At 41.0% G+C, this 72089-nt stretch overlaps 6 non-coding genes across 6 annotated transcripts; 3 read left to right on the top strand and 3 right to left on the bottom strand.

Moving 5' to 3' along the window:
- Positions 1 to 23370: 23370 nt before the first annotated feature.
- On the top strand, positions 23371 to 23442 carry TRNAC-GCA (transfer RNA cysteine (anticodon GCA)). Its single transcript has one exon. It is a non-coding gene; the product is annotated as a tRNA-Cys (tRNA).
- A 63-nt stretch (positions 23443 to 23505) lies between these two features.
- On the bottom strand, positions 23506 to 23577 carry TRNAG-UCC (transfer RNA glycine (anticodon UCC)). The gene has a single exon. It is a non-coding gene; the product is annotated as a tRNA-Gly (tRNA).
- Positions 23578 to 25044: 1467 nt separating this feature from the next.
- On the top strand, positions 25045 to 25116 carry TRNAP-AGG (transfer RNA proline (anticodon AGG)). The gene has a single exon. It is a non-coding gene; the product is annotated as a tRNA-Pro (tRNA).
- Positions 25117 to 25195: 79 nt separating this feature from the next.
- TRNAP-UGG (transfer RNA proline (anticodon UGG)) lies at positions 25196 to 25267 on the top strand. The gene has a single exon. It is a non-coding gene; the product is annotated as a tRNA-Pro (tRNA).
- Positions 25268 to 43084: 17817 nt separating this feature from the next.
- Positions 43085 to 43156, bottom strand: TRNAH-GUG (transfer RNA histidin (anticodon GUG)). The gene has a single exon. It is a non-coding gene; the product is annotated as a tRNA-His (tRNA).
- A 600-nt stretch (positions 43157 to 43756) lies between these two features.
- TRNAP-CGG (transfer RNA proline (anticodon CGG)) lies at positions 43757 to 43828 on the bottom strand. Its single transcript has one exon. It is a non-coding gene; the product is annotated as a tRNA-Pro (tRNA).
- Between the last annotated feature and the right edge of the window lie 28261 nt (positions 43829 to 72089).

Raw genomic sequence — 72089 nt, forward strand, 5'->3', positions numbered from 1 at the left:
TAGGGTCACCACCTTTATGTATTGGTGTAACCCTTGCCGTCTTGAGTAGTTTCGGGAAGGTGCCAGTTTCTAGTGACTTGTTAAAAAGTAATGAGAGGACATGGGCCGCTCTCTCGTACAATAATGGTGGGACATGAGACAGATTTCCTGAGTTATTTTTAAGTGACTTTATAATCTCGGTGACTTCCATGGGCTCAGTTGGAGCAAGACAGAAGGAATTTGGGAAATTCCCATCTAGGTAGTCCCCGGCATGGGCATTGGAACATGGGATTTTATTGGCGAGATTAGAACCTATGGTTGAGAAGAAGTCGTTTATCTTGTTAGCTGTGTCAGTGGGATGCAGTGGTGTTTCATTAGGTTTAGTTAGGGCAATACTCTGTTTTTTTTCAGTTTGTGGGTCCCTAGAATCTGAGAGTGTTTTCCAGGTCTTTTTTATATCTCTTGTGTCAGTGAATCTACTCGAGTAGTCTAGTTGTTTGGCTTTCTTTATTACTTTGGTGAGGACTGATGAATAGTGTTTAAGAATATCTTTGTGTATTAAGCTCTGTCTATATTGCTTTTCATATTGGTGTTTCTTATCAATAGATTTCAGAATGGTGCTGGTTAGCCATGGGCAACCAAGCCATTTGTTTGTGATGTTTCGTTTTTATAGGACAATGTTTGTCTAAGTAATTTGTTAAGAAAAATGTCTGTCCAGTCATCAATACCATTGGCCTTGGAGAATTCTGTAGGCCAGTCAACAGTCTCTAGGTCAGCTGTGAACTTCCTTATTGAGGCCTCATCATGGAGTCTAAATGAAACTTTGTTGTATTCAAGTGGTTGTTTACTAATGTTTGTCAAGAGGAAGGTAGGGTAGTGGTCTGTAGTGCTATCTGTGATTATCCCTGATTTAAGGGGGGCTAGTATATTGGTCCATATGTGGTCTATTATGGTTGCACTTGTTTCAGTGAGCCTGGTTGGTTTAGTTATTGTTGGTATGAGAAGTGTGTTGTTCATAATGTTGATGAAATCAGTTACAGGCTGATCATCTAGTAGGCCAAGGTTGATGTTTAAGTCTCCAGCTAAGAGAAGGTCGTGCTTATTCATTTGTCTGTTTGTTATTAGTGCCTTTAGTTTCTTACTGAAATTTGGGATGTTTATGTGGGGTATCCGGTAAATGGCACCGATTGTTATAAGCGTCTTAAGGTTTTTTACAGTAAAATTAGCAAAAATGTATTCTCCATATTCATCACTAAAGCAAGTGGTGCTAATACAAGATAATTGGTTAGAGTAATAGATTGCAATACCACCCCAACTTGGTATGGTCTGCAGTTGTGGATTGCTGTGTATCCTGGTAGAGGGTAGATATCTATTGTGTCCTGCTTAAGCCAGGTCTCAGTAAGAATAATGCAGGAGAAGGGTGTCTTTAGTGATTCAAGGAGTGCCAGGAGGTCATCATAGTGTTTGCTTAAGGACCTAATGTTGTAGTTAAGTACTGATAGATTTTTAGCATTGTTTAGGATAGTGCTGGCTTGTGATGCTGTGTAGTAAAGGCAGTTACTTTCCAATAGGTTTTGATTGTGTGTCAGATTATGGAGGTTTAGATCAGGGTCAACGTGATCAATCATCTTCTAGGTTTAAATTATGGCTATTTATATCCTGAGTTGTGTGTTGAGTTTTAGTACTGATATCTGTAGTGGTGGGAAGTTTGGACAAGTGTATAGCTATAGCATTTTGGCCATGTAGAGTATAGTCACTAATACACATAATGGAGTTGGTGTTGTCTATGTGTTGTGCTGGAATGAGCTAAAGTACTACTAGGTATAAACTAATAATATAAAAATACAAATTAAAAATAGCACAAGACTCTCACTTGTAATTGCACTAAGGTCTAATGTAATGACTTTGGTATAGTCTATGTACTGAGCTAGAATGAGCTATAGTACAACTAGGTTTAATCTAATAATATAAAAATACAAATTAAAAATAGCACCAGACTCTCACTAGTAATTACACAATGGTCTAATATAATGAATTTGGTATTGACTATGTATTGAGCTAGAATGAGCTATAGTACAACTGAGAGATACATGATTATATACACCTGGAAAATCCTAGAGGGACCAGCTTCTGCACTAATCTCTTGTGGGGGAACTGTGTCAAAGGCCTTCCTGCAGTCTAGGAAAACGCAATCAACCCACCCCTCTCTCTCGTGTCTTACTTCTGTTACCTTGTCATAAAACTCCAGGAGGTTTGTGACACAGGATTTGCCTTCCATGAACCCGTGCTGGTTTTCATTTATAATCTTGTTCCATTCCAGGTGTTCCACCACTCTCTTCCTGATAATCTTCTCCATGACTTTGCACACAATACATGTCAGAGACACAGGTCTGTAGTTTAGTGCCTCATTTCTGTTTCCTTTCTTAAATATGGGGACTACATTTGCTGTCTTCTATTTCTCAGGTAGTTGCCCAGTTTCAAGGGATGTGTTGAAGATTGTGGTTAGGGGCACACACAGCATCTCTGCTCCTTCTCTAAGGGCCCATGGGGAGATGTTGTCTGGTCCCATCGCCTTTGAGGTATCAAGGTCACTTAGCAGCTTCTGCACCTCCTCCTCGGTTGTTCGTATGTCATCCAACACTTGTTGGTATATTCCCTCTTGATGTTCCCTTCTGTGCTGTCTTCCCACAGCCCTTCCTGTCTCTACTGTAAAAACTTCCTTAAATCTCCTGTTCAGCTCCTCACATACCTCCTGATCATTTCTTGTGAGTTGTCCACCTTCTGTCCTCAATCTGATCACCTGATCTTTGACTGTTGTCTTCCTCCTGATGTGGCTATACAACAGTTTCGGGTCAGTCTTGATTTTCGATGCTACGTCACTTTCATACTGTCGCTGGGCCTCCCTCCTTACCTGTGCATACTCGTTCCTGGCTCTGCGACTGATCTCCCTATTTTCGTGTGTTCTCTGCCTTCTGTACTTTTTCCATTCTCTATTGCACTTTGTTTTTTGCCTCCTTACACCGTCGGGTAAACCAGGGGCTCGTTCTGGTCTTCCCATTGTTTCTGTTGCCCATGGGAATAAACCTTTCCACTGCCTCCTTGCATTTTGTTGTCACATATTCCATCATTTCGTTTACTGGCTTTCCTGCCAGTTCTCTGTCCCACGGAACCTCCTGCAGGAAGTTCAACCCTATGTAGTCCCCTCTTTTATAGTCAGGCTTATCCCATTCAACTCCTGTTACTCTCTCCACTTGCAACTCTATGTATTCAAAGCACAGAACCACGTGGTCACTAGCTCCTAGGGGACTCTCATATGTGATGTCCTCAATGTCTGAACTGCCCAGGGTGAACACAAGGTCCAATCTTGCTGGTTCATCCTCCCCTCTCACTCTGGTAATGTCCTTAACATGTTGGTGCATGAGGTTTTCCAGCACCACGTCCAACATCTTGGCTCTCCATGTTTCGGGACCCCCATGTGGCTCCAGGTTTTCCCAGTCTATCTCCCTGTGGTTGAAATACCCCATAACCAGCAACTTTGCTCTGCTGGAGTGAGCTCTTCTTGCCACCTCAGCAAGTGTGTCCACCATTGCTCTCTTCATATTTCTCTCTTGGCCTCCTGCAGTTCTGTGGTGGATTATACATCACTGCAATGACCACCTTGTGCTACCCAGTCTGAAGTGTACCTACTATGTAGTCTCTTTCTCCAGTCTCATCTATGCCTCCCATTTTCTCTTAATTTTCATCTGTTTTCTACGAGCAGAGCAACCCCTCCTCCCCCCTCTGCCCCTTCTATCTTTCTTCATGATCTGGTATCCTGGTTGGAAGATTGCATTTGTTATTGTCTCCGTGAGTTTTGTTTCTGTAACTGCTATGATGTCTGGGGACTTCTCATTGATTCTTTCTTGCCATTCCTCATGTTTATTCATTAATCCATCTGCATGTGTGTACCAAACCTTCAACTTCAATTCTAATACTGTAACTGTGATGCGGGGGGTGGGAACAGAGGGATCAGTGTGTGATGGTTGGTTTGGATTGTTCAGTTGCCTTGGGGGTGTCGTGGCTGGAGCCCTTCTGCAGGTGTTTCTGGGGGGTGTGCTTGTCCTTCCACTTGTTCCTGGGTTATTCTGCTCTCCTTTTTCGTTTCCTTCCATTTCTCCTTTCGTTTTTGCACTCTCTCTTTCAGCATCCTTTCCTCCTGTGTTCTGTCTCGATCGAGGTACACACTCATGAACTCCTGTTTGCCTCTCAGCCGTGCTTTCTCCTGCAGGATCATGGTTCGGGTTGATTCTGCCTTGAAAATTACTTTGAGAGGCCGATTCCTTTTCTTTGTGAACCACCCGATTCTCCGAAAATTTACCACCTGGGTCATGTCCCCCTCGCCTATCACCATGTGTGTGTGTGTGTGTGTGTGTGTGTGTTTTGTGTTTAAGGGGGCGAGACTCATTTCCTGGCCCTGCCTCCTCAACTACATTGATCAACATCACTGATAGCCTCTTGGACCTTATCATAACTACACTTGAAGCTTTACCTTTGATGAGTTTTGAGAGTTATTCTACTCCTGGAGCCCGGCCCTGGGCCAGGCTTGTCTGGTACTTGCCTGGTCAACCAGACTGGTGCTGCTGGACTGTGTACTCACCTATATGTGGTTGCAGAGGTCGAATCACAGCTCCTGGAGGAAGGGAGGTCCCTTCGCTTCCCAAGCTGCACTCAGAGTTGAGCACCACTCCACCAGCACAACACCTATAAAACTTAGTTCATGGTTAACCCGCCATCTCCTTGTTTACCTCTACCCCACCTCCCTCACATCTACATCAACACCTTAATGTACAACCCTACGTTCTTCACCTCCTTGGAAAAATTCACCTTTGTCATCGAATAAACAAATTAAAAGATCCATCTGTATTCTGGCAAAAACAAGTGCAACTCCCCTCCCCCCAGGCAACTCTACCTGGAGTCTACCTGCAGGGTGTTCCAGGGGTCAACGCCCCTGCAGCCCAATCCTTGACCAGGCCTCCCAGTGGATCAGGGCCTGATCAACCAGGCTGTTAAAGCTGGCCACACGTAGTCCAACGTACGTACCACAGACTGGCTGATCGGGTACTGACTTTAGGTATCTGTCTAGTTCCATCTTGAAGGCGGCCAGGTGGTGTGATCATGTATTCTGAGTGTATCTGCAGCTTGTACCATCCTCACGCTGACGACCACTGCTACTGACATAACCTGAATCAACGGTGGCATCAGTAAGCATGGCAGGGCTACCGTCTCTCTTAGTTATACACCATCACGGTGCCATTCATCACTGTTTATTGGTACCAACTGACACCCATGGCTAACACATGCTTCTATCCAGCAGCAACCCATGGTTCACACATTTTCGAACCTAGAAGGAACCACACGTATATGCTACCTGTTAGCTGGACAACCCATTACCCACACATTTTCCAACCCAGAAGTAACCTATTGCCCACATATACTTCTACCAGGCAGAAACCCATGACCCACACATACTCCTACCCAACAGAAATTCATGTCTCAGACATACGCTACCCATCAGCTGCAAAACCCATGGTCCACACATAATCTTACTCAGAAGTAACCCAGTGCCTACACATACACCTACTTAGAACATAAGAACATAAGAATGTAGGAACACTGCAGAAGGCCTACTGCCCCATACGAGGCAGGTCCTTATCAAAACGACCTCTGTTGATAAATTAGACACATATGCAACTCTTGGGTATCTTTATTTATTTATTTATTTATTTATTTATTTATTTATTTCCAATTTGTGCACACATACAGAGGTACAAAAAAAAATACAGATAAGAGCAGTATGCCAAAGCCACTTATACTATGCATAGCATTACGGGCTGGCTTAAAATTAACTTAAGATTAACTAAGCAATGATTATTATTATTATTATAATCAAAAAGAAGCGCTAAGCCACAAGGACTATACAGCGCTGCTACTAAGCAATGATGAAATCAGTGATAAAACATTAATGTAAACAGATAACTATAAAGCACAAGTGAGTATTACAAAGACAGGTCATATAGTTGCATTCTGTTAGGTAGTGATTCTGTTAGGTAGTGTATTTAAAAATAATAAAGTTAGATTGGGTTTTAGGTTTAACATTTATGTGATATAATTGTGAGAAACATTTAAGATATACAATTTATAATGTTCAGTTATTCAGTATTTATTTGGTTTTGGGTGAGTAAGTAATCTTTGAGAAGAGACTTGAATTTATAAACAGGTTGTGTTTCTTTTATATTTACAGGTAATGAATTCCAGATTTTAGGGCCTTTTATGTGCATTGAGTTTTTGCATAGTGTGAGATGGACACGAGGAACATCAAAGAGTGATCTGTGCCTTGTGTTATGGTCATGTGTTCTGTTGAGGTTGGCAAGGAGATGTTTGAGGGGAGGGTTAATATCAGAGTTAAGTGTTCTATGTATGTAATAGGTGCAGTAATAAGTATGGATGTTTTGTATGGTGAGTAGGTTTAGTGTATTGAATATTGGTGGAGTGTGCTGCCTGTAGTGAGAATTTGTTATCATTCTAACTGCAGCCTTTTGTTGGGTAATTAGTGGTCTGAGATGGTTAATTGTTGTTGAGCCCCATGCACAAATTCCATAGGTGAGATAGGGGTAAATAAGAGAGTGATATAGGGCCAGGAGGGCTGACTGTGGAACATAGTACCGTATCTTCGATAGTATGCCTACAGTCTTGGAAATTTTCTTAGAAATTTGATGTATATGTGTATGAAATTTGAGTCTATTATCAAGGTGGATTCCTAAGAATTTTCCCTCTGTTAGTTTTGTGATAGGTGATCCATTTATCATTATGTTAAGAGGGACATCTGTAGCTCTGTTACCAAACTGAATGAAGTAGGTTTTGTCAATGTTTAGTGTAAGTTTGTTAGTCCTCATCCAGGTAGATATTTTCTGTAATTCGGTATTTACAGTATTGGCTAGCGTGACTGGGCTCGGGTGAGAGAAGACGTATGTAGTGTCATCTGCAAATAGTGTGGGTTTGAGTAATTGCGAAGCATTTGGAAGGTCATTTATGTATAGGAGAAAGAGAAGAGGGCCAAGGACACTTCCCTGTGGGACACCAACTGTGATTGGTTGTGCAGAAGAGTTTGCCCCATTTGCGTACACATATTGGCTTCTGTTGCTGAGGTAAGACTTGAGGTAGTTGAGGGAGTGCCCTCTTATACCATAGTGTGACAATTTTACGTGGAGCAAGTCATGGTCAACTGTATCAAAAGCTTTACTTAAGTCAATGAAGATCCCCAGTGGGACTTCTTTTTTCTCTATTGCAGTGTATATATGTTCTAGCATGTGTATAATAGCATCATTAGTATTTTTATTAGGCCTGAATCCAAATTGGCAGGGGTTGAGTATGTTTTGGGAGATAAGGTAGGAGTAGATTCGTTTATGAATTAATTTTTCGAAGATTTTTGAGAGAGGGTGTAAGTTGGATATTGGCCTATAGTTATTCAACTCTGTTTGGTCTCCTCCTTTGTGGATCGGGGTGACCCTTGCTATTTTGAGTACTGTAGGGAAGGTGGAGGATTCAATGGATTTGTTAAAGAGTGTTGCAATGATTGGTGATAGCACTTGTGACACTTTTTTGTATATAAGGGGTGGTAAGGTATTTAAATCTCCTGCCTTGTTTTTTAGTGCGTTGATAATAAGGGAGACTTCGTATGGGTTAGTCGGAGCTAGGAACAGTGTGTTCGGGTAGTTGCCGGTGAGGTAGTCATTTGGTGGGGTATCTGAGCTTGGGATTTTATTGGCAAGGTTTTGTCCTATAGTGGAGAAGAAATCATTGAGTCTGTTTGCTGTTTCTGTTGGTGGGAGTTGGGGTTCATCTGTTTTTGCTAATTTTATTTCGCTATTTCGTGATATCTTTTTTGTTCCCAGAATTTCTGATAGGGTTTTCCAGGTCTTTTTTATATCACCTCGTAAGTTGGATAATCTGTTCTCATAATACAATTTTTTTGCCCTTCTTATCAGGCTGGTTAGGATTGACGAGTAACGTTTTGATTGGTCTCTGGTTATGTGACCCATTCTGTACTGTTTTTCATATTGGTGTTTTGTATTTATGGATTTGAGAATGCTGGGTGTTAGCCAGGGACTGTTCAGTCTCTTTGCTGTCATCTGTTTAGTTTTTTTAGGGCAGTGCTTGTTATAGAGGTATTGGGTTTTTTTTAGAAAATTATTAATACATTCGTCAATATCTGTATAGGTTTCTAGCTCAGTGTGCCAATCAATGTTTGCTATTGCTGTTGTGAAGTTATTAATGGCTGCCTCATTGTGAAGTCTGAAGGTGACTTTAGTAGTGTCTTGGGGTAGTTTACCAAGAGTTGTTATGAGGAAAGTAGGGTAGTGGTCTGTGGTATTATCTGTAATTATGCCTGATTTTAAAGGGGATATGGTGTTGGTCCAGATGTGGTCAAGTAGGGAAACACTAGTCTCTGTAACTCTTGTAGGTTTTGTTACTGTTGGTAGTAACATACAGTTACTCATTGTGTTTGTGAATTCAGTAACGTGTGGGTCCTGGTCTTGCAGGAGATTTATATTGAAGTCACCTGAGAGTAGTAAGTGATCTTTGTTCATGCGTGCATCAGTTATCATACTTCCTAGATTTTGACTAAATTGGCTAATGTTTGACTGTGGAACTCTGTAGATGTTTATCAATGTGAGAGGTTTTTGTAGGTACTTTGATTTGAATTTAGCTATTATATATTCCCCATGTTCATCCCTTGTGCAAGTATTAGTGATACATTCTAGTTGGTCTGAGTAGTATATGGCTGTGCCACCCCCTTGTTGATCTGGCCTACAGTTGTGTATGGCTGTGTAACCAGGAATGGCATAGACATCTGTACTATCAGGCTTTAGCCAGGTTTCAGTTAGTGTAATGATGGACATATTGGCATGTAAGGAATTTAGTAATGCTATGAGGTCATCGTAATGCTTGCTTAAAGATCTGATATTGTAGTTAAATATAGTTATGTTGTTGTTGGCACTGAGAAGTGCCTTTGATTGTTCTGCAGTGTAGTAATTACAGTTACTGTTTGATTCATTTAAGTCATTAAATAAGAGGTTGGTATCAGGATCAATGCTTGTAATCATAAGATTTGTAGTGAATCTATAGTTTGAATTAAGTATAAAACAAAGTAAATAGTCTTAAGCTAAAAAATAGCACCTGGATTATTTAACAAATGTAAAATAATGAGCTAAGGGACTAATACAAATAAAGTGATGATCAAATAGTGGAGCTTGGGAATATGATAGTAGGTAGTACTATAAAGGTAATTTTTTAAAGTTAGAATTATAGTATAAAATTATAATATAAAAGGGACTAATATAGGTTGTGGTGACCAATAAAGTGGTAATCAAAAAAATGAGCTTTGGAATATAATGGCAAAATTGTGAACTTATTCTACTTTAGCACCTAAGAATAGCACCTTGATTATTTTAACAATTGTGAATATATAAACTAGGATAGTTATATAAAGCTAAAATAAAGGAGAAAATATATAAGGGACTAAAATTAAGTAATGGTAAGCAAAGTTAAATGGACAGATGGTAGGAATTATAATATAAACTTATAATATAAAAATACAATTTGAAATGGTACTTGCAATTGCACTAGTCTGGTATAGGTTGTTGACAAGATCAAGGTTATACCTAGATTTAAATTGACAAAATAAAATTCACAATTAAAGTACCAAAAGAATAATAGTAAAAAAATAACAATGGTAATGTCTTGATTATAATATGATAGTAAGAGGGTAGACAAGTACACAGGTACAAGGGATAATATAAAGGTTGGGGTTGAATATAAAAACTTGAAAATTTGGCAACAAAATGTTATGAGAAGTATAAAATAATGTTTAATGTACAAAATTAAAATTGACTGGTAGTAAATATGGTGTTTAATAAAATTTTAGTAAGTAATAATGATTACAAAAAAGTGAAAAAGTAATGTTTATTTCATTCAATATTGCACTGGTAGTTATACTTGAGGTTATATGGCAGTACAAGGTAATTAAGAGTAATCTAGGATAGTAAATGTGGTATTAAAACAGGTAAAGGTAATTAGACAAGTAATGGTTATTAAATGTCAAAAATGTTAAGAGTAAATTGAAATTTTAGTAAAAATGATATTTATTAATTTTAGTAAGTAATATCAATTGATAGTATTTAAAAAAAAAATATGAGGTAGTAATATGGACAGAGAAAGTATCAATTCAGCTAATGTTTAAGCGAACAATAGTAAATAACAAAATCACATAAGGTGACTTATGCTTACTAGTAAAATCACAAAATGAGGTAGTTGATTATTTAATTACTAAGAGATTGTACAATGAAATTTGAACAATAATGGAGCAAAACGTACACTACACTACGTAGGCTTTTAAGTTGGACATTGTTTAGTTATTCTCTGTAAGATTGGTATCCCTGAGAAATCGTGATAGATCATTCTCGTTCGTGATTGTGTACAGTTGACCTACATTTGTTTTCCTAACTAGAATTTTCCCATCCCGTGTGAAGCATTGGTGTATTGTGTCATTATTCTCTCGCTTAAGTTTTCTGACTCTATACAGGAGGTTTTGACGTTTTTTGGTAAGACACTCGTTTATATATACCTCTTTCTTTACTTTAATAGATGCAATAATTAAGTCTTTTTTTCTGTCATGTGAGTGGAATCTAAGCATAACACTTTTTCTACCATGGGATCCTAGTAACCTGGCTTCTTTTATTTCTGACTCTGGTACAATAACACTTGTTTGGTCCTTTATGATCTGCAGAGTAATTTCTTTACTGTTTGTTTGGTTCATATCACTGGGAAAAAGTGGACTGTTAACTATTACTGCGTCCGATAGTTTATCTTGTTCAGTTTTATCTTCTTGGAGAGCAAAGTAGTCACTGAACTGGTTATCTAAGTTGCTCTTCCATTCTTTTACTGCTTCTTCAACCTTTGTATTAAGAGATATTATTTGTTGGGTATGGCTATCTATGACTGTCTGGATGGTCTTGTCACAGTTAGTCATTCCTGGTGTTGAAAACTTTTGTTCAAGACTGAGGATTTTGTTTTCGAGTTGTGTCATCCTGGTGTCTTGTTTTGCTAGCGTCTCTCGAAGATTCATATTTTCAATAACTAAGTTGGAGATGCATGACTTTAGGGTATCTGGATCGTTGGTCATACCTGAGAGACTACTTGGTAGGTTGAATCCGGGGAAGAGAGGGGAGGATGGGCTGGTGGCAGCCATGTTTGTTGTTATTGTTGTGGTGTGGCCTTGAGCGGTGGTGAGTGGGGTGGTTGCTGGGCCGGCGTCCTCCTGACTACACTTGTTGAATAGTTGATTTTTCGGTGTTTTCTTGCTGGCCTTGGTGCTGTTTCCTCTTAGATTGCGCCTCATAATACTACAGGAATTGTTGTAGTTAAGAAGAAGTTGTAGTATACAAAGCTTAGGGTTACGTTGTTCGGCTGGCAGCGGGGAGTTGCTTACGGTTAGTTTGCAGTCTTCCTTTGATCTCTATTTTTTCGATTTGTAGGTTTCACTGTTGGTAATCTTTGGTCATTCTGGGTGCTACGTTGGGTAGTGCAGTTTTGCTTGTAACTAGATCATAGGAGCATTGGTAGCTCTGGTAGTTGGAGAAAAGTACGGAGCTTGGAAGCTGCTGCCGCTGCCGCTTGGGTATCTTTATTGAGGAAACGTTTCGCCACACAGTGGCTTCATCAGTCCATACGAAGGAGAAACTTGAAGAACAGGAGGAGAATGAGGTAATCAGTCCCTCAACCTTGAGTCGATGTGTTCAGTCCATCAATCTTGAATAGAATACGGCATATCAGCGGAGAAGCAGCTTATAAACCGTATGGCAGGAGAGGTGCAACAGTCATAGGTCGTGTCACATCTGTTCAATGTGGAAGTAGGTCCTCCTGTTCTTCAAGTTTCTCCTTCGTATGGACTGATGAAGCCACTGTGTGGCGAAACGTTTCCTCAATAAAGATACCCAAGAGTTGCATATGTGTCTAATTTATCAACATGTCGGTTCTCTGAACCATTCATCTACAAAAACGACCTCTACCTAAAGCTACCCAAGAAATAACTCCCGTACCCCATGACACCAATCAAACCCAGCCCCTCCCACTCATATATTTGTCCAGTCTCTTCTTAAAGCTACCCAAGGTCCTAGCCTCTATCACCCCACTGGGAAGACTGTTCCACGCAGCGACCCATGGCCCACACAATCTTAGGCAGCCGCAACAAATAGTTCACACACGCTCCGGCCTAGCAGCAACCCATGGCAAGCAATCCCACAGAACTGAGGAGCAGCCCATGGCCCACACACACAACCCAAGGCAACAGCAAACCACAGCCCATAAGCAATCTGACTCCCAAGCAACCCATGGTAGACACTCCTGCTCACCAGCAACCAATACCTCACATTTCTACTCAGCGGTAACCCATGGCCCACACATGCGCCTATCCAGTAGCTCAATAATCCAGGGCTTCGAGTAAATTTTTACTCCCAGAGCCTGGCCCTGATCTAGGCTTGTCTGGTGTTTGCCTGGTCATAGGCTGTTGCTGCTGGCAACCCACGGACCCACATATCTATCACAGCCTTGTTGATCCAATACTTAGAGGTGGTACATGTCCAGTTTCCGCTTGACGACCTCAACACTTGTCCCAGCAGTGTTTCTGATACCTCGTGGAAGAGTGTTAGTCTGGGACCACATATGTTGATACAGTGTTCTCTTACTGTGCCAATGACACCCCTCCCTTTTATTGGGTTTATTCTACTTTTCTCATATCTCTCACTCCAGTATGTTTTGTCAATGTGCAGATTCGGGACCAGACCCCTCAAGCACCTCCATGCATCTCTCTCTCCTCTGCTCCAGTGTATACGTATTTAGGACTCTAAGGCATTCCTAGTAATTTAAATGCATTATTGGCTCAGTGCAGGCAATAATGATCTCTGTGTTCCAGCTCTGATATCTCTCCTGTCTTGAAAGGAGTCGTCAATAATGAACAAGTGATATAAAAAAAATGTAACCACTGCTACTATTTCACTTGTTTTGAAAGATCTTGTTAACCACTTCATTTTCCTGACTTATATTTGCCTCACGAAATCATAATGACACGATTGCAAACAAACCATACCACGGGTGAGGCTTGAACCCGCAGTCAGAGAGTCGTAAAACTCCAGACCAACGTGTTAGCCACTGGGCAGCTGGCTACAATAAGATTCATCCATCGTCTTCACATGTCTACTGCTCCTGCCTACTTTCTGTACTCGAATGAAGAAGCCTACTGTGTAGGCGAAACATTTCGGAATAAAGTTGCTTAACTGTTGCCTATGTGAGTGATTATGTCGGAGGATCTCACCTTCAAGGACCATAACATTGTATCAATCGCATCTGCTAGAAAAATGACAGGATGGATAATGAGAACCTTCAAAACTAGGGAGGCCAAGCCCATGATGACACTCTTCAGGTCACTTGTTCTATCTAGGCTGGAATATTGCTGCACTCTAACAGCACCTTTCAAGGCAGGTGAAATTGCCGACCTAGAAAATGTACAGAGAACTTTCACGGCGCGCATAACGGAGATAAAACACCTCAATTACTGGGAGCGCTTGAGGTTTCTAAACCTGTATTCCCTGGAACGCAGGAGGGAGAGATACATGATTATATACACCTGGAAAATCCTAGAGGGACTAGTACCGAACTTGCACACGAAAATCACTCACTACGAAAGCAAAAGACTTGGCAGACGATGCACCATCCCCCCAATGAAAAGCAGGGGTGTCACTAGCACGTTAAGAGACCATACAATAAGTGTCAGGGGCCCGAGACTGTTCAACTGCCTCCCAGCACACATAAGGGGGATTACCAACAGACCCCTGGCAGTCTTCAAGCTGGCACTGGACAAGCACCTAAAGTCAGTTCCTGATCAGCCGGGCTGTGGCTCGTACGTTGGTTTGCGTGCAGCCAGCAGCAACAGCCTGGTTGATCAGGGGCTGATCCACCAGGAGGCCTGGTCACAGACCGTGCCGCGGGGGCGTTGACCCCCGAAACTCTCTCCAGGTAAACTCCAGGTATGTGTCTTACCTACCAACCTGTCGGTATTGTATACCATTTTGATGCTCACTCTGTCAGGCACTGCAACACAATGGCATCTTGGTACAGAAAAGAAAACACCTTGGACAACTTTTTCAAGTGAGAATTGTTTGATCTGAGAGGGACGTGACCTCTCAGTGGCTACATTCTCTCTACCACTACTCTGCACCTCTCCTTCCGACAGTATATGTCTCCACATTGTCACTTGATCTTCAGATTGTTTCAGACTATGGAACAGAACTCTCCTCCAGGCTGAGGGACTGACAACCAGAATAAAGTTGCCTATGTTTCTTACCTACCAAGATTCATCCAACTAGGTATATTTATACACAATAGGAAGGTTAGCATAGGCACCACTGTCACCACAAAAAAACAAGATTTTTTACAGACGAAACTCCCGTCGGCGTGGCCGTGACGAACTCTAGCTCAAGTCCCCTCAAAGCCGCGGGTTCAAGCCCTGCTCGTCGTATGGATTATATTTGCCTTACTGTGTTCTTTGAAAGGTCACCTGACATTATCACCCCCAGATATTGCACATGTTTCTTTCGTTCTATTTGATGAACTTCAATCTTTCCGTATATAAGTAGTCAGAGTTTGTCATTATTGAACATTATGTTATTCCTCACTGCCCACTAGAAAATTTTTGTATATATCTTTCTGAAATATTTTCGTGCCATATACCCAGGTGATTTTCATGTTTATTTTGGTACCATCTGCAAATGACGATACACAACTGTGGGAGTGTTTTTATTAATGTCAGCTATAAGGATACGAAACAGTAAAAGTGCCAGGACTGTGCCTTGGGGTACTGAACTTTGTACTTTGCTAATTCTCTGTTAAATACTACTTTTTGAGTTCTGTTTGTCAGAAAATAAAAAATCCATTTACCTACTTTCCCTGTTCCACTTATCGCCCACAATGTGCAGTTAATCAATGATCACATTTTTTCAAACGCCTTTGTGATATTCTTGTAGATCATATCTGCTTTGTTTCTTCTAACACCTCTGTAATTCTGTCATAATGGTTTAGTAATAATGACAGAATTGCCGACAAAATGTTAGGTAAATGTACAGATGCAACTAATGTGGCACCTTATTGTGGCAACGCTTCGCTCTCCAGGAGCTTTGTCAAGCTGGCAACGGCTTCACAAAGCTCCAAGAGAAACACTACCACAAAAAAATGTCACATTACTTGCATCTGTGTGCATTTACTTTACATAATGGTACAGTAGCTGTGACAAGCATGATCTTCCTGATCTAAATCCTCATGGTGGCATTAGTAGTGTAGGTTATGCTGTTCCATAAAGTTTGTAATTTGATGTCTCATCACCCTGCCAAAGACTTTTTATAATATGCTCTACTGCCTCCTTTGTGCAAAAGAGCTGTGACCATACTCTTTAAGGCCTCTGGGATTTCGTCTATACCTAAACTGTTCCTCCAGAGAATACCAAGTGCTGATGCTAACAGCCTTTTTCAATTCGTCATTAAAAAAAAAGGAATTCCACGGATCTGGTTCAGGTGCTTCAAAGTGGACAAGTTTTCTATTTCAAGACTATGGGACTATTGTTTTACAGAACAAAAAGAAACAATACCGCGAGTGAACACACAACTAACCTGCACCTAGGTGTTTGAGACACTGGGTTATTTGTGTGATGTAACTAGTGTTTATGTCAAGTTATTTGATCTGAGTGGCCTTGAGATGAATTAAAAACTGCCGCTCCATTCTCCATCTTGCTTTCATTTAGTGGGCGGCTGAACGTGGACTCTTACTGCTTGTGGCATGCAAAAACTGTTACAATTTATTAGGCGTATGTCACACTCACATACAGGCTGCCTCCCAGCCAGTGAACCGGGTGCTAAGGGTTTAATGATCGATAGGGTACCCGTTATTAAATCAGTACCTTGGTTCATTGACCAATCTCAGTTAAGCCCTTAATGTTAGTGTTGAGGAAGTGAGAGCAGGCCTTGAGAAGTTCCTAGAGACTGAGTGTTCCCTCCTTCCAACCTCTTCCTCTGCTTCTCTTTCCTTTGAATGCCATATATTCCCTCTACATTTCTGTCCCGTCACATTCCAGGTTCACAAGATAACACTGCAGTAGTACTAGTTGTCAAAGGCACTTGTCGACAGACACTTCTCCTGTCTTGTGTGTTTGAGAGTGGTGTGTGTGTCTGTGTACTCATCTAATTGTGGATGCAGGGGTTCAGTCATAGCTCCTGGCTGTGTTTGTGTGTGTGTGTGTGTGTGTGCATGCACGCGCGCACACACTCACCAAACTGTGCTTGAGGGTCTGAGTCTCAGCTCCTGGCCCCACAATGATTTATCAGCTACATGGCTTTAACGTGAGATTTTTAAAGGAGACTTTTAATCAAATATTTTTATCCGATAAATTATACATCTATTTTAACAGATTCAGAGGTTACAAACTTCGGAAAATAAACAGAGAACCAGATCATGGAAGCAGCACCTGGGCCTGATTCCTGGAATGTAAAAAAGTGGAAAACATCATAGAGGTAGCACAATACTTGAGAGCAGTTTAGTTAGTTTAATATGTTTATTATGCACCCCATATCCATCCTGTGGGCGGTAGTCAAAGGATTATAGAGGTACATAATTGGTCCAGGGACTGGACTCCAAAGTTTTGATAGCTGAGCAAGTTACAGAGGTAATGAACTCACAATTTACAAAGGTAATGAACTCCAGGTAGATCTGGTCACAATCATGACAAGTTACAAAGGTATTTACAGATTACAGAGGTACGTAATGGGTCCAGGGACTGGGCCCCCAAAGTTTTGATAGCTGAACTAGGTACAAAGGTAATGAGCTCACAAGTTACAAAGGTAAGGAATTCTGTAAGAATGGTTACTTACGTTTATACATGGCTACAATCATGAACAAATAAATTATAGTGCAGCAACAGCACTAACATCACAAGTCAATGTTTTCGGAAGGCTTGAAGAACCACGTTACTGATATTAAAGCATCCTTCAGGCGAGTGGAGGGATCTTCATCCAAGAAACTGGAGGTACTCCCTCCTTCCGTGGATCAAACCTGAATACTTACCATGTACAGGTGCTGTATGACCTTAACAAATTTAGAGATCCTAATTAATACAGTAACAAAAATACAGAATGGAAAGCGCTATCATGCCAGATCAACCAGACTGTGATGGATATGTGGGCCAGCGGGATGCCAGCAGCAGCAGCCTGGTTGACCAGTAAAGCGCCAGACAAGCCTGGCCCAGGGCCGGGCTGCGGGAGTAGGAAACGTATCAAAGATACGCAAGCTAAGTCAACATGGATTTATAGCAGGAAGATCAAAGTGGGCACAACGACAACCCTCGCAAGCTTTACAAATGTGTGTGTGTGTGTGTGTGTGTGTGTGTGTGTGTGTGTGTGTGTGTGTGTGTGTGTGTGTGTGTGTGTGTGTGTGTGTGTGTGTGTGTGTGTGTGTGTGTGTGTACTCATCTAGCTGTGGTTGCAGGGGTCGAGTCACAGCTCCTGGCCCTGCCTCTTCGCTGGCCACTACCAGGTCACTCTTCAGGCTCCATCAGCTTTATCATACCTCTTCTTAAAGCTATGTATAGATCCTACCGCCACTACATCACTTCCCAGACTATTCCACTTCCCGACAACTCTGTGACTGAAGAAATACTTCTTAACATCCCTGTGATTCATCTGTGTCTTCAACTTCCAACTGTGACCCCTTGTTGCTGTGTCTTATCTCTGGAATATCCTGTCTCTGTCCGCCTTGTGTGTGTGTGTCCTAATTAATGTTTGAATTAATAACTCGTAATTGCGAAGACATATAAACATAATTTATTACCTTTATAACTTATTCAGCTATCGAAACTTTGCGGCCCAGTTCTTGGACTCATTATGTACCTCTGTAATCTTTTGACAGCCGCCCACACGGGTATGGGGTGCATAATAAAGATATTAAACTAATTAAGCTAAGAGACAAGTTAGATTTTATTCGGATTTTTAACCCAGGAGGGTTAGCAACCCAGGATAACCTAAGAAAGTCAGTGTGTCTTCAAGGACTGTATCTTATTCCCACTGGGGGCCTTCAGTCTTGTTCCCGAGGATGAGAATTATCAGTCGACCGTAGTTTAAGCCGGGAGGTGACTTGGACCTGCCTTGCATGGGCCAGTAGGCCTGTTGCAGTGTTCCTTCCTTCTTATGTTTCTACCCGGCTGGGGAATGAACCATGGACACTCAGTGTGTGAGGCGAGAGCGTTGCCTACCAAGCGAGAAAAAAAAAAACGGAAGTCTCTTGAATGTCACTACTGCCTGGCGTCTACCGGCAAATCTCTAATGAATGAACTGCCTGGCGTCACCTTAGCTACAGGTTTTCTGCCAGTTTGCACTACCAGTTGATGAAGACATAGCAAATGTAAACTTTGCCAGAGGAATTATTGTCACATCCTGCGTCATAATGTAGTGTAATGCGGTAAAATTCATAAATTTCGAGAACTTGTTTAAATGTTCAAGAAAGGTCCAATTATGTTATCCATGGAGGTATATTACTAACCATTCCGGAAAAATACCCCGACTTTGTCTATCGTAAATGTAAAACTAATCAAGGTGCTATTCTCAGGTGCTAAAGTTAATAAGTTCACTATTTTGCCATTATACTCCAAAGCTCATTTATTTGATTACCACTTTATTGTTCACCACAACTTACATTAGTCCCTTTTATATTATAATTTTATATTATAATTCTAACTTTAAAGAATTACCTTTAAAGTACTACCTACTATCATATTCCCAAGCTCCATTATTTGATCATCACTTTATTTGTTCACCACAAATTATTTTAGTCCCTTTTATATTGTCTCCTTTATTTTAGCTTTAAAAAACTACCTTAGCTCATTATTTTTTACATTTGTTAAATAATTCAGGTGCTATTTTTTTTAGCTTTAGAATATTTACTTTATTTTTTACTTAATTCTAACTATAGATTCACTACAAATCTTATGATTACAAGCATTGATCCTGATACCAACCTCTTATTTAATGACTTAAATGATTCAAACAGTTACTGTGATTACTACACAGCAGAACAATCAAAGGCACTTCTCAGAGCCAACAACAACATAATTATCTTTAACTACAATATCAGATCTTTAAGCAAGCATTATGATGACCTCCTAGCATTACTAAATTCCTTGCATGCCAATATGTCCATTATTACACTAACTGAAACCTGGCTAAAGCCTGATACTACAGATGTCTATGCCATTCCTGGTTACACAGCCATACACAACTGTAGGCCAGACCAACAAGGGGGTGGCACTGCTATATACTACTCAGACCAACTAGAATGTATCACTAATACTTGCACAAGGGATGAACATGGGGAATATATAATAGCTAAATTCAAATCCAAATACCTACAAAAACCTCTCACAGTGATAAACATCTACAGTGTGGCCCGGTGGTCTGGTGACTAAAGCTCCCGCTTCACACACGGAGGGCCCGGGTTCGATTCCCGGCGGGTGGAAATTCCGACACGTTTCCTTACACCTATTGTCCTGTTCACCTAGCAGCAAATAGGTACCTGGGTGTTAGTCGACTGGTGTGGGTCGCATCCTGGGGGACAAGATTAAGGACCCCAATGGAGAAATAAGTTAAGACAGTCCTCGATGACGAACTGACGAACCCTCCGGGGTTAAAAATCCGAACGAAATCTTATCTTATCTTACAGAATTCCACAATCAAACATTAGCCAATTTAGTCAAAACCTAGGAAGTATGATAACTGATGCACGCATGAACAAAGATCACTTACTACTCTCAGGTGACTTCAATATAAATCTCCTGCAAGACCAGGACCCACACGTTACTGAATTCACAAACACAATGAGTAACTGCATGTTGCTACCAACAGTAACAAAACCTACAAGAGTTACAGAGACTAGTGTTTCCCTACTTGACAACATCTGGACCAACACCATATCCCCTTTAAAATTAGGCATAATTACAGATAATACCACAGACCACTACCCTACTTTCCTCATAACAACTCTTTGTAAAATACCCCAAGACACTACTAAAGTCACCTTCAGACTTCACAATGAGGCAGCCATTAATAACTTCACAACAGCAGTAACAAACATTGACTGGCACACTGAGCTAGAAATCTATACAGATATTGACGAATATTTTAATAATTTTCTAAAAAAGACCCAATACCTTTATAACAAGCACTGCCCTAAAAAAACTAAACAGATGACAGCTAAGAGACTGAACAGTCCCTGGCTAACACCCAGCATTCTCAAATCCATAAATACAAAACACCGATATGAAAAACAGTACAGAATGGGTCACATAACCAGAGACCAAACAAAACGTTACTCGTCAATCCTAACCAGCCTGATAAGAAGGGCAAAAAAATTGTATTATGAGAACAGATTATCCAACTTACGAGGTGATATAAAAAAGACCTGGAAGACCCTATCAGAAATTCTGGGAACAAAAAAGATATCACGACATAGCGAAATAAAATTAGCAAAATCAGATGAACCCCAACTCCCACCAACAGAAACAGCAAACAGACTCAATGATTTCTTCTCCACTATAGGTCAAAACCTTGCCAATAATATCCCAAGCTCAGATACCCCACCAAATGACTACCTCACTGGCAACTACCCGAACACACTGTTCCTAGCTACGACTAACCCATACGAAGTCTCCCTTATTATCAACGCACTGAAAAACAAGGCAGGAGATTTAAATACCTTACCACCCTTTATATACAAAAAAGCGTCACAAGTACTATCACCAATCATTGCAACACTCTTTAACAAAGGGTCACCCCGATCCATAAAGGAGGAGACCAAACAGAGTTGAATAACTATAGGCCAATATCCAATTTACACCCTCTCTCAAAAATCTTCGAAAAATTAATTCATAAACGAATCCACTCCTACCTCATCCCCCATAACATTCTCAACCCCTGCCAATTTGGATTCAGGCCTAATAAAAATACTAATGATGCTATTATACACATGCTAGAACATATATACACTGCAATAGAGAAAAAAGAAGTCCCACTGGGGATCTTCATTGACTTACGTAAAGCTTTTGATACAGTTGACCATGACTTGCTCCACGTAAAATTGTCACACTATGGTATTAGAGGGCACTCCCTCAACTACCTCAAGTCTTACCTCAGCAACAGAAGCCAATATGTGTACGCAAATGGGGCAAGCTCTTCCGCACAACCAATTACAGTTGGTGTCCCACAGGGAAGTGTCCTTGGCCCTCTTCTCTTTCTCCTATACATAAATGACCTACCAAATGCTTCGCAATTACTCAAACCCACACTTTTTGCAGATGACACCACATACGTCTTCTCTCACCCGAGCCCAGTCACGCTAGCCAATACTGTAAACACCGAATTACAGAAAATATCTACCTGGATGAGGACTAACAAACTTACACTAAACATTGACAAAACCTACTTCATTCAGTTTGGTAGCAGAGCTACAGATGTACCTCTTAACATAACGATAAACGGATCACCTATCACAAAGCTAACAGAGGGAAAATTCTTAGGAATCCACCTCGATAATAGACTCAAATTTCATACACATATACAACGAAGTGTGAATTGCTCATTACTCTATAATTTGTTCATGATTGTAGCCAAAGTATAAACGTAAGTAACCATTCTACAGAATTCATTACCTTTGTAACTTCTGAGCTCATTACCTTTGTACCTAGTTCAGCTATCAAAACTTTGGGGGCCCAGTCCCTGGACCCATTACGTACCTCTGTAATCTGTAAATACCTTTGCAACTTGTCATGATTGTGACCAGACTTACCTGGAGTTCATTACCTTTGTAAATTGTGAGTTCATTACCTTTGTAAATTGTGAGTTCATTACCTTTGTAAATTGTGAGTTCATTACCTCTGTAACTTGCTCAGCTATCAAAACTTTGGAGTCCAGTCCCTGGACCAATTATGTACCTCTGTAATCTTTTGACTACCGCCCACAGGATGGGTATGGGGTGCATAATAAACATATTAAACTAACTATACAACAAATTTCTAAGAAAATTTCCAAGACTGTAGGCATACTATCGAAGATACGGTACTATGTTCCACAGTCAGCCCTCCTGGCCCTTTATCACTCTCTTATTTACCCCTATCTCACCTATGGAATTTGTGCATGGGGCTCAACAACAACTAACCATCTCAGACCACTAATTACCCAACAAAAGGCTGCAGTTAGAATAACAAATTCTCACTACAGGCAGCACACTCCACCAATATTCAAAACACTCAACCTACTCACCATACAAAACATCCATACTTATTATTGCACTTATTACATACATAGAACACTTAACTCTGATATTAACCCTCCCCTCAAACATCTCCTTGCCAACCTCAACAGAACACATGACCATAATACAAGGGACAAATCACTCTTTGATGTTCCTCGTGTCCATCTCACGCTATGCAAAAACTCAATGCACATAAAAGGCCCTAAAATCTGGAATTCATTACCTGTAAATATAAAAGAAACACTACCTGTTTATAAATTCAAGTCTCTTCTCAAAGTTCACTTACTCACTCAAAACCAAATAAATACTGAATAACTGAACCATATAAATTGTATATCCTAAATGTTACTCACAATTATATCACACAAATTTTAAACCTAACTTTGTTATTTTTTTAAATACACTACCTAACAGAATACTCCATTCTACTGAATGAACAGCAATGCATGCAACCATATGACCTGTCTTTGTAATACTCATTTGTATTTTATAGTTATCTGTTTACAATAATGTCTTATCACTGATTTCATCATTGCTTAGTTAATCTTAAGTTAATTTTAAGCCAGCCCGTAATGCTATGCATATAAGTGGCTTTGGCATGCTGCTCTTACCTGTATTTTTTGTACCTCTGTTTGTATGCTAAAATTTCTAAATAAATAAATAATAAACAAAAAAAATTCCTAATCGCATTAGGTTTTGCAACTGAATTCATGAGTGTAAACTCCCTGTTATTGTTTCGAATTCTGACTACTGAATATTTTGTACATGCAGTAATTTGAGTGTGGACTAATTTACTGGAAATAAGCCACTGACTTTTGGGTTATCCTAGGTTCTCTACACAGATGCTGCTATGTATGATAATCAATGTAACTATTTGTGTATGAGTGAATAAACTTATTCTTTAACGTAATCATTATACTATTATTATTATATAAACAGCGACTATAGAACACACAAGGGGGTGTAGCTCAGTGGTAGAGCATTCGACTGCAGATCGAGAGGTCCCTGGTTCAATCCCGGGCGCCCCCTAACTATATATTAATATTTAATATTCATTTATAATAAAACAAAATTTAAAAAACTAAATACTCCTGCGATGGCCGGGAATCGAACCCGGGTCAACTGCTTGGAAGGCAGCTATGCTCACCACTATACCACCATCGCCATATTCGGACTACTACTTAGACAGGTAATATATTAGAAATATATAGTTTTTTATTAATTTAATTAAAATCATTTGGTCATCAAGGCCACAATTCGCCTAGGAAGTAGCACCATGATTCATCGATTATAATTGAGGAGTCATATATCATATGACAACATCAGTTTTTGCATATACTGTATGCATAGCACCAATGTTAAACTATGTATGATAATTGTATTTATATGCACCTGTACCTAAATAAACTTACTTATCATGATCTAGCCTAAGCAATAATAAAGCACAAAAAAAAAGGATAATTTTCATCAGAGTCTTAATAATATCACATTCAGATATTTTAATCCGTAAAATAAAGTTAATTTTAAACTCGCACTGTACAATACAGCACACGGATTCATTGTGTAATATAGTACATAAATTTTAGGTTGTGTATGTAGCATACGAATATTTTTTTTTACTATGGCAAGATAAGAACTAAGTAAATGAGTTTATTCAGGTATACACAAATACAGTTACACAGATTATCATACATAGCAGCATGTGTAGATAACCTAGGATTACCCCAAAAAAGTTAGACAAAGTGACTTATATCCACTGGGGACAAGGGTGTTATCAGACATAAAACTTACACTTATAGATACCCAGGTACACCACATTATGACTGTCCTGTGACATTGTATAGGATTAAATCAACTATAACTTTTATTTTAACACATGACATAGAATAAGTTTCACATAAGGCAAATGTGTCAACCTGAGCTCATTGGATGGAGTTTGACAGACCCCAATGAAAATATGTCACTGACTTTTTGGGGTTATAGACAATTTAAGGCATGTTTCTATGTAAGACAATTGTAATCACCTAAAACTTGTGTAAATGCATTTCCTGTATGTGCAACTGTACAAAAATAAGCTTATTTAATGAGTACATTAGGTAAGTATACTTTGTTCCTGCTCTATAATGCTAAAGACGTCAGACCAGGTTAACCGCACACTTCGTTAGTAAGTTTATTCAGGTATACACAAATGGAGTTACACAGATTATCATACATAGCAGCATATGTGTAGAGAACCTGGGATAACCCAAAAAAGTCCAAGTGATTCATTTCCACTGGGATCCGTTGTACTAATTCGGTTAATATATACAGTTTTACAGGTTTCCTTCAGCAGGACTGCAGTTTTCTTTTGCAAGCATAGTACATCTTACTATGGATGTTATTATTATAGTTGCTAAATTTCTTTTAAATCTAATCTTTTTACCTGAAAATAAGTCAGGAATCCTCGTGAAAGTCAGATTGCTTGACTTTATTGGGTTCTAGGGTAAATTTACACTTTTTTTTTTGTGCCTGTAATATGAGTGGCCTGAAAACCAATGTAAAAAACTGAATACACACAAAAATTAAATTAAACACTATTGGAAATTAACAAAGGAAAACTTAAATGAAATGCTTTGAAGCAACCAACAGAGCGGCCTGTTGGTCTAGGGGTATGATTCTCGCTTAGGGTGCGAGAGGTCCCGGGTTCAACTCCCGGACAGGCCCATTGTCTTTTATTGTAAGTTTTTTTTTTTCCAAATAACAAACATTACGTAAAATGTCTTTTTAAGCCACATCATAACAAGGCCTGTTGGTCTAGGGGTATGATTCCTGCTTTGGGTGCAGGAGGTCCCGGGTTCAAATCCCGGACAGGCCCAGTATTTTGCTAATAATAGAGCATTCAATCTACAGAATCGGCCTAAAAAATAGTTAAAATACCCTGTAGCTCCAGCTATTTATTCGTCCTCTACAATAATCAGAATTGAGGCAAAATTCAAATCCACATTCCCAGGAAAACTAAAGGAAATATATCAGGAATAGGATATGTTAAGAAACACAGGGAAGTAAATTGAAGTGCATATGAATATACGATTTACCTGTTATACTGCATGGTCAGGAAACACAAAAATCAAAGTCGTTAATCATGGCAGATGGAAAAACGTTCAGTAAGTTTCAACGAATATTACTTCACTCCTGGATGAACGCTCTCTAACACACTATCACTTTACTCCTGGATTTAACGTTCTCTTACACTGTTACTCTACTCCTGGATGAATATTCTCCAAGAAGCTGCTACTCTTCTGGATGTTAGTTAAATATCTTGATCATGAACCCTATACTCACCCTCTGGGTGGTAATAAAAAGATTATAGGTACACAATGGGTCCATGGATGGGGCCCCAAAATTTTGATAGCTGAACAAGTTACTGTGATAATGAACTATTTACATGTTTATATCCTATCACACTCGTAATGAGTTATTTATGCCGACATTAATTAGGTCTCACACACACTCGACCCTTGCAACCACAATTGGCGAGTACACAAAGTGAGCAAAGTAAGCGTATTTTTTCAGAATGGTTTGTAATATACTACTGTCGATAAAATACTTTGGGATTTCTTGAACCTCTCTGAGTTGTCTCTGATTATTATTATTATAATCAAAAAGAAGCGCTAAGCCACAAGGACTATACAGCGCTGCAGGGCAGGAAGGAAGCGAGGGCATCAGGTGGCAAAAGGGAGATGGATGAGCAACAGGTTACGGATAACAGCGGGGCAGTGGATGGTGAAAGGGTAAAGGGCAGCAAGAGACTGAACCAGAAAGGGCTGAGGGGAGTGTGAAAAGTATCATCAGAGTTTGTGGAGTAAATCAGTCGTTGTCAAGAAGTCAATGAGAGAGTCAGGATTAAAGGAGGGTCCATCAGCAAGAAGGGAAGGTAAAGAGAGAGTAGGAGAACGAAGACGACGTTGGAGGTAAATTCTGCGTGCTCGTTGATAGAGAGGGCAGTCTAACAGAATGTGGCTAATCGATACTGGAACTTGACACTGCTCACAGAGAGGAACAGGGTGCCTCTCCATGAGATACCCATGAGTAAGACGAGTGTGGCCAATGCGAAGGCGGGAGAGAGTGGTCTCCCAACCTCGGCACTGATGACAAGAAGACGGCCAGTAACCTATGCTCGGTTTAATAGAATGAAGTTTGTTACCGAGCAGAGTTGACCAACGTTGTTGCCAACGGGTGCGAAGGTGGGTAGCTATTGCAGCAAAATAGTCTAGAAATGGAACACCTCGATAGGAAATTGGTAGGTCATATACTGCTGACCGCGCAGCAGTGTCTGCCTGTTCATTGCCCTGTACGTCGACATGACCAGGGACCCAACAAAAAACAATATCTTTATGTTTGGTAGAGATACGGCGTAGCCAAAGTTGGATACGGAGAACTAGGGGATGAGATGTATCAAATTTTCGTATAGCCTGTAGAGCACTAAGGGAGTCTGAGACTACTACAAATGATGACACAGGCATAGATGCGATACGAATAAGTGCTGCAAGAATGGCATACAGTTCAGCAGTAAAAATGCTAGCTGAAGATAGTAAATGCCCTCGTACGACGCTGTCCGGAAACACTGCTGCGAATCCGACGCCGTCTGAAGACTTAGAGCCATCTGTGTACACAGCGGTGGCATGAGAATGAGAGTGGAAGTGATCAAGAAAAAGAGAGCGGGAAGCCACCGTAGGCAGTTGAGCTTTCGAGCAAGGGAGTGAGAAAGAACAGACCCGAACAGCTGGAACTTCCCAGGGGGGTAGGGAAAAGTGAGATGCTACATGAACATATAAAGGTGGTAACTGAAGGGAAGACAAGAGTGAAAGTAGGCGAAGAGAAAAGGGACGGAGCAAACAGGGGCGGCGAACGAATAAAGAATGTCTACTAATATCGGTGACCATTCTATAAATGGAAGGATTGTGTAGATCGTGAGAGCGTACATAGTAACGAAGGCAATGGGCATCACGGCGATCAGACAAGGATGGAACATTTGCTTCTGTATAGAGGCTCTCAACAGGGGAAGAGCGAAAAGCACCAAGGCACAAACGTAAGCCTTGGTGATGGATAGAGTTAAGGCTAGAGAGAGTAGCAGGAGAGGCCGCGGAATAAATCTGGTCACCATAATCGAGTTTCGATAAAACGAGGGCTGAATGTAGGCGAAGCAGAGTTCGACGATCAGCTCCCCAGGAAAGATGAGCAAGGGTTTTAAGAAGGTTTAGCCGGCTGTGACAAGTTGCCTTCAGAGAGGTAATGTGAGGTTTCCAGGTTAACCGACGGTCAAAGAGAAGGCCTAGAAACCTGACTGTATCACGTTCGGGGATACGGGAGCCATAGAGATACAAAGGATGATCGGAGATAACAGAGCGTCTAGTGAAAGTAATTTGGTGAGTTTTGGTACTTGAAAATTTAAACCCATGTGTGGTGGCCCAAGTGGAAACACGGTCGACCGCATGCTGGAGAGAAACTGCAATAAGGTGACAGTCAGCGCCTGCACAAGCAATAGCGAAGTCATCAACATAGAGTGATGACCAAATATTGGGTGGAAGAACAGAGGCCAAATCATTTATAGCAAGGAGAAAAAGTGTTGTGCTTAGAACACATCCCTGAGGGACACCTTCAGCTTGGACGAAGTCCGGGGAAAGAACATTATTGACTCGAACACGGAAATGTCTGTCAGTTAAAAAGTTCTTAAGGAAGGATGGTAGATTGCCTCGGAGGCCTAAGGAATGGGCCTGGGCCAAAATATTATACCTCCAAGTTGTGTCATATGCCTTCTCAAGGTCAAAAAATATGGCAATAACTGAGTGATTATTCGCAAAGGCATTACGAACATACGTATCCAAGCGTAGTAAGGGGTCTATGGTAGAACGACCCTTACGAAAGCCATATTGACTAGCGGAGAGACTGTTGTGAGTCTCTAAATACCACATTAAACGTCGATTTACGAGGCGTTCCATCACTTTGCAAACTGCACTTGTAAGAGCGATGGGGCGATAGTGGGAGGCATCATGTCCTGTAGTACCCGGTTTGCGGAAAGGGAGAACAATGGCAGATTTCCACAGCTGGGGAAGAACTCCTTGTGCCCAAATAAGATTGAAGAGGTGTAAGAGGACTACAAGGGCTGACCGATGTAAATGTTGTAACATACGAATATGAATGTCATCAGGCCCAGCTGCCGATGATCGGCAAGCTGAGAGCGTTGCCTCCAGTTCTTGAAGTGTAAAAGGCACATTATACTGTTCTTCTCCGAGAGAAGAAAAGTCCAAGGGTACTAACTCTCTGGCAGACTTTGAGGAAAGAAACGAGGGGCATAGATGGAGCCCTCGGGAAATACGGACCAGATGTGTGCCAAGTTCAATGGCAACGTCGAGAGGGTTTGCTATATCAACACCAGTGACCCGTAGAACAGGAGCCGGGTCAGGAGAGTATTTACCACTCAATTTCCTCACTTTTTTCCAGACTGCACTCATAGAAGAAGCAGAGGTGATGGTGGAAACATAGTCTCGCCAACAAGTGCGTTTAGCTTCACGGATGACACGGCGAGCGATCGCACGCTTCTGCTTAAAATCAACAAGTCTCTCAGCGGTTCTATTGTACCGGTACCTGCCCCATGCAGCACGTTTCAAACGTACTGCACGAGCACAAGCAGGAGACCACCAAGGCACGCACTTCTGAGAATGCCTGCCTGAGGTGTGGGGTATAGAATGAGAAGCTGCGGTATAAACTGATGTCGAGAAGATGTGTAGGAGCTCATCAATGGAGGATGAAGAAGGAACCTCACTAAAAGCAGTGAGGTGTGAGTAAAGATCCCAATTTGCCCGATCAAATTGCCAGCGAGGGCTACGGGAAGGTGGTGAATAGGAAGGAGAAGTAAGAATGATCGGAAAATGATCGCTGTCATGTAAGTCTGGTAGAACAGACCAGGTGAAGTCTAGTGCTGTGGAGGAAGAGCAGACTGATAGATCGATGCAAGAGAGAGTATGAGTACGAGGATCAAAATGGGTGGGAGTACCCGTATTTAAAACATGGAGGGGGTGAGAGGCAAGAAAAGCCTCCAACTGAATGCCACGTGAGTCACAATGAGACCCCCCCCAGAGGAAATGGTGGGCATTAAAATCACCAAGTAACAGAAGTGGTGGTGGTAAGGATGAAACAAGAAAGGCAAAGTCTGGGATAGAAAATGCTCGAGAAGGAGAGAGATATAAAGAACATATTGTAAACCACTTATTCAAGTGGATACGGGCTGCAGTGTAATGCAGCGAGGTATGGACAAATAGTTGACAGTACGGAATATCATTGCGTAGAAGAAGGGCACTTTCATTAAAGGTCCCATCTGAGAAAGGATCCGAAGAATACAATAAATTATAGCCTGAGATAGGTTGGAAAACAGCCGAGTGTAATTTTGGTTCTTGTAAGCAAGCACCAACAGGGGAAAACCTGGAAAGCAACATCTGAAGCTCACCCCGATTACCCCTGAGGCCGCGGATATTCCACTGTAAATAGGCCATGATTGGCGATGAAGAAAATATCAGGAATCTGTAGGTAAAGGCACCTACGGACTAGAGGGGTTAGAAAAGTCAACGTGTGGTGGCATTGGAAGATGTTCAAGTAGCGAAGGAACGGAGCGTTGCGAAGAATGGGGTTGTGAAGATGGAGGAGAGGGAAGAGAAGGAACAGGAAGTGAATCAGTGTCCATTGAAGGTTTAGTCTCTGCAATATATTCTGAAATGGCTTCAAGTGTTTCTGAATTCAAAGATGTATGGGAAACCATATTGGAGATAGGAGGAGGAGGGTGAGTAAAGATTGGGACAGTAATGGACTGTACCAAAGTAGAGGGGGAGGGAAAAGTGTAAGGGACTGGAGATGAAGTGTGGGGGGGGACAGAAGAGGTAGAAACCTGGGAGGTGACAGAAGAGGGAGAAACTTGGGAGGGGACGGGGGTGGAAGGCATAGTACGAGGAGGAGGGTGAATCTCCACACTTGTAATAGAGCCAGAGAGAGGGGAAGAACTAGGTACAGAGACTGGAAAGGTAACGTGTGGAGGTGGAAGAAGGGAAGGAAGGGGCAAAGAAGATTTGAGCAATGTGGATTTTTTGGACTTCTGAGTAGAGGGGCGATTGGTATTAGGTGTCGTACGAGGTCTTGTCGATACTGGGGCTTGTGAGGAAGGACGCGAAGATGTGAGAACAGACTGAGTTGTAGTCGGGACGTCAGAGCCAAGGACAGCAAAAGGATTAGATGCCGTAATGGCTATGGGAGGGGTAACAACAGAGGAGGCTGCAGAAGATGGGACCCCAGAAGTGGGGGGATGTTTGGAAACACGAGAATAAGAAACACGGGGTAGTCTCCCTTGGAGGCGGAGATGAGTAACTGCCATAGCATAAGGGAGACCTTCTGCCTCTTTGAGGCAACGGATTTCACGTTCATTTAAGTAGACCTGGCAACGGCGGGAGTACGAAGGGTGAGCTTCATTACAATTAAGGCAAGATGGAGGTTGACTGCAAGATGTATTAGAATGGTTGTCGGCACCACAGACTGGGCATTCGGCCATAGATCTGCAATATTTCGCTGGGTGACCAAAACGCCAGCAATTTCTACATTGTTGCGGTGTAGGTATCACCTTTCGAACTTGTAACCGATGTCCCGCGACATATACAGAGGACGGGAGTTCTCGGCTGTCAAAAGTTAAACGAGCCACATTGCAAGGGTAACGTCTCCGCCCCCGGGCAGGAAGGACATAAGTGTCTACTTTGAGGATTGGGAGATCCTGGAGTTCCAGCTGTTCAAAAATGTCATTGCCACATGACTGGAAATTCTGTTGGACTATGGTATGGGGCAGAATGACAGTACCACTACAAGAATTGAGAGAAAGATGTTTTTCAATAGTGATAGGAGTAGTATCGATATTCGAAAGGAGAGAAAGATCATGAGCTTGGGTAGCATTCTGGACAGTGACGATGCGCGTACCGCTCTTGAGAGCGTGAAATGAAATATCTCTGCCAACATGACGCAGGAGCGCTTTGGCAATACTATGGTCAGAAAGGTAGGCAGAAGAAGAAGTTGGTCTTAAAGTAAAGAATTTAGTCCATTGTGTGGTCCGAAACTGAGCGTGGAGAGGGAGTGCTTGACGTGTCGGTCGTTTCCGAGTAGAATGGGAAGGTAACGACGGAGCATCATCAGGAGATTGACGTTGGCGTTTAGGAGTAGGACCGGAGTTGGTCCGGCATGAAATGGGTGGGCGATTCGAAAATTGCCGTACCGTAGAGGGAGAAGCCGGAAGCATAGTCAAAGGAGAGCGGAGTTCAGACAAATCGAAGGAGTCAGTCGAAGCCCCGGTACCTGAAGCGGGTGAGGAAACAGCACCAGCAAGAGGTACAGGGGCATCAGGAGTGTCCGAAGAGTGGTCTAAACACAAGGCAGGGTCAGAATGGGGTGCGGTATCAAGAAGGGGCCCGGGGGTAGTGGTTTCATGGACTAGGGCTGCCATGGTTAGGTTACTCCTTTGCTTTTTGTTTTTAAGAAAAAAAAAGAAAGAAGAAAAGAAAATAAAAACAAAAAAAAGAATAAAAAAAAGGGGGGAGCGGGGAGGAATAGTTCCCAGGAGGAATGAAAGGGCCGGAAATCTCCCTCCGCGCCCAAGAGGACTCGACACCGCTAGTAGCGCAGATGCAGCATGGAACCCGTGCCATACCCTACCCTTCATGCCAGTAAACCAGCAATCCGGGATAGCAACCTCACATCTGCCGAGCTACCTCGGTGGACAAAAGAGAGGGCGGCCGGATATCCGCCACAAAGCATACCTCCTTCAGCCACCACCCCCGGAATCCGAAAGGTGGCTTCCAGAGATACACCCGTCGCCCAAAAGACACCCAAAGCTACTCCGGGATACCGGAGAGGGATCGGGACATCCCTAGGCAATCCAGATTCCACGGCAAACTACGCCACCGCCAAGAAACCTCAACGGAATGGGATCGACCCCGGTGTCCTTTCCCCTACCTAGGAACTAGCACGCCTGTGGGAGAAATCACGAAGGCTAAAAAGAGGAAGGGCAAAAGGGAGGGGTGAGGAGGAGGAGGAGGAATGGAAAAAGGGGAGGATGGGGAGGATGGGATAGGGGAGGGGAGAATGGGGGGTAATTAGGTTCGGTCTGAGGAAGAAGACCGACAGGGCTAATTCCTCAGACCAAGAGCCTCTTCACCACGCCAAGGAGCCCCCCTTGAAGAGGAGTTGGAACTGTGGATTCTATCTCACACAGATCTGCAGATGCCTGATATAGCTTAGCCAATTCATGCATCTGAAGACCAATGTGAGATGGAATCCACAGTTCTCCTGGATGAATATTCTCTAACAAGCTACTATTCTACTTTAAAAGCTATTGCTCTGCTTCTCCTTCAAAAGCTATTGCTCTGCTTCTCCTTCATTCAGGTTTTGCACTTATAGTTTAATATCTGCCATCATTATTGATCTTTCCATAAAGTTTATATAATCCTTCGAGGGGGCGGGTGAAGGGCTCTTGATCCAAGGAACTAGAACTGCGATAAAACCTGATTACCACACGTTCCTATAATTCCATAAAGTATCAGTTTAACGCATTTTTGTTTTACCTTTGACAGGTTGCGAGCCTAGCCTCGTATCCCGAGGCCAAGCTTCTCTCTTGACCATCTGGTCAACAATTTTTAGCGGCCCGTAGGCCCCTTAGCAATCACAAACTCGTAGAAGCTTGAAGAAAACTGTCCAGTTTCTTGAAAATCTCTATTTTCGATCTTCTGGTTGATAAAGCGTCTCTGATCATGGATGCTGATAGTGCTCTCTAATTGTGTAACTCGTAGAATTCCGTATCCCCAGACTCGTGGAACTCCGTGCTCATCAAGAACTGTAAGAAACCCTTTTCACATGCCTTAAATATTTTGGGAGAGGGAGCATAGACACAGGCGTCATCCCCCAGCCACTAAAAACAAGATATAGCCCCACTCCACAAATGAGGGGGAAGGGGAGTACGTATAGCAATTGCAAAGAATTACAGACCGATAGCACTAACATTCCACATCATAAAAATCTTTGAAAAGGGTCTAAGAAGCAAGATCGCCAACCACTTGGATACCCAAAAATTGCACAGCCCAGTGAAGCATGGGTTTAGAGCAGGTCGCTCCTGCCTCTAACAACTACTGAATCACTATGACATGGTCTTAGATGCAATGGAGGACAAACAGATGCAGATGTAGTATGCACAGACTTTGCGAAAGCTTTCGAAAAGTGCGATTATGGTGTAATAGCACACAAAATGCGTGATAAAGGAATAACAAGAAAAGTGGGTACGTATATGGATCTGTAACTTCCTAACAAATAGAACAGAGTAATTAATACTACACTAAAATCAGAGGCTGCTACAGTATAAAGCTCTACCCCATAAGGTACAGTGCTCGCTCCCATCCTTTTCCTAATTTTTATGTCTAACAGAGATGTAAGCCACAGCACTGTCTCCTTTGCTGATACCAGAATTTGCATGATGGTGTCATCCACTGACGACACTGCAAATCTCCAAGGGGACATTAACCAAGTCTTTCATTGGATCTCAGAAAGCAATATGAAATTCAACGAAAACAAATTTCAATTACTCCGCTATGGGAAAATTCGAAGAAACAAAAACTGGATCGGAGTATAAAACAAATTTCAACCATACAATACAGAGATGTCTACCACATCTGTTTGGAATATGACAGGATGGATAATGAGAACCTTCAAAACTAGGGACGACAAGAAAATGACGATTCTCTTCAAATCGCTTGTTCTCTCTAGGCTGGAATATTGCTTACACTAACGGCCCCTTTCAAGGCAGGCGAAATTGCAGACCTGGAGAATATACAGAGAACTTTAACTGCATGTACAGGTACCATAAAACACCTAAATTACTGGGAACGCAGGCGAGAAAGATACATACTAATATAAAACTGGAAAATCTTAGCGGGACTAGTCCCAAATCTGCGCTTGGAAATCACTTACTACGAAAACAAAAAAAAAAACTCGGCAGGCGGTGCAACAATTCCCCCCTCCCCCCAGTGACAAGCAGGGAAGCCATGAGTACGCTAAGAGACAACACAATGAGTGTCAGGGACCCCAAGACTGTTCAATTGACTCCCGGCATACGTAAGGGAGATTACCAATATACCCCTGGCTGTCTTCAAGAGGAAGTTAGCTGGACAGGCACCTAAAGTCAGTTCCCGATCAATCGAGGTGAGATTCGTACGTAGGTTTGCGTGCGGGCAGCAATAACAGCCTGGTTGATCAGGCCCTGATCCACTGTGAGGCCTTGTCATGGACCGGGCCGTGAGGCACTGACGCCCGAACAATCTCCAAGTATAGCCCCACCCCATCCTTTCTCCACTGCTCTTCACTAGGTTAATTCCACACTTTCTCCTTTTTTTTCACTCCAGTAAGTTAGAACTGTGTAGATTAGAGACCAGGCCCTCAAGTACCTTCAATGTATATCAGTATTTCCTCCGTTCCCGAGAGAACATTCAGAACAATGTAAAGTACATTGATGTGTTATCAGTAGTTTAGTTTTATTGATGCTATGTGGACATTTTCCAGTTCTCTCTCTCCTACCTGAAAAGTGTTGCGAGCACAAAATATTTTCAGGTCGTGAGATTATAAATTATTTGAAAAGTGCCATCATTGGCATTACAATAAATCAGTACCTAGCCTTACTCTTGTGAGAGTTGTTCAGTCGTTACAGATTACCATTCATACAACCGCTGGCTTATCCTTATCCAAGGAGAGTTCACTTTAAATGTTGACAGTGAATGGTCCACATAGCATTCGTTCAATGCTCAAGTTAATAGACTTACTCAAGTTAAATTATTCTCATTTAATTTTAGATACAAACTTCTCTATTTAGAATACCTGTATCTCCTGAACCCAATCTCAACACCCTAGGATTTGACCCCTTCAGGGGTCAATTGGAAAATTTACCTTGCACTGCAATTGACGACGCGATCAGGTCCCTTCACAATCGAATAATTGATGCTACTAATGCAACTTGCCAATTAGCCTCCACAAAGATCTACCAACAAAATAAACCTACTAGGGAAATTAGAGACTGTATGAGAAATTATCAACGTCGAAGACATCTTCAAACGCGACAACCACCAGTGGCTACACTGTAAAGATTGAGGTAGGAATTAATTACCATGATTAGTCATCACAAACGTGACTTATGGAAATTTCTAGTTCTCCAAGCTAACCAGTATAAACGCGAACCTAAAAAAATTTGGAGCAAGATTCGGCAACTTTTAGGGGCAAAGCACAAGGCTCCCAGCTAACCTAACTCATACTTTCACTGATGATGATGAGGAAGTTGAGATTAAACTTTATGATCCACGGGATCAGGCTAATTTGATGGGTGATGTATGAGAGAAAATTCTATCCCACAACAACAGTCGTCGATTTAATAATAATCACTATCAGTTGGTCAATGACTGGAGAGATGAGAACTTAGATGATCTCCAACCACTACCTTCCATCGATATATCAACTCTTGAAGATGCCCACCCTCTTACTAGACCTATTACACTACTTGAGACTAGTCGGGAGATTGGAAGAATGCGAAATAGAGCCCCTGGTCTCTCGGGAATAACAATGAAACAAATAAAGTTCCTACCCAGAAATTGTAAACAGTCTTTGGTCAATATCTTTAATGCAATCTTGGCCTCTGGTCATTTTCCAGTGGTTTTTAAAACTGCGAGGATGATTTTTCTTGCAAAAACCCATAAAAACATCCACCAACCTGGGAACTTGAAGTCACTGGCAAAGTTCTTGAGATCATTTCCAATAGACTGAACTATTATATGGAGTTTAACCACCTCTTTACTGAAAAAAAATCGGTTTTAGGACTCAAGAGGTACCCATCATGCAATAATACTATTTTCGATGCTGTAGCGAGCCTGAAACATCAGGGCAATCTTGCCCTAATTGCCACCAAAGATGTTAATAAAGCTTTTGATAGCTTATGACATGATGGTCTTGTATATAAACTTATTGACCTACCTGACCATAACTGGACCTATCTCAGATTTATATATAACTTCTTAACTCAAAGAAAAATCATTCCCACCTTTCACGGCAGGTCAACAGAGCCTTTTATACCCACAGATGGTCCCCCACAAGGATCATGTCTTAGTCCAATTCTATTCAATATTTATGTGAATGATCTTCCCCAACCAGAGTTCAATGATACAATTATAACAATTTACTGATGACGTTATCCATGTCGTCTCGTCAACCTCTGTAACAGGAAAATGTAAGTATGAGAGGGTCATTGAAAAAATTAATATTGAACTTCGTCGAACATCTAACTGGGAAAAGAAATGGAGAATAACTACCAACCCTGACAAAGTCCTTGCTAGTACAATAGGATGTTTTGCATCAACCATCGAAGACAAGAGGATGTATCTCCATCAGAGGTACACCTGTAGCATTTAGAAACCCTAACAAGGTCTTGGGATATAAAATAGACAGACTGCTCCATTCAACATCTCGCGTCAATAAAAAGATCAACATAGCCAAAGCCTGTCTTAGCAGTCTCTATAGATTTAATCAAGCCTCTTCCCACGTCAAAAAACATCTGTATAAAATGATGAGAAGACCTATACTTGAATACCCGTGTGTCCCAATGTCGTTAACAACCAAAACCAACATGCTACGGTTACAACGGGTCCAGAATAGAGCTCTCCGCTTTATTTCGGGTACCAGGAGGAGAGAGAAAATCGAAATGGCAGGTTTACACGTACAACAAGATATTACTGCCTTAAATGTACGCCTTGATATGTTGAAAAAGAGGCAACTCTATGCAATGCAAGAACTCTACATACCAGATAGAGAAAATCCTCCTCAAGTTGAAAATACTACCGACTATATCATTAACACTCCTCCCCACAGGACCCAAAGAATGACTCTTCCACAGAGGCTGTGTCGCTTCATTCATAAAGACGATTACCAACGACCAATGATCTTGAGCAACCTCCCTGCAGATGAAGATGATTGGGTAACACCAGAACCCTTCTATGTCTACTAAGAATTTTATCGCCCCTAATTATGGAGAAATCTTATATAACTTTTCTACTTTCACATCTATTAAATTCGCTATATTTACTATGGCGGGACACCACCTTGAAAGAAGCCAATGTGTCCAGTAATTATCTATGAATTGTCTATATAATTATCGCCTGCCTTGTCGCTGAAGCTTTCGTTTTGCAATCGGAAAAAATGCAACTTTTATATCTATTACCAATTCAGTCCTGCACCTATATATCTGTGTGTGATGGGTAAGTGTTATACCCCTTACAATAAATTTTGTTATTATACACACTTTTTATATTGCACCAAAGTGGTTGGGCCACTTTCCTTTTATATCCTACCTCATTCCCCATCTCACCCCTTTTCCATATTTCTATCCTTACCCATCCTTTTTCCTTACCCTTCTTACCAAAGCTCTGGTCATAAATTCAAGTTATAAAAATAGTTTTCCGTTTTCTTTCATTCTATTTTTTTTAATTTCATAAATAAATGAAACATGACACGTTTAAGAAATATTTTGCAAGATGTTTTGATAGTAAGTAAGTCTCGCTCATCTGAGACGAGATCTGTGAATCATGGCTTCAGGAAAGAAATGATCAAAGAAGCGTTTCTCTACATGGGGGCTCTATTAGCACTGTTGGCAACTCAATTGAGAAGCATCAATATGTTCTTTGTAATAAAGTTCTTATTAGGGAGAACACGAAACCCAGCGAATTTAAGAAGTATTTTGAACGAAATCGTGCATGATACCCAGGGAAAGGCATTTATTTCTTTAAAAGGAAAGAGCTCATTCACAAGTTTTGCCATGTGGATTCAATTGGTCACTTTGTTCTTAAGCCTTCTATTTCACTCTCATTATTGCTGAATGTAAGAGTCCCATACAAAAGGAGAGTATATCATCAAACTAACAGAAGCACATGCTTGACCTTGGGGAGCAATAAGCAAAAAAGATGAAACAAATATCACTTTCAAACAACTGTATGACATGATCTGAGATGATCAATATTTGCAGAAATGAAAACAAGCCCCCCTACTTGGCGCTTCAGTTAGATAAATGAACAGATACTGCGTCTTTTGCACAATTGCTTGTTTATGTTCGGTACCTGGAAGGAGGTTTCAGCGAAAGAGTAATATTCGTTGTCCCAGTCGCTGATCGTCAGTATCTCAGGACGGTTCAGAATTTTATCGCTTACAAAAGGCTAGAGCAGTTACTGTAATTGGCATGAGCACTGATATGGCGCCACAACCTTGATGGACATTTTTTCTGAGTATCAAGCGTTCGTTAAGCAAGTTTCCCTTCCCCCCTCCATGCTTTTCACCCACTGCATACTTCATTCATATATATGTTTTGACTGAAGACACTCCCTCTGATCTTATCAATATCTTCTCAGACGTTGTTGATCACATCTGAGGCATTGCCACTAACTCCAGAATTTTCAAAGTATTGTCTGAAGAGGTTGAGCCAAATTCAGGATACTTGTGCTATGGTTACTTGGTGATCATGGGAAAAAGCATTATACAAAGTATTGAAGCTGAGAAGGAATCGCTATGTTCCGGGAAAGAACTGTTGACGAGCAAGAATTTCATTGAAAAATAACTGATCATGCATTCATTCAAAAGGTGGCATTTCTCGCCGGCTAAACCTCTCACTACAAGGAAATAATGGTGAATATTCTTACAGATCAAGACGAGGTTACCAGCTTATATAACAAGCTTCAACATTTACCAACGCAGAGTAGAGGCAAATGCTGGATTCATGTTCTCAGAACTGACAACGCTGTTTAAAGTGACCAAAAAGATGTTTATTGGTATCATTCAACATTTAATTTCTATGAAAGAATCGGTGAATATTTCTCTGATCTGGAAAAATAATGAAATTATTGCAAGGATTGTGATTTTTTTTTTATTGGAGAAAGGAGTCAACAGGGACGAGGATGTCACAATGAAAGTATTGTGACATTTGTCCTGCGAGAACATGCTGAAAAACTCGGGACACTGATCTGGCACCTTTTTACCTAAAGTTGGGGTTGGGTTGAATATTTTATTTACAATGACAAGAGTTCTCAGAATCCTCATCAAATTTGGCACAACGTATGGCTGTAAGCTTGAATTTTCTATGCTCAGCATTAAAACCAAGGCAAGAAATGAACTGGGTCTTATTCATGACCTGTGATGTTTGAAAACTGACAAACATCTCAAAGCTAATCAAGACGCGGTATCAACAATCACACTAATAATGTTATCTTAAACGCATAGCTTATCATGTGTTTAATCTTCCAACTGTTATATGTCAACAATGAATCATATGACTAATTATGCAAAGGCATACGAATTATTGAAATTTGCTTTTCCGACGTGAATGCCATATTTTTATTTGCCAGTGGATCGAAATATTTTGCGCAAATTGTCAACAAAATATTATTTTATTTCATGATTTTTTTTTTTTTTTTTGAAATGAGAGGGGGTAATTACAGTTTAATTGAGTATCAATGGTAACAACGGTAAAATGATTTTTAACAATTTTAGCATGGTCTAGAGCAAATCTTTCATGCCTCTCGCAATTCTTGGACCATTACAACAATCGGATATAATGGCAGACAAAATTCAGATGTATACATAGACTTTGCAAAAACCTTGGACAAATAATTGCACACTAAATGCGTGCAAAAGAGTTAACTAGAAAGGTGGGTAGATGAATATAAATTCTCATAAATGGGACTCAAAGTCAACAAAGTAAAATCAGAAGCTGCTAGTTAGAAGCTTTATTCCTCATGGCTCGGTACTTACCCTAATTCTTTCTCATTCTCATACCCGACAGACACACGAGTCGCAGTACTGTATCATCCTTTGCAGATACCAAAATCTGTTTGAGTGGCATCAATTGAGGACACAGCAAATCCTCAAGTGGGCCATGGGAAAAAATGTGATATTTAGTGATACCAAACTTCAGTTATTCTATGGAAAAATTCAATTTATTTAATTTGAATCAAGGAAACCACTGAACCCATAGGAATTGTGGAGACAATTCTTCAGTAAACAGGGGTATCTCTCAGCCCCCCCCCTCAGCCCTCTGAGGGACTTAGCCCTCCCGCAAGGGGCTAGTGGACTATTCCCTCTTCGCAAAGAGCTTTATGAGGAACATACGTATGTATCATAGCGTCACGAGGCACACCTTCCTCTCCTTACTAGAGTTCCTGATCAACTACACAAGATTAAACGAGAGTAATTACTCTTTCTCCTTAGCAGAAAAATTAAGGGAAAACCTGCATCCCACTTTATCTATAAGTTGGGACTATTAGGAATTCTAGTCTGTAGCTAGATAACTAGAAACCTACCCTCTTGTATTGAATACTGTTGCAATGTGTACCAAGGAAGAGATATAAAGCCGAGTTCAGCATATTCCTGTGTGGTAGGCCTTAGATTCCTTCAAGGAATGGGCGAGAGCGTTGCCGCCTTATCGTTAAAAGACAAAGGGACAGTATTGACCAATGCTTTCTTGGCTTAGTTCATTCTGACAATCTCAAGAAACTAGGAGAGTTAAACTAGTTCCCTTATACGAGATTCGCAGTAGAACTAATCACGTAGTGTTCATTGCATCTCCATGTTCTCCCTGATGTGGAAAATTCCAAGAAACTATGAACAAATGATGGTACCGAATGACGAAGTGCAACCTGTATTGAGTGATTGCAACGAACATTCCCGACCCAACGCAATGGTGAACACGAGTCAACATTCCCCGAGACACTCAAGCCTTCAGTCAAGTCGTTAGGTAAGACATATGCAACAGTTAGGTATCTTTATTTCGAAACGTTTCGCCTACACAGTAGGCTTCTTCAGTCGAGTACAGAAAAGTTGATAGAAGCAGAAGATACTTGAAGACGATGTAATCAGTCCATCACCCTTAAAGTTTTGAGGTGGTCAGTCCCTCAGTCTGGAGAAGAGCATTGTTCCATAGAATGAAACAATAACATATTGTTTCATTCTATGGAACAATGCTCTTCTCCAGACTGAGGGACTGACCACCTCAAAACTTTAAGGGTGATGGACTGATTACATCGTCTTCAAGTATCTTCTGCTTCTATCAACTTTTCTGTACTCGACTGAAGAAGCCTACTGTGTAGGCGAAACGTTTCGAAATAAAGATACCTAACTGTTGCATATGTGTCTTACCTAACAACCTGTCGGTATTTTATACCATTTTAATGTTCAGTCAAGTCACCGATATCTGCCTTAATGGCGCTGTCATCGCCATAAGCTCACGTTTACAAACCATACCCCCGGCCGGGATTGAACCCGCGGTCATAGAGTCTCAATCCCGGCCGGGGGTATGGTTTATTTGCAATCGTGTCATTACGATTTCTTAAGTCAAGCTCACGTTTATACGAACAAGGTAAGGCTTAATCTCGCTTGTATCACCAAAAATGAACTGCAGCCCATGAGCTGACAAGGTGATTAAGGCTGTCCTATTCAAGGTCATAATTTGAGGGCTTTGCGCCCAAACCAAGCGAGTACCACTACGCATTTCAGATGATAGTGAAATGCTGGATATACGCTCCATTGGGGCAAATTGTTTTCTAACAAAATTGTTAATCAACAGCCACTGTGGAATCTGGAACAGCACCCCAAAGGGATGTCCAGGGAAGGGCTGCTATGTTTGTTTCATGCAGGAAAGTGTACTTATCTAACCAGTTCTCCACAGGAATAATATAGCACTTGGGGAATGGGAGGCACTCAGGTTCGATCCAAGAAAGGAGAGAGAACAAGCCCAGTTCCTTGCTGCAAGTGCCCCTCACCGTCATCAAGGCATTAAAAACTGGAACAGAATATAAATCATACTCAAACAACTCAGTAGTGCAGAAAATGAATGTGAGGAGCTTGGAAGTGATAATATCAGATCCTACCTTTAAGGATCACACAAGTGTTGCGATCACAAACGCAAGAAAATTGATAGGCTGGATAACCACAGCCTTTAAAACAAGGTATGTCAGCCAATGATACTACTCTTAAGTATTTTTCTCTCTCCAGACTGGAATATTGCAGCACACTAACAGTTCCTTGTAAAGCAGGCATAATCGCAGAACTGATATATGTACAACGAACCTTCACTCCCTATATAGATTCAGTCAGGCACCAAAATTATTGGAAACATTTAGAGACCCTTGAATTGTACTCCCTGTAATGCAAGAGAGAACGATTAATCATATTTTACGCCTTTAAAATTCTGAAGGAATTAGTCTCAAATCTCCACACGTTAGGTACATCGGGTTAAGTTACACAAACCTAAGAAAATTTGTTCGAGCACATCTGACATTCTTTGCCAGCCATTAGTAAACCATTATCATCATATAGCACTGAGGAATCGGAGGCATTAAGGTTCGTTGAATGAAAGGGAAGAGCTGATCCAATTTTTGGATCAGAAACCCCTCGACGGCATAAAGGAACCTCTTGAAAGCAAGCAGCAGTGAAGTGGATTTCATTAAAGGGATAATATAAATAATTACACATCGCATTCCATGAAATGTCTGCTAAAGAATTCATGGATCTAATGCTTAAATAAAAAACATAAAAACACACTGTTTGCCGTGACCAGGATTCGAACCTGGGTTATTGCGGCCACAACGCAATGTACTAACCACTATACGATCACGGCCGTTGAACCACAAGTTTCATTTGCTTGACTTTCAAAATACTAATACCATACGATATTTTTTATACCTTATATAATTGATGGTATGATTAAATTTGATTGAATATCATGCAAATATTATTCGGGAATAAACAGATACAATGTTTATCATTAACCTTCTACATATAAAACATCAATAAATGTATACATAACATACCCACTGTACACACACACACACACACACACACACACACACATGCATGTATAGTATACCAAATACGTGATGGGAGGTATTAGAATTCATTTCTCTTATACATAATAAAATTGGGACCATTATTTACTATTACACAACCACGATAACATGGAAAACGCTATCACAAGTCTTCGATTTTAATACATCGTGAATTTTACTTTTACTTAGTTTTATAATCTAAGGCTTATCGTGTTTGCATACAAATCTGCTTAATATAATCTACAACCTAGCTCACACAGGTCTCGAACAGGTTATATTAAACACTAGATCAGTTACCAACTATGATTTTCCCCCGATGTTTCACTAACCCCTAAAGGTATTTTTTTCCATCAATAGTAATAAACATTTTAATCTGGAAGTAAAACCACCTTGGGCCTGTCCGGGAGTTGAACCCGGGACCTCTCGCACCCGAAGCGAGAATCATACCCCTAGACCAACAGGCCGACGTAGACAAAGGTAATTTAGCGGGTACATTTGTTTACCTGAATTTGTTAACTTTTATTTTGAATAGGCTGTAATAGATGCAAATTTTCATTTAGACCGTATATAATTTGAAACTTTTACAAGGATTTTATATTATAATTCATATAAAATTTAACCTAAGATTACGCAATAAAGTGAAAATATGTACTTTTATAACTTAAGATAACCCAATAAAGCCTAACAATGTATCTTTTATAGTTAGTGAGGATCCGAGCTTGGTGTACAGCCCGCTTATCTGTAACTGAAACAATATGAACCATTATAATACACAGGCAGCAATGCAACTATTAACTCGGACTACTTTCAAGAATAAAGATACGATCAACTTCGTTTTGGTTAAATATATATATACTCTTACAAGCTGCTCTTTTAATTCCCTTCATGTCTGAATTAGGCACATAATTCTTAAAGGTATATAACTGCTATAAATGATTAAGAATTGACTTTAGATAACACAGCAGAGATAGTACGGTAGTATGATTTATTATATACCGTCTGTCAAGTTGAAGCTCATTTTCACACACCTGCCCACTTACCATTTAAAATAGGTACCTTTGTTTTAGCTCACTGTTAATCTGTTTTAGGTTCACTACCTATGACTGTGCAAACTAGAGATTTTTTTTTTACAAGTATACACAGTGATAATGTTTATTTAACACAGAACTTCGAAAAGTCACCGTGCCAATTTCCAAGGGGGTACATTTTATATACAAATATGCCAGAAAATCTAGACCAGCCGAGGTCATATTCCGGAGAAAATATTGATGTGTAAGAAAACTCCAAAACTGCTGGAAGGATTTTAGGTGTTGCTTAAAATAAATATTCGTGAAATGCTATGTATTAATGTTAATTGAAGAACAAAGAGATGCTTACGACGTTTCGGTCCGACTTGGATACGTTTTGGTTCGTAGACCTTTGTCACTCATTTGGAGTGATCAAAGTTCCAGGACCTTGGACTGCCTGGTCACAGACCGGGCCGCGGGGGCGTTGACCCCCGGAACTCTCTCCAGGTAAACTCCAGGTAAACTGCATGCGGCCAGCAGTAACAGACTAAATGATCAGACCTAGATCCTCCCAAGAGGCTTGATCTGGGACCAGGCCGCGGGGACATTGCCCCCGGAAATGTCCTTTAGGTATCCATCACAACCTGGTTGATCTTCCACTTGGTGGAAGTACATGATCAGTTTCCTCTCGAAAAGTTCTATACTTATCCAAGCATAGTTTCTGATATCTTGTGGTAGTCTTGGTCCACTGATGTCCATATAGTGCTCACTGCCTCCACCACCCTTCTCTTTGTCACTGGGTTTATTTTACACGTTAGTAGTCATTATCTGTCCCTTTCTTTCTCTTCTTCATTTTTCCGTTCTTCCCACCTCTGCTTTTCACCTTTTTACCAATTTTTTTTCATTGATTCTCCTTGTGTTCAGTTGGTCCAGGAAATATTTATTCTTTCCTCTTTTATTTTTAGTGATCGTCTACATTGCTCTCGAGTATAATAATTTCCATCAGTGTCAACGTCCGTGTTCTGAGACTCTTCAGTCTTCTACTAGTAGATATTGGAAATATTTCCTGTATGAAAATAGTTTTCAAGAAGTCGAACAGGTTCCTGCTACAAGTGCAATATAAATCGGATTGTGATGGCTGTGTGAGCGTGCGTGTGTAGTAAACAGTGACCCTCTCATAAGGCCTCACCCCTGCGCGTCTCCTCCGCCTCACCCACCCAACTCCCAGCGCCACCCCATCTGTAGAGGGTACTTCTCCCCTAACCCGCGATGACACTGCAGGGAGTGCCGGGCTCACAGGAAATTACACTACAGGGACAGCATCGTGGAGTTCGACCGCGAGGCAGCTGCCAGGTGTGCCACAGGCAGTGTGTACTCAGTTTCTCAAGCTTCAACATCCGTGCACACGAGGGCCTGGGATCTTCAATCAACTTGGCGTCCACCAGGACGCTGACATGTCCCTAGGACAGCTCTCCATCGGGCTGCTAACGGAGTCACTGGCTTCTTGGACCTCTTGGGGAGGGTCGATGGTGCTCATGCAAGCAGCATATCCCTGGGCAACTTGCTGCTGTTTCCAATGGCTGTCTACCGAGGAGAGACAGGCACCTTGCAACATCTGTTGTTGGGGCAATGGATGAATTCCCTACTATGTTTGTTAACTGCTCATTACTCTGTAATTTGTCTATGATTGTAATCATGTCATAACGTGTTTATCATTCATTACCTTTGAAACTTGTCATGATTTTGACCAGCTCTACCTGGAGTTCATTACCTTTGTAAATTCTCATGATTAATGTGTTTATGATTCATTACCTTTGCAATTATTCATGAGTGTGACCAGCTCAACCTGGAGCTCATTACCTTCGTAACTTGGTCATGAATATGACCAGATCTAGTTCATTACCTTTGTAACTTGCTCAGCTATCAAAACTTTGGAGTCCAGTCCCTGGACCAATTATGTACCTCTGTAATCTTTTGACTACCGCCCACAGGATGGGTATGGGGTGCATAATAAACATATTAAACTATTTAACTAACGGGCCGCTAGCGCGTACAGCCTGGTTTGCCAGGCGATCATCAGGGAAACCTGGCCCCTATGCCGGGCCGCGGAGGGAAAGGTGTAGAACCGTCGAAACCTGTCACAGCTCCGTCTTACACAAATAACCTGCACATAGGAGATAGAACTTTATGATGACGTTTCGGTCCGACTTGGACCATTTACAAGTCACTAACACACGAAGGTGAGGGGGGACAGGGACGGGGCAGAGAGAGGAAGAAGGGAGTGGTGAAGTAGTGGCAGAGGTAATGTTGGTAGTGGAAGTAGTAAGTAGCGGGGAGTAGTGGCAGAGGCACAGTAGACAGAAAGGGGAGCGAAGCGAGGTAATAGCAGTAGTAATGGAATAGTAGTGGAAGTAGAAGTGGAGTAAGTCAAAGGACAAGAAAAGGAAGCACTGCCTGACTGTAGCAACGGTGAGCGGTGCGCACCTGTCGTCCGCAGTTGTGGCCTGATGGGGTGGTTATGACAGACTGTACAAACACGGCAGCCCTTACCTACACTTAATCTTGTCACCAAGGTCACTTTAGCACACTGTTTCTTGAAGATAGTTGTTGTAGCAATAACACTTGTGTTGGAGAGGTCCGAGCTTCGCTCAGACCTCTCCAATACAATTGCCCTCAAAGATCCTAAGCTTCACCTTACGAAAGCAGACAAAGAAAAAGTGATAGTAATTATGGACAAGGTAGATTATGAGGGAAAAATAACAGAAGAGAGGGGAACTGACTTGCCCCTTAAGTAGCAGCAACAACAACATTGGTATATAAAAAGTTTATTGGGTAACTGTTCCTTGTTAAGTTAAGCAATTGAACAAATGAAGGGTGAAGGGACAAGATAGTCGAGGAGAGGGTATGGGCGAGGTACCAATAAAGGCGGAGGGAGGGGACAAGGGGTTAAGAGTCAAATAAGGAAGTGACACTAGGTGAGCGTGAGAACGAGGGGTCACTTGATAAGGTCTTGGGGGTTTGGTGAACAGAGGTCGGCCTCTTCCCAAAACAGATTTGTTTCTTATAAAGTCATATTGAAGAGGATGTTTATCGTGCCCAGTATGACAACACTATTAATAGTTCCGGAGATTATCTCCCTCACGTCCCTGTCTAAAATAAGGGTTCCTTAAGTGGAAAAGAAACACTACAGGATTCAGAAATACATAGGTATTTCTGGATCACTATGATATGGCCTTGGATGCACTGGAAGAAAATCAGAATGCAGATGTAATACACACAGACTTTGCAAAAGCATTTGACAAATGCGATCATGGCGTAATAGCCCATAAAATACGTGCTAAAGGAATAACTGGGAAAGTGGGGAGATGGATCTTCAACTTCCTATCAAATCGAACATAAAGAGTAGTGGTCAACAGAGTTAAGTCGGAGGCTGCCATAGTGAAGAGCTGTTCCACAAGGCACAGTACTCGAACCCATCTTATTCCTCATCTTCATATCAGAGACAGATATACATCACAGCACCGTATCATCCTTTGCGGATGATACTAGGATCTGCATGAGGCTGTCATCTGCTGAGGACGCGGTTAACCTCCAAGAAGATATAAACAAAGTTTTCCAGTGGGCAACGGTAAACAATATGATGTTCAATGAGGACAAATTCCAACTACTCCGTTATGGAAAACTGGAGGAGATAATAACTAGAACAGATTATACTACAGACTCTGGCCATACAAGAGAGCGGAAAATTAATGTAAGGGACCTGGGAGTAGTAATGTCTGAGGATCTCACTTTCAAGGATCACAACCGTGCCACGATCGCAAGTGCAAAGCAAATGATAGGATGGATAATGAGAACGTTCAAAACTAGAGATGCCAAGCCAATGATGATCCTTTTCAAATCACTTGTTCTCTCTAGGCTGGAATACTGCTGTACATTAACATCTTCATTCAAAGCAGGTGAAATTGCAGATCTAGAGAGTGTACAGAGATCCTTTACTGCATGTATAAGTTCTGTCAAGCACCTTAACTACTGGGAACGCTTGGAAGCACTTGACTTTTACTCGTTGGAACGCAGGAGGGAGAGATATATCATAATCTACACTTGGAAAATTCTGGAAGGAATGGTCCCAAATTTGCACACAGACATCACTCCCTACGAAAGTAAAAGACTGGGCAGGCGATGCAAAATGCCCCCAGTTAAAAGTAGGGGCGCCATTGATACACTAAGGGAAAACACCATAAGTGTCCAGGGCCCAAGACTGTTCAACAGCCTCCCATCAAGCATTAGGGGAATTACCAATAAGCCCCTGGCTGCCTTCAAGAGAGAGTTGGACAGATACCTAAAGTCAGTGCCGTATCAGCCGGGCTGTGGCTCGTACGTTGGACTGCGTGCGGCCAGCAGTAACAGCCTGGTTGATCAGGCCCTGATCCACCGGAAGGCCTGGTCATGGACCGGGCCGCGGGGGCGTTGATCCCCGGAATGACCTCCAGGTAACCTCCAGGTAACCCAAACTTATGCAGTAAAGATGTCCAAGTACATGCACGTGTGTCCTTTCATCCATGCTTTTTGTATCATTCTACCGTCACAGCAACCCAGGATAACCCCATAAAGCAACTCTGGTTCATTTCCATTGGGATCTTTTGAGCCTCACTCCCGGGATGAGACTCGCAACAGTCTGCTAACAAGACAATTGCCTACTTCCTTCTATGTGAACAGGGGCAGCAGGTGTAAAGAAACATGCCCAGCGTTACAAACCACTTAAGACAGAATTTATTTCAAAACCTTCAGATGCGAGCCAAAGGCGCTACCACTTGAGCCACGAGTCACAAAAATAAACTGTAGATTCACCAAAAACATGAATTTAAGTCAGGGATTTTTTGACGACGTTTCGTCCTCGACCACTGTAAAGTCACAACTACTTGAGAAAAGTAGAAAAGGCCTAAAGACAATATGGTAGGATCATTGAAATAAAGGATCAGACCATAGTACACAGTGCCAATAATCATACATTGACATGTACTTCGTACAACAAACATCCAAGATAATTCCTTCCATGGATTTGGCGTTATGAACATTACTGATCCAGAAATAGCTACTCATTAGGATCCTGAACCAAAGAATCAAGCTAATTCAGGAAATGCAAGAAAAGGAAACCTCCAATGACATGTTAACCAGGGAAGTTAGGAACTACAAACCTCTAACACACAATACCTCGAAAAGATCATGACTAGAACATAACGGCCTAAAAGATCAAGTTACTCAACTAAATATGAAAATCAAGAACAAAAGAGCAAGAGTGGACTTACAACTTACCGATGTTATGAATAATTTCCAAGACCACTTTGAACAACTCTGACTCAGTTGTAGTAAATAGCAACCTTCTACCACCAGCTATAACTCAAGGAAAATGCAAACAAACCACCTTAAAACTTATCCAAGACCAACTTCGACTCAACATACTTAGTGATGACATTAATGAGTGTAAAGTGATAGGTTATCAAACTGGGAAAAAATCAGTGGTACTAAAGTTCAATTCTAGCTCACAAAGAAGTGAACTATTGAGAAATAAAATGGAAATAAAAAGGACCCCAATGGAAATAAAAAGGACCCCAATGGAAATATAAAGGACCCCAATGGAAATAAGTCACTCTGTCTGACTTTATTGGGTTATCCTAGGTTCTCTACACATATGCTGTTATGTATGATAATTCTATGTAACTGCATTTGTGTATACCTGAATAAACTTACTTACTTACTAATATGAAAACAAATGTTTATGTCAACGAATGCCTGACCAAAATAAGAAAATCTCTACAGACTAAGAAAGCCACGATACGATCGAGAAGTCCACCAGTGCTTTGCAAGGGATGGAAAAATTAGGCAGGAAGGAATCAACAGGAAGCAGATACTATTTCTACTGAACATAAAAAAAAATCCTAAGTGATGCTGGCCTAATTGAGTCAGAATAAAATGCAGTTCGTACCCGCTTGCACGAGTAGTGCTATGAAACCCGATTCTTTTTCGCCCAATTATTTTCTATAAAACCTAATTCTCACTTCTATATCACTCTGACAGCAGTGAATTGTCTAAGCTGTCCAATCACTACCTTATAGTTTATACTCATGTTAAGACACCTCAAGATTACCATTCTGTTTGCCTAAAAAAGTATACATTTCTATTTTATATTTGTAACTATCTTTTACCGTCCTCCATTAGTATAGAACTATTTTTGTATTGTCTAGTGTGTGCAGCCTATACTAGTGCAATATAGTCAAAAGTTAGGTACTACCGTTTTAAAACTTTTTTTTACTGTCTACTGTATAATTATAGCATTAATGCAATAACTGCTACGTGCTATTGATATACCTAGTCTTAATAGTTCATTATATTTTACTACTACTATTTCACTATATGTTTATTAGGCTTTATAATCTATTGGAACAATGTACACTTACACCATTATTGTTCAATCACCCCCTTTTTACAGATATTAATATTACCTCTTGTCACCATTCTGCAGCTCATTTAAATATTTATCAGTTTAACCCCAAATACTCAATGCTGACATCGACCCTGAACTGAATCTATATAATCTAAATCCCAGTCACCATTTAACTTCAAGCAACCGCCTTTACTACACAGCAACAGAAGCCAGTACTGTCCTCAGCAATGCCAGAAATATCACAATTTTGAATTACAATATTAGATCCCTAAGTAAAGACTATGATGACCTCCTGGCACTCTTAGATACATTAAAGACAAACTTCTCCTGTATTATTCTTACTGAAACCTGGCTTAAGCAAGACACAACAGACATTTACACACTACCAGGATACACTGCAATCCACACCTGCAGGCCAGAACAAATTAGGAGAGGTACTGCCATTATTATTCCAATGAACTACATGTATCATGTAGCAACACCATACCCTTCAATGTTAAGTATGATGAATATACTCATCATACTAATATCCCAGCCTTTAGTGATAAACTAAGAACACTGATTACAGATGCACAAATTAATAAGTATCACCTACTACTAGCAGAAGACTACAACATCAATCTTGGCCTAACATGTGACCAACCTGTTGCTGACTTCATTAACAATATGTACAATACAATACTCATACCAGCAATTACAAAACCAACAAGACTAACCGAGACGAGTGCAACCACCATAACTGACCATATATGGACAAACATACTAGTCCCCCTTAAAGCGGGGATAATCACTGACAACACTACTGACCACTACTATGCTTTTCTCCTAACCAACATTTGTAAACAACCAGTGGAATATAAAAAAGTTCTCCTTTCGACTCCATGATGAGGCTTCAATAAGTAACTTCACTGAAGAACTAAGTTCAGTTGACTGGCCTACAGAATTTTCCAATGCCGCTGGTATCGATGAATGGATAGAAATATTTCTGAACAAAATTCAAAGACTATATAACAAACATCGTCCCATAAAAACTAAACAGATCACCAATAAGAGACTAAGTTGCCCATGGCTTTCCAACTGCATCCTACGGTCCATTAATATGAAACATTAATGAGAAAATATAGAAGGGGTTTAATAATTTATCAAACACTATACGTCAGTCCTCACCAATTTAATAAGAAAGTCTAAGCAACTATACTGTTCTAATAGATTAACTGAAACGAGAGAGAAAAAAGACCTGGAAAAAAACACTCAGATCCTGGGCATCCAAGAACCGAACAGAACTAGTAATACTGTACTAACTGAACCAAACGAATCGAAACTCCAGCCTACTGATACAGCTAACAAGTTAAATGACTTCTCAACCATGGGATCAAATATCGCCAGTATAATTCCAATTACCAATGCCCGCGCTAATGATTATCTAGATGGAAACTTCCCAACATCCCTCTATCTTACATCAACAGAGCCCACTGAGGTTACCATGATTAACTCTATAAAAAAAACAAATCAGGGAATGTAACCCAAGTACCACCGTTACTGTATAAACAAGCGCCTCAAATCTTTTCACCCACCATTGCATTACTCTTCAACAAATCACTAGAAACCAACACTTGCCCGGCATCACTCAAGCTAGCAAGGATTACACCAATACACAAAGGTGGTGACCCAACAGACGTAAATAATTATAGGCCAATATCAACTTGCCTCTACTTTCCAAAATCTTTGAGAAACTCATGCGCAAAAGGTTATACTCCTTCACAGCATCATTTGGCTTAGGAGAAATAAAAGAACAAATGACGCAATAAATATGCTAGATCTACTATACACAGCAATGGAAAAAAATTAATACCCGCTTGGAGTCTTTATCAACCTTAAGAAAGCTTTTGATACAGTTGATCACAGCATCCTACTCCTCAAGCTTGATCATTACGGTATAAGAGGCCATGAACTTGCATTTATCAAGTCCTACCTTACTAATAGAAAGCTATACGTCTCTGTCAATGACAACCTCCCCAACAAGACCCTCGGACACTGGTGTACCACAGGGTAGCATTCTTGGCCCCCTACTTTTCCTTTTATACATCAACGATCTTCCATGCGTATCACAACAACATACGCCTTTTCTCTTGCTGGCGACACGACTTGTCAACTCCCACCCCAATCTAGTCTCACTCAACACTATTGTTAACTAAGAATCGCAGAAATAGCAACCTGGTTGACCACCGTCAATAAACTTCCAATTAATATAGACAAAACCTTCTACACTATGGGAGTAGAGCAAGTGAGGACGAACTAAACATTGTGCTTAACAACACCCTTATTGCTAAACATAATGAGGAAAATTCCTGGGTCTGCACCTTGATAGCAACCTAAATTAATTCAACATCCACATCTAACAACAACAAAAAAGTTTATAAAACAGCTGGCATCCTCTCAAAGATACGTTACTATGTACCACGAACAGCACTACTTGCACTATACACTGATCTACCCATACCTCATTTTTTTTTTATATTTTATTTAAAATCATACAAATAGACAATAGACAAAAGGAAAAACCATAAAGATGACAATATATGAACAATAACTGAAAAAACGTTACATTAGATAGTGAAACAATAACGAATAACATAACAATATAACAAATATGACCACTATAACCTACATATAAAATCAGATACCGAAGCTTAAAACTGTCCTATACTAGATACATGTGGATAAGTTAACTTTCGTAAAAAAACATGCAAACCTATATTAACTCTTCCTCAAATTAATCATCATTGCTCTTAATTTACACTAGAATAATAAAATACAAGTATACTTTCGTTATTTCGTTACAGACTAAATTCCTTCTGCTCTGAACACGGAAAGAAATATAGGATAATAATTAAACCAATGATGTCAAGAACACATCCGAGCGAAACCTACACCTACCATACAGGTCCATTAGAACTGCACGGTCCGCGCAGCTGCTCGCCCAGGTGTGCACATGTACATTACACATCGTACCTACAATTAGATTTAGCTCAACATTTTTCAATAATGCCATACGTAGAACCATTCTACCCAATTTGCATAATAAAGAGCCGTTTGAATCAAGGAACATTCCACAATTATCATAAATTTACCCTAACCTAAGCCTAGTATTCCATCTGTATTATAAATGTCTAAATCAACACGAAAATTTACCACATACCCCTAACCATATTCGTTGGTGTACATGATACAACCTTGTATTACCATAAAGAAAAAAAGAACAATAAAAAAGGAAAACTCACTCTTCACCTTTAAAAATCAGACTTCAATTTACCATTAGGTACATACATATAAATAATTATATAAAGTATATTGTCAAATTGAACACAATCACTTCCAACGTCAGTTATAATATTACGTCCACTCAACCACAAATAATTCATCCATTCTTACAACTTCAACGGTTCGTAAAACTCTTAAATTACATACATAGTATTGCCACCATCTAGACAAATTAAAAAGAAAAACAATACCCAAATATATCAAAACACACTATGCTTCTATTGTCACCAAATCTATTGTGCTTACAAAAATACATTGTAAATTAAACTGAAACATAAAAAGCCATTTTGACATTTACACATTGTATCAAAATCATAAATACGCATAGAAAATATGTATTGAATATCATTAAAATGTTCATGAGAAAAACCATTAATGGTATATACAAGTAAACATATATATACATATACATATACATATATACATATACATATATACATATACACATATATACATATACATACATATATAGTTATAAGTCGACAATTCCAAATATAACTGTATTGTACTTGAAACACTCAGAACAAATAATGTTAAAATTGTACCCCGGACATACCTCATATAACATTCATAAAACAAACTCATCACGCTACCGCCCATTCTAGGAAACCAGCTCATTTCATCCCCTTACCTGCCTTTCAACTCCCGTAAATCCCGTAATGTGAAATTCCTATAACCCTCACTTAAATCCCTCTCCCATCTCCCCCCATACACCTCCTTATTCCTACACTTTGTCCTATAAAAAGTTGCTGTTAACGCATTAATTCTTTCACACACGTTCGCTCCTCTCATAGCCCAAGACATATAAATATAATCCGTAATTATATACCCTACCGCATTCTCTACCATTTGATTCACCCCACCTATGTCTAAGCTTAAAACCCTCAACACCTGCAAACCCCTCCCCTCCCACTAACCTTATTACCTTACCCAACCAAACCCTTATTAGTTCAATACATTCGCAAAAATACACCATATGGAAAACAGTCTCCAATCCGCCACAAGCCTTGCATATCCCATCCTCCCGTATTCTCTTTTGGAATAAAACCATTCCAGACGGTAAGATCCCATGTAAAAATCTATACATAACTTCTCGTACTTTAGGTTTTAAACGCAATTTGTTCAAACGCCCCCAAATATTACGCCAATCATACATCGGATAAACCCCTTCTACCACCGCTACCACTGCCTTACCATCCACCCCATCAAGGTTTCCCAATTTAATATGTGAAGGATCTCTCATGTTTATGATGACCCGTAACATTGCCTCACCTATTATGAACACTACCCACCCACCACCGTTGCATATCCTGACGTATCTTATGAAGTCCGCCTTCCCTCGCCTCCCCCCCTCCCGCTTATAACTACGTTTCAAATACACTCATAATCCTCTTTTCAACAGCTAAAAGACCCAGCCCTCCTCGGCCAACCGGGAGTGTGACAACCGCTCTACCTAACCATTCGCTTCCAGTACCCCAAATGAATCTAAAAACGCGCTTTTGTAACCTTTGTATCTCACTACGAAGTATCGGATATATTACTGCTACATGCCAAAGTTTACTATATAATAGGACATTCGTTGTAATCACTCTTTGATGCAAAGTTAAGTGTGCAGCTCGTAAACCACTAAGGCGCTTCAGTACACCATCTACAATACGCACTGAATTTATTTGTTGTGCTAACTTGATATCACTTACATAAACGATCCCACATATCAGTAATTGGTCCACCTTTTTCCACCTTTCAACTACTTCACATTCCTCACTTAACCCATCCCCAAGATCCATATACTTCGTTTTCTCCTTATTAATTGACATGCCAGAAGCCTTTTCAAAAACGTTTACTAACTTTTCCACCCGAGGCAAATCTCTGTTACCACTTACTAAAATCGTTGTGTAATCAACATAACCAACAATGCCACCCCCCCCCCCCCCTTTCGTCACCAACCCCATTTGCTGCCAATAAGACCCTAATTCCTCTATAAAAGGGATCCTGTAAACACGCAAAAAATATTTGTGAAGGGGGACAACCTTGACGTAGACCCCTTCTCATCTGAATTTGTTCTCCTAACCTTCCATTTACCTGCACCCACAAGGATGCATCTTGATACATTAATTTGGCCCATGATATAATTTCCTCTCCAAACCCCTGCCATCTCATAATCTTCCATAACGCTTCCCTTTCTACACTATCATATGCCGCCTCCCAATCTATAGCCAACATCCCCCCCCCTCCCAATTTTACTCTTTCTTCAATAATCATATGCCGCCTCCCAATCTATAGCCAACATCCCCCCCCCCCCTTCCAATTTTACTCTTTCTTCAATAAAACTTCTAATCAACCCATGCCCGTCATACATAGATCTTCCCGGCACACCATATTGTCCCTTATCAATCACTTTACCCAGAACCTTTTTTATTCTGTTAGCTAAAATTCTTGCAAAAATCTTATAATGACCACACAATAACGAAATAGCACGATAGTCTTTGACTGTTAATGGCTCACCTTTAGGCACTAGAACGACCACAGCCATCCTTTGCTGTGCCCCTAAAACCCGATCCCACTTAAGGATATTGAATAATCTTACCAAAAACCCTTTTAAAACGCTCCAATTTTGAAGATAAAAGTCACTGGGCAACCCATCAATTCCTGGTGCCTTACCTAATTGCGCCCCGGATAAAGCTTCCCATGTCTCACACTCCGTTATCGGCCCTTCTAAAACGAATCGATCATGCTCTGTCAACTCACACTGCACAAACCTTCCAATTGACTGTAATGCTATTTCGCTTATTCCCACACTTTGCGTTTTCAACTTAACCCAAGCATCAATATACCCACTCATACCCTCAGTCGTCGTCAACACCTGATCCACTTTATACCCTTGCATACCTACCTGATCATTCAACCCCATTAACTCCATTGCCTTGTGACGTCTTTGTTGACTCTGCAACACACACGCTGATGGCCGATCTCCCCACAAAACCTCCTCAATCCCGCCCTTAAGTCTTTCCCCATCAAACCTCTCATTTTGTAAATTCCGGATATTTTCCTTCAAACTTTCAATTTCAATAACAGGATAATTAGCATTAATTTGTGCATAACATTCGCGCAACTGCTCCTCTAAATATTTTTGAAAACCGTATTGTAACTGATTATATCTCGTCCCTCGATTAATATAATATTCCTTAATTCGTTTTTTAGCTATCGTTTCCCACCAATTAACCATGGCAACATCCCCTGGTGCTTCTACCACTAAACGATCCCACATATGTCCAAAAGACAAAAGACTATCCTCTTCCTTTAATAACTTTACATTCAATTTCCAAAATGATGGACCCCTCCGAGGCACACCCTCAATATCCACATCTATTACAACTCCTCTATGATCCGAAAAAAACACATCTATCACATTCACCCTCCGCACAGTAACCGCACAAGGCACGTACATTCGGTCCAACCTCGCCGCATAACCTCGTTTAATGAAGGTATGCTCTACCATCCCTCCCCCCCACACACATCCTTTAACCCCACCCCGGTCAATATATCCCCCAATATACCCAAACAACACCCCGCACCTCTAGGCTCCACATCTTTACGACGTATCATGCAATTCCAATCTCCGCCTATTATTGCAACATTCGGTAAACCACGTAAAAAATAGACCAGTACGTCCTGAACAAATTTAGTTTTAATACTCACGTCACCTTCAGCCGGGCCATATACACATACTAAACTTATGGGAACCCTACCCCAGGTTCCATCCACTCTAATTACCCTCCCCTCCCCTCCCCCCCTTCACTACGCCTTACTATAAACGGGCTAGTTTCCTTTACCAAAATGGCAGCCCCACCTTTCAAACGTGTCGCATGTTCCATGTACACATTATAACTACTCATATCCAACTCATAACCAGGACTAAAATTATGTTCCTGTAAGAATACCACATCCACACCAAGTCGCACCAAATACTCATTAAACCACTTAAGCTTCCTCTCAGCTCTCAACCCATTAATATTTATAGTAAAACACTTGAATTCAACAAATGGGTTTTCCTTTTTTCCCCGGCACTGACTTTACCCCAGTTCGTTTTGCAACACCTCTGTCCCTCCCCCCTTTATTGGGAATCACCTTTGCAATCCCTTGATTCTTGGGTTCACCATTACCTCTCTGCTGTACCTCCACCCAAGACTTTTTCCCAGGGCGTTGGGCGGGAGTGAGCACATCATCAGAATCCGATGATGCTGCAGTCCTCTTTCGTGTCCCGCCCTCTACCTGCATTTTGACATCTGAAGCACCGTCCTGATGCACCTCCACCTCTACTGCATGCACCTTCAATCCTTTAGACTCTCTCGTCGACAAACCGTCATCTCCTGCCATACCATCATTCACAGCCGTCCCCAGAACTAAGCCTGGGTCTTCCACCTGATCTAGGACCGATTCCTCTAACAAGACATCTAACGCCTTTACCAAAGACGCCGCCACTTCACCCATATTAGGTAGTCTCTCCTCAAAAACCTGATGTATATCCAACGACTGAGATTCTCCTTGTAGCGTTACAACTGGCGATTCGAGCTCCTTTTCTTTGTCCACCTCCTCACTCCATGACAACCGTTGTTGGGGCGGCGTAGGAAGAGACTGTTCTCGCTCATCGCCTACCTCGCCCACTGTCTGCTGTTGCCATTGCTGTTGTGCCGGGTACCCACTTCATTTCCCACACTGCACCGCGATGTGGTCATATGACCCACATAGCCGACACGTACGTTGTTGCCCCGCATACGTTACATAGACTTGAGTCCGTAATTCCTTCAACACAACATATGAAGGAATAGGGTGTCGAAGAGTCATTTTAACAGTATATGTGCCTTTCAGCGCACCTGCATACGGTCCAGTTGCCCATCTCCCTGCTGTGGCTATGTGAACCGTCCCATAGGTACGCAGTTCACTGCTAATATCAAAATCAGTCGCCTCAAAAGGCACATTCCTGATTTTCACCCCAAGTGTAGTGTCGAGATACATCATGGAGTCGCACAGACACAGCTGTATTAACTGGTATGATGGTCTCCTAATACTTGTCGACCACCGCCTCGTAGACTCGTGCAGACGTCATTTTAACGAAGATTCTTGTCGTTCCATTGAGTGCGACATCACTTATCTCCTCATTTGCTATACCATAGGTATCGCGAATGATCGCTGGTAACAATAAATCCATGTTGGATCCCGTGACAGCCCCATGGATCATCTCAATGCAGTGTTGATTCTTCTTCTGCTATTCAGCGCCATGTTGAAGAAAATAAAGTTTCCACCAACCAACGCTAGAGGCAGCTCAATCAGGTAAACTGCGCAAAAACAAACTCAAACAGGAGCGTCTGTGCAGCTCGTCCACACGGCTCGGAAGCGATGAGGACAAATCCCCATACCTCATCTATGTTATTTGTGCCTGGGGTTCCACAACGAAAAACACCTAAAATTAATAACACAACAAAAAGCCGCAGTGTGAATGATCACACAATCCACTGATAGACAACCCCCCTCCCCTTTTCAAGCCCCTAAACCTATTCACTGTACAAAACATTCACTCGTACTATTGTGCAACCTACATTTACGGAACAATCAATGATGTGTACTTAGCAGTGGTGACGTGTACTTAGCACAGTGGTGACGTGTACTTAGCTCAGTGGTGACGTGTACTTAGCTCAGTGGTGACGTGTACTTAGTTCTGTGAAGACCTGTTTGCGTGCTCTCTATGAATTGAAGCAAGATGCCCTCCATCGAGCAACTTTACCAACAGCTTAAGGAAGAATTGAGGATGGCGAAGATGGAGATTCAGCGACTGACCGAGGAAAACAAGAAGATTCGTAGTAGTCCTCCTGTTTTGAGTCCTCAGGTCAAGAAAGGAAACTGGTCAGTGGCTGGACAGCAGGGAACGAAGTTGACGATCAAGAAGACGAATGGAAAGGTAGAAACAATGAAGAAGAAAGAGACTGCTGTGGAAACTGTTGTGGAAACATCTAATACATTCTCAGTGCTACCCGATGAATGTGAGTCGACTACTGGGAACGTCATGATGAACGACACCAAGGAAGGTAAGAATATTGTTGTTGTTGGGGATAGCCAAGTTAGGTATATGGATAGGACGTTCTGCTTGAAGGACAGGAGTAGGAGACAGAGGGTTTGCTTTCCTGGGGCTGGGATGGAGGATATTGTTAGCCGTCTGGATGACATCATGAGAGGTAATGGGAGCAATCCTATTATCTGTCTCAGTGCTGGAGGCAACGATGTTGGCAGACGTAGGAGTGAAGACCTGATTAGCAGGTATAGGTCAGCAATAGAAATAATTAGGAGGAAGGGTGGGAACCCTGTCATATGTGGTATTTTGCCAAGGAGAGGAGTTGGAAATGAATGGCTGTCCAGGGCAATTGGTGTCAATTGCTGGCTGGACAAATACTGTAAGGAAAATGCAGTAACATTCATTGACAACTGGGACCTCTTCTATGGCAGAAATGACATGTATGCCAGGGATGGGGTTCACTTATCTAGGTCTGGGGTGGGAGCACTGGCAACTGCAGTGGAGGGAGCTGTTAGGACTTTAAACTAGGAATAGTTAGTGGTATGGGTTTTGGCAGGAAAACAGTGAAGTCCCAGTGTAGTAATATTATGAGTTCTAGGGGAACTAGTAATAAGCAGAACGAGGTAGATATTGAAAAGCCAGTGACATTGGGTGATAAGGACAGTAATAGGTTTAGTAGAAAAACAGAAATGAGCAGGAAGGGTAAAGAGAAAGGAGAGTCTTTCAATGTTTATTATGCTAATAGCCGTAGTGCTAGGAATAAGATGGACGAGTTGAGATTAGTTGCTAGTGCAGGTAACATTGATGTATTTGCCTTAACTGAGACATGGTTTAATTCAAAAAGTCGGGACATGCCTGGGGAATGTCACATTCAGGGTTTTAAATTGTTCCAAGTAGATAGAAGTATCGGGAAGGGGGGTGGGGTGGCATTGTATGTCCGAGATCGCTTGAACTGTTGCATAAAAACGGGTATTAAGTCTGAAGTAACACATACAGAGTCTGTTTGGATAGAATTTTCAGAGGGGCATGAAAAACTGATTTTAGGAGTGATATACCGTCCCCCAAACTTAGATAGGGACCAAGGGAGACTACTATGGGAGGAAATTGTTAAGGCCACAAGGAACGATAATGTAGTAATTCTAGGAGACTTTAACTTTAGTCATATTGATTGGAATTTCTTGACTGGGAATTTAGAATCATACGACTTCTTAGAAGTAGTTCAGGATTGTTTTTTGAAGCAGTTTGTGACAGAACCTACAAGGGGAAATAACCTGCTTGACTTAGTTCTGGCAAACAATGAATCCCTTGTTAATAATTTAGAAATTTCAGAGGAACTGGGTGCTAGCGACCACAAATCAATTACATTTAGCATTGAATGGAAGTACGATAGTAGCGATAACTCAGTAACAGTCCCAGATTTTCGCTTAGCAGATTACGATGGGCTTAGAGAACACTTATCATCTGTTGACTGGGGTAACGAAGAGAGCTATCAATATGACAGTTTTCTGAACACTATACATGCTGCTCAAAGAACGTTTATCCCATATAAAGAAATTAGATCAAATAGAAATGACCCAAAATGGATGAATAATAGGCTCAAATATCTACTAGGGCATAAGAAAGGAATTTATAGGCGTATCAAAAGAGGTGAGGGTTATCTTATGAATCAGTATATTGACATTAAGAGGGACATTAAAAAGGGGATAAGAAAATCTAAAGGGGGCAGTAGGGAAAATTTCCGCGCGCGCTCACCGAAAAATCGAAAAAATATGGATATTGAGTTATATATATACTGAAAAATAGCTCAACTCTTTGGCAATACAATGGTACCAGAATGAATGTTCTACGACGTTTCTACAAGAAATTATAGTCATTTATATCAGGTATGGTGACGGCGATGTTGGTACCGAGTCTGCTCACGGCCCATATATATTTCGGAGTTGTTTCCTTGTTTTTTATCGCCTTTTCTTGCATTATTCTTTCTAATATAATAACTGACTATTTGGCATCATAAAACAGTAGGCGGGACTTATCCGTAGACTGAGCGACAGCTGGGAACCAGATGGGAACGGTCGGCAGTGTTCCCGCGCCCGAGGTGCCAGCCAGGAATCGCCCATTATTACGCTTATATCAGCTTATATATCAACTCTACGGCTTATTTGTCTATCAGAATTGATCTAATATGATATAATAAACACTAAATAACATACAAACATGTTATATACTCTAGACTGAATAAAATAGGCCATAATATGGCCAGAGATTATCGGGAATATTTCGATATAAAAAGTGTTACTCCTCTCCATGTCGTCTCTGAGTAAGAGAAAACGGTGTTTTGAAGAGGATAACTGCACTAGAACATCAGTTTACTAAGAAATACACCCAAACAAACGCGATTTTCGCGAATTTTTTTTTTTTTTTTTTTTTTTTTTTTTTTTTTTTGAGACGGGGGCCGGCCGGCGCACTCGGCCGATATCTCGGAAGTAACTTATTCACCTAATGGCCAAGCTTCTCGCTTTATTACTGAATTAAATGGAATATAATACTCACAAAAGTTGTAGAATAATGATTTCTCCGTTTTTCGGTGAGCAAATTTTGGAAATATTCCAAATACTTTGGGAGTTATGTGGGAGTAAAGGGGAGATTTTTTTGCAATATTCCAGGAACTAACAAACTTTATTTTTTTGTGAAATAAAGATAAGTTTATTTAGAGAAAAGGGCTCAACGAATATTAGTATAAGCATTGTTCTCTCGGCACCAAGTGTCCAAACAACCTTGCGTAGTCCCATATCAGAGAAAGTTTGGCCACAAGGGCATTTTCAGTAAATCAGTCATTTCTCAGTTGTTGTTTGAGGTATATTTTTGATAAATATTTTCAAGAAAGAGTGAAACGACTTTGTCTTGTGTACCAAAACTGGAGAAAATCGGACAGTAAACAACAGAGTTACAGATTTTGCCCTACTGCCCCCTAAAATGGACTATGAAATTAAAGTTGCTAGGGATTCTAAAACTAACCCAAAAAGTTTTTTCCAGATCTATAGAACAAAAGTTAGAGATAAGATAGGTCCCCTTAAAAATAACTATGGGCATCTTAGTGACAAAGAGAATGAAATGTGCTCGATTTTAAATAATTATTTTCTCAGTTTTTACACAGGAAGACACTAACAATATTCCAGTAATTAATTTTTATAGTGGGCTAGAAGATAAATTATGTAACATCACAGTCACTAGTGAAATGGTTGTGAAGCAGATAGACCGACTGAAGCAAAATAAGTCGCCGGGTCCTGATGAGGTTTTTTCAAGGGTTCTTAAGGAATGCAAAATGGAACTCTGTGAACCATTAACTAATATTTTTAATTTATCTCTTCAAACAGGTGTAGTGTCTGATATGTGGAAGATGGCTAATGTAATTCCTATTTTTAAAACAGGGGACAAGTCGTTAACGTCAAATTACCGCCCAATAAGCCTGACCTCAATTGTAGGCAAATTACTAGAGTCAATTATAGCTGAGATTATAAGAAGCCATCTCGATAAGCATAGCTTGATTAACGATACTCAGCATGGATTCACAAGAGGCCAGTCTTGTCTAACTAATTTATTAACTTTCTTCAGTAAAGCTTTTGAGGCTGTTGACCACGATAAAGAGTTTGATATTATTTACTTAGATTTTAGTAAGGCTTTTGATAGAGTTCCGCACCAAAGACTGTTAAAGAAAGTGGCAGCTCATGGCACTGGGGGAAAAGTGCTCTCATGGATCGAGTCATGGCTCACAGACAGGAAGCAGAGTGTCCATAAATGGAGTTAAATCCGAGTGGGGATCTGTAACAAGTGGCGTTCCACAGGGATCAGTCTTGGGCCCGTTGTTGTTTATAATATATATCAATGACCTTGATGAGGGAATTACTAGCGATATGAGCAAATTCGCCGATGACACAAAGATAGGTAGGATAATTGATTCAAACGTAGACGTTAGGGAACTTCAGGAGGATTTAAACAAACTATATTCTTGGTCAGAAAAGTGGCAGATACAGTTCAATGTAGATAAATGCAAGGTTCTGAAGCTCGGGAGTGTCCATAACCCTAGCACTTATAAGTTAAATGATGTAGAACTTAGCCATACAGATTGCGAAAAGGACTTGGGGGTTATGGTGAGCAGCAACCTTAAACCAAGACAGCAATGCCTAAGCGTACGTAGTGATGAATGGTTTGTGATGAATGGTTTGAAAAACCGACAAGTTGAAGATTGAGACACTTATGCAGCATATGGGAATCTTTATTCAGGAAACGTTTCGCCACACAGTGGCTTCATCAGTCCAATACAAAGAGGAAGGCGTAAGGAGAGGAGGAGAATGAGGTAATCAGTCCCTCAACCTGGAGTCGATGTGTTCAGTCCATCAATCTTGTAGAATGTTCAGCATAGGGCCGTAGACGTGGCTTATATACTGTAGTGAGGTGAGGTGAAGCAGGCGGAGGCGGGGTCATAGTGGTACCATCCACTAGTCGAAGTAGGTCTTCGTCCAAAGGTTGAACAAGTGTTGAAGAATTCTTTGTAACAAGATCCCATGATGCTGCTGTGTCTGGACGAAGACCTACTTCGACTAGTGGATGGTACCACTATGACCCCGCCTCCGCCTGCTTCACCTCACCTCACTACAGTATATAAGCCACGTCTACGGCCCTATGCTGAACATTCTACAAGATTGATGGACTGAACACATCGACTCCAGGTTGAGGGACTGATTACCTCATTCTCCTCCTCTCCTTACGCCTTCCTCTTTGTATTGGACTGATGAAGCCACTGTGTGGCGAAACGTTTCCTGAATAAAGATTCCCATATGCTGCATAAGTGTCTCAATCTTCAACTTGTCGGTTTTTCAAACCATTCATCACAACTGTCAGACACAGCAGCATCATGGGATCTTGTTACAAAGAATTCTTCAACACTTGTTCAACCTTTGGACGAAGACCTACTTCGACTAGTGGATGGTACCACTATGACCCCGCCTCCGCCTGCTTCACCTCACCTCACTACAGTATATAAGCCACGTCTACGGCCCTATGCTGAACACTCTACAAGATTGATGGACTGAACACATCGACTCCAGGTTGAGGGACTGATTACCTCATTCTCCTCCTCTCCTTATGCCTTCCTCTTTGTATTGGACTGATGAAGCCACTGTGTGGCGAAACGTTTCCTGAATAAAGATTCCCATATGCTGCATAAGTGTCTCAATCTTCAACTTGTCGGTTTTTCAAACCATTCATCACAACTGTCAGACACAGCAGCATCATGGGATCTTGTTACAAAGAATTCTTCAACACTTGTTCAACCTTTGGACGAAGACCTACTTCGACTAGTGGATGGTACCACTATGACCCCGCCTCCGCCTGCTTCACCTCACCTCACTACAGTATATAAGCCACGTCTACGGCCCTATGCTGAACATTCTACAAGATTGATGGACTGAACACATCGACTCCAGGTTGAGGGACTGATTACCTCATTCTCCTCCTCTCCTTACGCCTTCCTCTTTGTATTGGACTGATGAAGCCACTGTGTGGCGAAACGTTTCCTGAATAAAGATTCCCATATGCTGCATAAGTGTCTCAATCTTCAACTTGTCGGTTTTTCAAACCATTCATCACAACTGTCAGACACAGCAGCATCATGGGATCTTGTTACAAAGAATTCTTCAACACTTGTTCAACCTTTGGACGAAGACCTACTTCGACTAGTGGATGGTACCACTATGACCCCGCCTCCGCCTGCTTCACCTCACCTCACTACAGTATATAAGCCACGTCTACGGCCCTATGCTGAACATTCTACAAGATTGATGGACTGAACACATCGACTCCAGGTTGAGGGACTGATTACCTCATTCTCCTCCTCTCCTTACGCCTTCCTCTTTGTATTGGACTGATGAAGCCACTGTGTGGCGAAACGTTTCCTGAATAAAGATTCCCATATGCTGCATAAGTGTCTCAATCTTCAACTTGTCGGTTTTTCAAACCATTCATCACAACTGTCAGACACAGCAGCATCATGGGATCTTGTTACAAAGAATTCTTCAACACTTGTTCAACCTTTGGACGAAGACCTACTTCGACTAGTGGATGGTACCACTATGACCCCGCCTCCGCCTGCTTCACCTCACCTCACTACAGTATATAAGCCACGTCTACGGCCCTATGCTGAACATTCTACAAGATTGATGGACTGAACACATCGACTCCAGGTTGAGGGACTGATTACCTCATTCTCCTCCTCTCCTTACGCCTTCCTCTTTGTATTGGACTGATGAAGCCACTGTGTGGCGAAACGTTTCCTGAATAAAGATTCCCATATGCTGCATAAGTGTCTCAATCTCTTTAAGCGTACGTAATAAGGCAAATAGATTATTGGGATTTATATCAAGAAGTGTAAGCAACAGAAGTCCAGAGGTCATACTGCAGCTTTATACATCATTAGTAAGGCCTCACCTAGATTATGCAGCTCAATTCTGGTCTCCATATTACAGAATGGACATAAATTCGTTAGAAAACATTCAGCGTAGGATGACTAAATTAATACATAGCATTAGAAATCTTCCTTATGAAGAAAGATTGAAGACTCTTAAGTTACATTCACTAGTTAGACGAAGAATGAGGGGAGACCTGATCGAAGTGTATAAGTGGAAGATAGGTATTAACAAAGGGGATATTAATAAGGTCTTGAGGATATCTCTCCAAGAGAGAACCCGCATTAATGGATTTAAATTAGATAAGTTTAGATTTAGAAAGGACACAGGAAAGTATTGGTTTGGAAATAGGGTAGTGATGAGTGGAACAGTCTACCTAGTTGGGTTATTGAGGCTAGGACTTTGGGTAGTTTCAAATTTAGGTTGGATAAGTCCATGAGTGGGAGGGGTTGGATTTGAGTGGGACTTGCACATCAGAGCTTATTTCTTGGGTAGCATTGAAAATTGGGTTTGTCAAATGTTTTGTTAGTAAAGGATCTGCCTGGTATGGGCCAACAGGCCTGCTGCAGTGTTCCTCCTTTCTTATGTTCTTATGTTCTTAATATAAATCCCGACGTGAAACACTTTCTCGACTGACACAACACTAGGCACAAAAACCTCCGACATTCCCCGTGTAAGGCTAAATCTTTTCAAAAACTCATTATACATAAAAGGGCCCAAAATCTGGAACACCTGCCAGAAATCTCCAGAACCACTGGTTCAGCTAGCATTTTTTAAAACCACAGCTAAAAAACAACTTATCTCCTTAACCTATCCCAGCCCATCATAAATACATATATAAAAACTATACATGCATTTGCTCAATATCATGAACATGTGATGAATGGTTTGAAAAACCGACAAGTTGAAGATTGAGACACTTATACAGCATATGGGAATCTTTATTCAGGAAACGTTTCGCCACACAGTGGCTTCATCAGTCCAATACAAAGAGGAAGGCGTAAGGAGAGGAGGAGTATGAGGTAATCAGTCCCTCAGCCTGGAGTCGATGTGTTCAGTCCATCAATCTTGTAGAATGTACAGCATAAGCCACGTCTACGGCCCTATGCTGTACATTCTCAACATCTGAGTTCTTACCTCTCCTAGTGGCCTACGTCTCACCTCTTGGCGCTATAAAAAGCTCCATCCTGTCACTTCTTCTCCATATTGTTTCATACTATGGAACAATGCTCTTCTCCAGACTGAGGGACTGACCACCTCAAAACTTTAAGGGTGATGGACTGATTACATCGTCTTCAAGTATCTTCTGCTTCTATCAACTTTTCTGTACTTGACTGAAGAAGCCTACTGTGTAGGCGAAACGTTTCATAATAAAGATACCTAACTGTTGCATATGTGTCTTACCTAACAACCTGTCGGTATTTTATACCATTTTAATGTTCACTTATTAAAGCCATATAGCATGACCTAATAGAATACCCATCTTTTGTATTCATTGTAACTCATCTAATGACCATATGTAATGTTACTGCCTTATTAATCTTACTTTAATTTTAAGTTTGCCCGAAATGCTCTGCATATAAGGGGCTTTTGGCATGTACACCCATTATACTACTTTGTACATACATGTATCATGTCAAAATAAAATATATTATTATTAACTATACTTTGGATAATAGTAGTAATGGAAATATTACAAGGGGTAGACACTTGCGAAGCAGCCACAAGTTTTAGCAGTCAACTGGCAACGACTGGAGGCCCAACATCTGTGAGAAATTATTGGGATGAAGTTCACAGGCACATTCCCGAAATATTTCATCCATATAATTTAAGGGGTGTGCAACTAAGAGCCAATTCTTTGAATTTACCAATGTCAGTTGTACCTCGGAGCTTAGTGGAAGTTTGCAAACACTAGTCTGCACCATGTCTCCGAGACGCGCACACTTCCCACCCACAAGTCGGGTATACGAATGTTTTAAAATATAAAAATAAAAAAAACACCAATAATGTTAGTAAATTACAAGATAGTGGACTGTATAATTTGGGTTTGACTGAAATTATTCAGGAACAATTGGGTCCACAGTATTGGTATTAAATTTATAACGAGGTTGCACACCCACAATATTAGAAACAACCCTTATCAAATACTTACCATGACTATAATAGCTAGCGCACATCCTAATGCTACTCTATCAGAATATATGCATTGACCAAGGCAATATATATTGCCAATTAAGGGTAAACATACATTACATGTGATGTGTGCTGCACAGATGATTTGGTATCCTCTTATTCCTCACCATACAGCCATATTTAGATGTTTCACATTATATTTACCACATTGGAGGACGCTAAATAAACCCATTTTCGGCCTCGATAACACCGGATTATTAACAAATCAAGTACAACTAACTATATGGCCATATTGTCAGCGTCTCTGTGTATCACTCCGCGGCCGCTCCACCCCCCCCCCCCCCTTCACAAGAAATTTATAAAGCCCAAATCAGAGCCTCAATTATACACACATCTTATTCAAATTTACACATTGTAAATTTAGAAAAATTATAAAAAATCCACATCTTTCCCCCTAAATGGTGAATATACACATTCCTAACAAGCCATCCTCGTAATATCATCATACATTTTCTAATGGCTATCATCGTTTCTGCATGATATAACCATCCTCATCTTGCCCCTTCATTAGGTCACTCTTGCAACGATAACCACACACAAATTTAGTTCATTTTATCTTCTGTTCATTACTTTACGATAACGTTAATTTGCGTAAATTTATGTATTATGTTACTGATAAACATAGATAAAATGAAGAATAAGAAAACATGCGCAAATATCCGTAAACAGATGTGAACCCGACTTCGCACGATGTGAAAAACAATAGTTTTAATAACCTCTGGATTTGTCAAGACACCACACTGTAATTTGGGATTAAACGTATTTTTTTTTTAATTTTATGTAACCTAATCTATCCTAAAATTAAAAAGAACAGCACAATGGATAATGCATCAGAATATAACTTGCAAAATATGATGGGATGCTGCCTGGCTTCTCACTTGGGACTTCTTGACCTCAATCTTTCACCTCAGAACCACTCTCCAACTCCTACAAATATCCATGTCTTGTTCCCCGTGTCGCTTGGTAAACGTCCCTGGTGGACTAAATAGCATACTTATATCATGGGTCACATCTCGCACTAACGAAGGTCAAGCATATATATGATCATACATATGATAAGAAAAGCCTTCAAGTATGAAGGTGGAAAATATCGCATATCCTAATATAGAATGATCACAGATTCAGATGTAATTAATAAAGTGTAGCTAAATTACTGTGCTCTGTAGAAATGTGAACGAGGTGCCCGTGAATAAGACACTGCAACTCGTCCTAGCACCACACTTGATACACGTGAAGAATTAAACATTGTAGGAAATAACTGGCATAAAAGTATACAATTAATTCACAGACGGTTCACATCCACGGGGGAATGCACATGTCATAAACTCTCAAACATTGAAACCTGTGCCGTCATCCCAAGGACTATTAACTAACCATACCACGAGTTCAATCCCCGCCCGTGGTATGGCTTGTCTGCAATCGTGTCTTTACGATTTCGTGAGTCATGATGACTAATAACTATTGTACACAGTCATATAATCAAATATTACCCTTACTCAAAAGTATGGGTAGTGTATTAACTGCATTGGAAAATTAGATTACCTAGCAATTATTAGTTATGTGGATAGACTAATAACTATAATTATCCTTGTGATGTTAAGATGTTTCACCACATAACGTCTCTAATCACATAAAAGGTGGGGGATTGAACCTATGGCAGGCAAGTCCTAAAACTCAGGCCAGTGCGCTAACTGTTATGGGTTCAAGCCCCCACCATTCTGTGATTTGTTTGCAATCGTGTTAAGATTTCCTGAGTCATCTCACTGACTACATTGTAATATTTATTGCCCAGGAGATCCACAGAAATACTAGGATATTTTTATGTAGCAGGAATCAGGATTATGATGAGGCCATTATTATTGTTACTGAAGTGTTCTTCTATGCTTAGGTTCTTGTATTTAGGGAGAATGGGAGGCAATCAGTTTCAATCCAAGGATCAAGAGCACCTCACCAGCATTAAGGAACCTCCCTTCGTGATGAATATCACTAGTTAATCTAATGTGTGTGTGTGTGTGTGTGTGTGTGTGTGTGTGTGTGTGTGTGTGTGTGTGTGTGTGTGTGTGTGTGTGTGTGTACTCGCCTAGTTGTGGTTGCAGGGGTCGATTTACAGCTCCTGGCCCCGCCTCTTCACTGGTCGCTACTACGTCACTCTTCCTGCTCCATGAGCCTTATCATACCTCTTCTTAAAGCTACGTATGGATCCTGCCTCCACTACATCACTGCCCAGACTATTCTGCTTCCTGACAACTAACTGATGAAATACTTCCTAACATCCCTGTGAATCATCAGTCTTCAACTTCCAACTGTGACCCCTTGTTGCTGTGTCCCATCTCTGGAACATCCTGTGTGATGACCTTTCGATTCCTCTCAGTATTTTATATGTCGTTATCATATCCCCCCTACCTTTCTTGACCTCCAGTGTCGTCAGGTCGATTTCCCTTAATTAACCTCTCCTCGACGGACATGCCCCTTAGCTCCGGGACTAGTCTTGTTGCAAACCTCTGTACTTTCTCTAGTTTCCTTACGTACTTGGCTAGGCGTGTATGTGTACTCACCTAATTGTACTCACCTAATTGTGGTTGCAGGGGTCAAGACTCGGCTCCTGGCCCCAGATTCGCCGCTTGACCTGAGCAGAGTGAAGACGTGTGACTACTGCCCTCTGCTGGCCATTGGAGGAGACTTATATTTTTACAACATGGCGCAGTCTGTGAGAAGGCGTATGCAAACGGTGTGCCTTGAATTGGTGCGTGGTGCAATAACGCCTCAGTCTGCACAAGTGCTTTTACCGCAAATTATCCGTGACACCTATGGTGTTGCGGATCAAGAACTGTATGGTGTGGCGCTAAATGGTGCCTATCGTATTTTCGTCAAGTTGAGCTCAGCTGGAGTGTATGAACGGCTGGTTGACAAGTACCAGGACAGGAGCGTGGACGTTAATTCAGGGATACGTGTTCGACTCATCGACGTGTCTAGGCATTACACATGGGTGAAAGTCCGAAATGTGCCATTTGAGGCGGACGAGACTGATCTGCGGAATGTATTTGAACAGTATGGACCTGTACACCTGGCTATGGCTGGTAAATGGACGGATGGGGCGTATGCCGGCTTGCCGGATGGTACGTTCACGATCAAGATGACGTTGAGGCATTCCATCCCGTCTTACGTCATACTGGACGCATTTAGGACGCAGGTAATGGTGTACTACGCTGGGCAGCAGAAGACGTGTAGGTTATG

This window comes from Cherax quadricarinatus, chromosome 46 (assembly GCF_038502225.1).
Source record: "Cherax quadricarinatus isolate ZL_2023a chromosome 46, ASM3850222v1, whole genome shotgun sequence".
NCBI classification, from domain to species: Eukaryota; Metazoa; Arthropoda; class Malacostraca; order Decapoda; family Parastacidae; genus Cherax; species Cherax quadricarinatus.